The sequence below is a fragment of the Thermobia domestica genome, chromosome 5 (assembly GCF_964235325.1).
Source record: "Thermobia domestica chromosome 5, izTheDome1.hap1.1, whole genome shotgun sequence".
NCBI lineage: Eukaryota > Metazoa > Arthropoda > Insecta > Zygentoma > Lepismatidae > Thermobia > Thermobia domestica.
The window spans coordinates 93,514,130-93,586,218 of record NC_137458.1 but is presented as its reverse complement, the minus strand read 5'-3'; the positions used below and the strand labels follow the sequence as shown (position 1 = coordinate 93,586,218).

At 35.6% G+C, this 72,089-nt stretch overlaps 1 protein-coding gene across 1 annotated transcript; it reads left to right on the top strand.

Moving 5' to 3' along the window:
• Positions 1–24,062: 24,062 nt before the first annotated feature.
• Positions 24,063–46,330, top strand: LOC145685169 (uncharacterized). Its single transcript, XM_081757522.1, has 3 exons — positions 24,063–24,141; positions 43,938–44,229; positions 46,287–46,330. Exons 1-3 carry the CDS (start codon positions 24,124–24,126, stop codon positions 46,328–46,330), a joined length of 354 nt encoding a protein of 117 aa, XP_081613648.1. The 5' UTR covers positions 24,063–24,123.
• Positions 46,331–72,089: the final 25,759 nt, after the last annotated feature.

Below are 72,089 nucleotides of genomic sequence, written 5' to 3'. Positions count from 1 at the left end.
TTGTTAAGTAAGGACAAATGTTCGATTGGCGTAAGTTGACTTGCACTCGGACGTATAGGTACGGATTTATAAACAAAAATTTCTAATTTTTTGCCCAAACTTAGGAAAATTTTAATTTCCCTAATTGGCAACACTGCGCGCAGGCCCGTCCAATTAATGTCAACAGTTAGGTATCCATCCGAGATATCTACCTGGCAAGTCTTAAGGAGGTCTTTCTACAAGGAAGGAAGCCTGGCCCGTATCCACGGGGGGGCAAGAGTGGGCCGGGCCCCCCTAAATTTTGGCTGGCCCCTATAAAATTTCACGGTAGGCTTGCAAATGAACTATAATATGGTGATGAAGTATAATATTATTGTGTCGGGCCCCCCCTAACTTCTACCGGGCCCCCTCTAAATTATTGGGCTGACTACGGGCCTGAAGGAAGCTACAGGGAAAAAAGAAGTAAAGGAAATTCGAAATTAGAAAATTCTTGAATTTTTGACTGGGGTGAAATTTGAGAAGGAAATTCGACACCAGAAGAAAAAAATTAATATGATAAACTATAGTGCAACCATATTTTGCAAGAATAATATCCCGATATCTTAATTAATGTCCACTCAGGAGCGGATTAAACAAATGACGCACCAGTGTGTGCCACTTTGGCCACCTGGACCATCGAGTATATATTAGATTACATTTTTTTGACTACTAACTCGTGTTGTTGTTGTAGTTATAGTCTCGACTAATAATAATATCGTTGTTAGTCTCGACTAATAATAATATCGTTGTTGTAAACAATAACTTTATAAGGAAAATTTTCACTCCTTTTTACATCTGAGTTCCAACACTGTTGGTGAGAAATGCAGGGTGTTTCAAAATGAATTTTGGGGTTTTAAGTCTTCGTAGTACTTATTACATTTTACGTACAATTATAAGCAATACATCAAGTAAAAGAGCACCTCAAAGCAACGCATCAAGTAAAAGAGCACCTCTTTGCTACAAGTGTTCAATGTGATATTCATTCGTCACACGGCACACATCTAGTCGATAGGCGAGAAAGGCCCATAAACTTTCCGCCATATGGTACAAAACACATTCAATTTAGGGGAGTCTCGTTTCAAGTGTACCATCTCCTGAGGATTTGCTGACGGCCAGATACAAACATTATGAGTGCACATTAGCTCTTAGATGAAATGTCGATTTATCACTGAAGACACTTGCGAAATTGGCACGTAAACCGTAGTCTGTAGGCTTTAGACCTGTAGCAACTGCAAACGATAAGGACGTAGTTGCAAGTGTCTCCTTAATATTCTTCACACAGACCGTTGCACTGTACAGATTCAGTTTTTATTAAAACACAAAAAAAAAATCTGCTCTCTAGAATCCATCTTTGGTGCTTACTCTTTCTAACGGCAGACAGAAGAAACAATGCATGTACATGCGTGCGTACAAAACTGTTTGAGTTGCTCTTTCATTTGATATAATATTTATAATTGTAAGTTAATTGTAATAGATACTACAAAGTTTCAAAACCCTAATATTAATTTTGAAACACCCTGCATTACTTTAAATTGTGTAATACTATATTCATGTCTTTTATATACATATCATCAGGGCCGGTCCTAGTCAATTTGTCGCCTCGTGCAATAGCATAATTTGCCGCCTCCCTCTTTCTCCAGAAAGAACAAATCTTAAAAGTCATGATTTTAATTATGCTACTCCAGCATGAACAACAAAGGTGAGGATAAGTGAAGTTGCACTCAGAAAGGCTTAAATACTTACTAAAAATGCAATCCCGTTGTGTCTGTTTTTTTTTTTTTTTTTAAATATTAATCTACCGGTATTATGTTAGTGAAAGATAAAGCAAACACACCTGCAGAGGAAAGATGGTAATCCTTTTTATATAATTCACTATCGAGCTTCAATCTCAATGTATCAGTTTGCAATTCCAGTGCAACTAGCTCTTTTATCTTTATTTCTTGATTTCTCTTCTATATTTGTTAACATTTTTAAAAAAAAGTTGTTTCTATTTTCAATGATAAGGAACTTGTTTCTGACAAAAACAAGACTAGTTGTCATATCAAAACTGTGATAACTTACTAAATGAAACAGATAGTCACTACTGTTCGAGAACTGAATTCTTGCATTTGGCAACAATCAAGCAATTTGTGCTCGGATTTATTCGACCATTTGCTTTAGCATTGTCCATGTGGCCTTAAACTAATGCAACCTAAACATAATTTAAAATGTAGTATTCAAATAGAAGGTCAGCTTAGTAAATGTAACTACCATCATCATGAAGTCTGTTTCCAACAAGAAATATTTAATTTAAATAATATATTTATGACAGATTTTTGCCGGACCATCCAAACGTGCCGCTCCACGCAAATGCATGTGTTGCAAGTATGGTAGAGCCGGCTCTGCATATCATATATATCTAGTCGACAAATTATTTATATATGACATTTAGAAAAATACTATGGCAAATTAGTATTAGTTTTTACCATTAGACAAGTTATTTGAATTTTATACTGTTCGTGACATTATTTTCGTAGTTATTAAAGGCCTGCTTTCACGAAAACACAAAATTTCATTTCTACTTTTATTTCTTAGTTGATATTGATGAAAACTGCTGAAACCCGAATTGTTAATAGGTATGGTATTCATGTAAATTGTAAAATATTTGTACCGTATCAGTATCTAGCGTTTAATTTATGTTGCATTTTAGAAAAAAAAAACGAGAGGCAATGTTTTTTTCTAAAAAAAACGTACATTTCTGAAAAAATACGAACGGTTATTTTTCTATTTACAACACTACCTTTAACGCTATTTTCATGGCCAAACAGGAAAAAAAATCGGAAATTACTTTTTCTCATTTATTTTGATATATAAATAATTAACAAAATCCTTGTTAATATCAGGTATCGAATACATATAATCTAATCGTGTGTAATAAAAGTTTCGAACTTTCACTAATTGTCAGAAATATTTGTATACAACCAAAGTTCAGAAATTCCGTTTTATTTCAAAAGAGTGTCAGTCTGGGGCAGTTATGTCTTCCCTTCTGTCGAAACTGCTTTCTTTGAACTGACGTTCTTTTGAAAAGGAACAATTTAATTAGATGATTTGCACTATATATTCCATATTAACAAACATTCCACTAACTAATTTTATATTAAGAGCATTATTAGTGTAATTTCCCGATATTCCGTCTTAAGACTTTGAAATTAAGGTTAGGTAAGGATAAGGTTGGGTTGAGTGTCTCAACAACAAAGTTATTTCTTTATCTTCAACATAACATTAAGGGTAAAATTACAGCTGGTATCCGCATTTCTTTTTCTGTTTGAATACGGTTACTGGGTTCCGAGTGGATATATGACATTAAGAAATGTCAGTATCTTTTTAACTATTTCAGTATCTATTTATATAATAACTATTTATATATATCTGTAGTAGCTATTTATATATACTAACTATTCAGTAACTATTTTAGTAACTACCATATTAACATTAATTAAAATTGTGTTCCCGATTATTCCAAGAGTAATCTTGAAAATAACCTTAAGGGTCGAAATTCAATTGGTATCCATCTTTACCTTTATTATTATCACACAATTAGCTGATAGCAGGTAGTCACCCGATATTAACAAAACATTTCAGTATCCTCCTCAGTAGCACACCCATTTGCCATGCTTCTGTCCCACAATACTCGATGTGGGAAACGTGGGATGGAGCTCTGCGTATTTGAACCCACATTGTCCAGTTATTAGTCCCAGATAGAATCCCCACATATCGACGAAAATATAGTGCAAGCTTTTTTGAAAAAGCTAATGTAGCGAACGATGTAGAAATCAAATTTCATGTCGATTTTGTTCTGTATAAATCAAGAAATAGGGGAAAAGAAAACGGGCATTCCAAGTGGACCGAGATGTATCTGTATGGCGACTCCGTATCCTATCTATTCTAGATAGATCTATGTGGGTCTCATGTGAGAATCCCATTTCCAGACTTGTAATTATTAACTTAAATGCTTTTACAATACTTCACATTGTAATAATTTATTCTATTTAGTTTCTGTAAAACCAAGTTGCTAAAACCATGAAGTAATTTATACTGCATTTCTTTTCTTCAGAAGTAAAGTTTAAAACTGCACAGAAATTACTTTATTTCAATTAAATATTCGTCGTTAACTCTGGCGGGAGAAACATAGGAGGCAATGCTAACTATATATATATATCCTACGAAAATTAGTAGATGTACTTGCTTCGGCGCGACGGTAGAAGAGAAGATAAACTAGAATTCCTGTGCCCCACTCAAGAGTTTTTTTTACAGGAAAATACAAAAGCCATTTTCCCTGATTTTACGTCTACAATATCTGTACACAATTTCATTTGCTTTCGCCCACTTCTTGCTACCATTCGGGTGGCAAATTTGAGAATTTTGGGTGGAAGCTTTAGCTCCGGAACCGTTTATCCGTACAAAATAAAAAAGCAGGTATTCGCTTATTTTTTGCGTATTGTCTCTAAATGGAGTTTGATTGCAATGCTGCATAATATGCTTTAGGTACCGGTACTATTGAATTCAGTTATTAAATATTTTGATATTTCCTGATCAAATGTTTCAAGAGGTTTGTGTGCCCGCTTAGAAGCCTCACCTAGAAGTTTTTTCAGGAAAATAAGAAACAAGTATTTCCTTATTTTACGTCTTTAATATCGGTACACAATTTCATTTGTTTTGGTTCACTTCTTGTTCTCCTTCTGGCATCAGCTTTCAAAATTTTGCGTATGGCTTTTGCTCTCTAAACTGTTTTTCCGCATAAAGATGTATATCTCCGGAGTTATCACTCGGCAGTACAAGTTTTCATTATATATGAATTACTCTCTAACAAATCAAACGTTGTGAGGGAGACAGAAAAAGCAGAATAGGAAGAAATACCAACAAAACATCAGAAAAGGATACAAAGGAAACAAAAATATAGTAACTATTCTTTGATTGCTCTCTGTCGTTTTGTATAACTAAAACAAACGACAAGAAATACTGCAAACACAAAGGTTGGTACCCTTGTGCATTGAATGGTTTCATAAAGATAATGGAGTAAAACTTGTGGGACCGTATATTTCCGGTTTCATAGTCATATAACATGAACAGATTCCATTTTACCTATGAAATGAGAAATGACGACTTTTTCTGGAAATCTGGAAAATCAAGACCGAATTTTATTCTGACAATATGTGACATTGACAATATTCGCACTTAGAAACCAATATACTTAACTTTTTCTAGTGGTTGCTACAATTTTGCGGAATGTAGTGGGTGCAACAATGGTAATCATCTATATATCAGTGGCGTCTCGTGGGGTGGATGTTAGGACGTTGGCAAGAAAGAAAAAATATATTAATCCTCACAACCATAGGCGAAACTAGAGGGGACCCCCTCTCCCCAGGAGCAAAGTTGGGCCGACCCACATTTTTTTTTACTGATCGAAAATAATGGGATAAGTTATCCTCAATTTACGCATAACTATTTTATTAGCTTTTGCATTCGACATACGGTGATTATACTTTGCCCACCCATCGATTTCTTGAATATAGTCTGTACCTGTAAGTTCTCCCAATTTTCGAAAGTAAGGGAAAATGGCCATCCCCAGCAAAATGTCCTAGTTACACCAATGCCTACAACCTATAAATAGCAATTTTCTTCTAACAATTTAATCTGGAAATTATAAAGATGAATCAAGGAGGATGTTATTATGTAAGCAATACATTTAATGAGAATAATTATATAAGGAAAATATACCTTCAAAATATGAAGCTGAAGATCAAAAACAAGCAAAATATGAAACTGAAAATCAAAATCAAAATCAATTTACTTACAATTACTTGAATTCCAGCTCGAGTCGTCTTTCTTTACGTAGAAACCTCTGGATCACTGCATCATAGAATTTGGATTTATCTCCCTCTCGTAGCTTGGATAACAGTTCTCTTTCAATGGAAATGAGGCTTAAATTCGTCATTCGGTGCTCGGTCTGAGTAGCGCGGCAGAACGTGTGGATCCTTTTCAGTGACGAAAACAATCTCTCGACAGATGATGTTGTGGAAGGTACTGTTGCAATCAGCATAGCTAACTTATAAATCTCCGTGAATCCACTCACCAGATTCATATCTATCAAATATTGAATGATTTCAATGGGAGTTTTATTTGGTTCCTCATTGGAAGCGTACCACACATGTAGTTCATTTTGTAGTTTGGACAAATTAAAAACATCACCATAAACTACCTGCAGCTTTTTTTAACAAATCGTGAGGAAAGTTTTCTAGTTTGTTGAAGAACTTCAGTTTAGATGGGTTTAGGAGATCAAAATACTGCAATTTTTCGAAAGACGCAAATCTAATTGTAATCTGATTACTGATGTTGTCAATGATTTCAAAGTACAGTCTCCGGCAATGATCCTTCTGTGATTCATCATTTAATCTCCTTCTTTTTATCTGAATCACTTCTTCGTCCTCTACATCTCTATCAACAGAAAACCAGACTATTGCAAAATTCTCACTTTCCGTTTGCAGTTGGTTTTGAAATTCAGTAATTTTATTACTGCAGTATAAAATATCAACATCCCTAGACTGGAGTATATTGAACAATATATCTGAGAAAGCAAGTAAATTGGACAAAACATTTATTAAAAATTTATTTTCAAAATTCCTTAGGAACCTAGCAAATCCTCTGCCTGTCATTGCATTTAAATTGTCGAAATCTCCACTTTCACTAACATGATCAAAAAACATAATCAATGTTTCTCTGTTTTCACTGACCGTATGAATAAGTCTAGAGGTAAAATTGCATCGAGTACAAGATAATGATGGTAGCTGTTTTTGACATGAAAGCAGAAAGTTCTTGCAACCTCTTTGGGGAATGAAAAAAAGGCAGGCTGTGATTTAAGACCGCAAAAAAAGTTTTAAGCTCTTTGTTGCATTCCAATGACTGTTGCAAAACTAAATTCATTACATGAGCATAGCAATGCGTAAAGAGAGCTTTAGGATACTTTTCCAACACTTTGCTTTGAAGGCCATTGAGATGACCGCTCATCACCGAATGCCCATGGTATGTCTGGGCAATTAATTTGTCCGTGCATTTATAGGTATTCATTATTTCATTAACATGATTGAAAAGCGCCGCTGCAGTTTTATCAGAACTCATGTCATGAAATCCAAGAAATCGTTCTACGATTTTTTTCTCCGTCGCCGAAAAATATCGTAAACCAGTTGATAATTGCGATTTATTGCTTACATCTGAAGTTTCGTTAAGCATAATAGCTACGAACTCCCCTCTGAATTTCGCGGTAAATTTCGTCTCTCAGTACATCGGCAACAGAATTTATCAAATCATTCTGAATGCTTGTTGAAGTTCCACGGAAAACTGAAGAAGTCTGTAAGTGTTCTTTTAATGTGGAATCAAACTCTGCACTTGCATAAGAAATTCCACATAATTTCCCTTGTTTAGAGACGCTGCTTGCTCGTTATGAGATCTGAATGGTAGCTCCTGCTTTGCTAAATAGCAGACGGCATTAATCAACCTCTTTAATATTTCCCTACTTTTCTTTACTTTTTCGTTATGCAACTCAATGTCAGCCCTTCGTTGGGAATCCAAAAGAACGTCTATTCTTGTTGAAGTTGCAATGAAGGTATTAAATTTAAAAAAGCTAGAAAGATGCATTTCAGACTCACCATGCTTCTTCACTGCAGTATTAAGATGGTTCAAATCCTCGTACCCTTGATGATTCCACACATTTTTCTTAGTTGAAAATAGCAAACATGTCCAACAGTAAAATCTATTCAACTCCATTCGAAAATGTCTCTCAAAACCAGCACCACTTTTGTCCTTCACAAGAGTTGACATCGTGAGATTAGAACACGGTCGACCACAGTCAATTATTGGTTTTTCTCATTATAAGAAACTAATGAAAAATGACTTTTTAATAGTTTTTGAATTACACTTTCACTAGTCATCTTAAAAAGCTGAAACCACTACACTCGTAAATACGAAAGACAAGGGGACACCCAACATTGCCAAATCAGAAAGCCAAAATATCTACAATCTATCCTACAATATATGTAAAGCTTTGTAGTAAAAAAAAAAGTAATGCTTCTCCTGAATTGAACTTTTCTCGGTTACCTACTAATTTCAATATAATAGGCCTATTTAATAAATAATCTAAAAATGTAACAAGTGAAACAAATCCTTTTTGCGGCATTCAGAGCAGTGATGTGCCGTAAACTATAATTTTACGTCTACGCGATTGTCTACTGTAATCTATACGTAATCTATACCTTTTCCCTTGTAGACTATGTAGACAACCACTATCAAATGTAAGTAAGAATTTCGTTGCTCGTTTGTTCATATTTCCTCATTCAGTAGTTTTGCTTCGGTGAAGCGTAAGATTAGGGAAACGACTAACGTATAAAAAGTAGAGGAAATTATCTAATCTGTATGTTTGTTCTGCACATACCACTTCCTTAGATTTTCCACTTCGAGCACTGCTTTTATAATGAAATTTACAAAATTAATTCTAACCTGTGGGCTTTCAGTCTTGAATCTGCTGTATTTGACAATTTTTTCTTGCATATTTTACAAAATGCATAATATTTTTCATTTTCCTTCATCAAGACGAAACTAAATATTCGAAAGTTACTATTCGCTGGTCTAGGCATTTTATTTTGTACGCAATTTCGCAAGGTAACGACAAAAGAAAGCTCCTTTATTGTCCACGACGCCATATTAAATTACGTGTTGTTGACATATTCTACATAGTCTACGTTGTTTACATTGTCTACGCATAGTTGACACGTAAACGTAAACTATCGTTTTTTACGCGTAGATGCACATCTCTGATTCAGAGACAGCAGAAAAAACGATGTTTTAAAGAAAGAAAAAAAAACTTTTACCGAGAACTCGAAGACAGTAATAGGGAGCCCGAAATCGTAAGTCTTGCAGATGAGTCACTAACGTAAATGGATGAAAATTAGGGAAAGGAAAAGGCAGAATGGAAAACCGTTCTGTAGCTCAGCGTCGGTTTTTTTTTCATCAATTGACCCTTCGAACACAATTTTATTGGATCGAGAAAATAATGTTTCTTTTCACCGTGTCCCTTACACGTATTTTAGTAAGAAGTCGATTGCACCTTTAACTTATGAATTGAACGATATGTTTAACAATAAAAAAATAGTCCGTAGATCACATACACAAAATTGCATTCTGCATTGTTATAAAAAAAATCTGTACATCCACCGATAAATCTACAGACTTGGCAACGCTTTGAGAGAAGCAGAAAACTCAAGGCGTTGAGTTTTTTTTTCCAACGCCTTGGATCATAGAAGCATGCGGTGGGAAATACGAAGCGCATGCGCAGTATGAGTCTTCTAAAGCGGCGAATATACAGCCAAAGCGTGGCCAACGAGTTACTCGCAGAGGTGCCTCCTCAAAACATAACGGAGATCGTATAGCTTTTCTCGGTTCTTTCGCACATCAACAGTTGATTTTGTCCCATTGACAAGTGAAAAAAGTCCCTACTTCTCACGATCGTTTAATTAAATTAAAATACTCTTTTCTTAATTTTTCGTTGGGCGTTAACACACGACTTGCACATATATATATATATATATATATATATATATATATATATATATATATATATATATATATATATATATATATATATATATATATATATATATACATATATATATATATATACACCCTCCATTCCGAAAGAAACCGAACTTTTGAAAACAAATAGTACCACTAGTGCCATCTGTTGTAATATTCTACAGGTAGATGGCGTAGTCCCTCATTGACAACTGGTATAAATGTCATGACATTTGGATGCACGGCAACAAAGTTATTGCGTTTCAACTGTCAGTGTGTTGTGTACATCGGTCGGAAAATGAGTTTCAAACAACGAGCTGCAATTGAGTTTTGTGTTAAACAGGGTAAAACTTTTAGTGAAACGCACCAAATGCTACAAAATGCATATGGTGGTGAGTGTCTATTCCGTACGCAAGTTTACGAGTGGTTCAGGCGATTCAAATCGGGTAGAGAGACGCTGGATGATGACGAAAGATCAGGCCGTCCCAGAACCGGATTATCGGAAGAAAACATCGAAAAAGTGCGTGAATTCATCAAACATAACAAAAAATCGTCACAGACAGTCACTGGTGAGTTTTAATGAAGCGTTTGCTGGCAAGAATTCGTCGTATTCGGCCCGAATATCGCGAAATCGGCAGTTGGACTCTTTTGGACGATACTGCATTATCACATCGTTCGCGACTTGTAACTGAATTTTTGGTCAAAAATCACATTATTCGGTTGCATCATCCGCCCTATTCACCAGATCTCGCTCCGTGCGATTTCTATCTGTTCCCGAAACTGCATTTGGCGATGAAAGGAAAGTGGCACGCATCGATTGATGCCATTGAGAAGGCGACGACCGCCGTCCTAAAGACCATTCCAATAAAGGACATGGAGAAGTCGTTTGACAACTTGTTGGAGCGTGCAAATATGTGTATCGATGCAGAAGGGAATACATTGATTAATAAAAATGATTTGTTCCAAAATGTACATTGCTTTTTTGTTTTTTTAAAAAGTTCGGTTTCTTTTGGAATGGAGAGTGTATATATGAAAGATAGCGAGAAAGAGAGCGACAAAGGCATTGCCATATTATAAAACATCTGACTTCCATGCTACAAACGCATACCACAGTAACTGTACCCAGTGTGAAGCCTTTCCTTTCTAAGATAACTTCAGATTCTTCACGTGACATTTGGTGCTTCGTTAATGTTGGTGCTCATGAGTTGTTTGTCTGGGCCTACGGTCCGACTTTGGATGCCTCGAATAATATTCCAAGAACGTAAATAACATGCTGTAATGAGAATGTTAAGAAGTAACCTCTATATGATGAGTAGCTACAAATAAATACACTATATAACTTATTTATTAATATGATATGATTTTCTTAATTTGAATTTAACATCCACATAATAAAATACCAACGTACTGTGAACACCTATCTCAGACGTTAAATTTTAAAGGTAATAACTACTATGTCCTGCAATGATTATATCTATCTATCTATCTATCTATCTATCTATCTATCTATCTATCTATCTATCTATCTATCTATCTATCTATCTATCTATCTATCTATATACAACTGAGGCATTTTAATCTAATTATTTTATATAATTTTTCATGCATTGAGAAAAATAGAGTTTCATAAAAAACATTAACCCAGATGGGAATCGAACTCACAACCTTACTATTTGAAATCCATCGGATTACCTCAGAGTTAGTACAAACACTCTTCGTAACATGCTTCTAGCGATGTATAACGGGCTCTCAAGGCAATGACATTCATATCCATTACAAACGCTGGTTTTGTTCTACTTCGACTTTTATTTTAGTACTCAGGCGAGAATTATGTTCTATGTATTAACTTTGAGCATTGTTTTACATATGGAAAGATTTTTTTACGTATCTAAATGTTCTTTTGCATATGGAGAGCTAAATGACAAATAAGCATGTGCTGACATTATTTTAAGGATTCGAAGTACTGTATCATTAAGTATTTCAATAAATGTAGTTTTTTCTACACTTGGTAACAAGTCTTATTATATCTAAAAGAATAAAAACACATCTCCAAAATTTTTCCCGATTGCAAAGGTTGGCTTTGAGGTTCGAACATTGTTTAGTTTTTTTCCGAACATACCTGAAGATGGACTTTGCCTCAAAATAGCAGTAAAGAGTGTAGCCAACCTTTATGAGACAATCTGTACAACATATTCGTTAATTAAGTACATTCTTACACCTTGGGAGTTTTCCTTAAATAAATATGATAACTTAAATTACTCCGTAGGGTACCCTTATAAGTGAATTGTGCATACAGAAAAAAAACATTTTTCGTATGTGAGTTCTATCCTTCATGTTTCTAATACATATCCTTTACTTTTCTAAAACCCTTACGTTTTTGTATGAAACGTCGAGAAGAAATCTACCATCCATTCTACGAGTGACCTATCATTTCACAACAAATAATGACATTTAGTTACTAGAAAGAGCGATACGGAAAATTCTTTTTTTAAACTAATTCACATAATAACTGTATACCATTTGACTATTACGACACTTTTATTGTTAATGTGGTAAACACGAGAAATTAACTGTTCAAAGAGAAGAATATTTCTTTCGTGCCTCACAGATTTTAAGCAGGTTAGTGTTCCAGTTGATTAATAGCTACTGTAATGAACTGCTAGAATAATGAAGAGATTAATGCAAAGGACGTGCACTTATCTTCGTTACTAACAGAAGCAGTGTGCGAATTAGACAATTTATATTGGGGGGGGGATAAAATTAGGCCAACAGCACATAGAGTCTGAAGGTGCAATAATTCAAAATGAGACAATAATATCTTACTACCCTCCCCCCACACATAAATATGATATGTAATAAATAAGAAATTTTTGAATTCAATAAATCTACCGACAATGTATATATTACCTGACATGCACACACCACACTTAACCTCTATAAACGTGTTTAATGTTGTACTCAGTTTTGTGTCCGTAGCAGGTTTTAAGCAGGTTAGTGTTCCAGTTGATTAATAGCTACTGTAATGAACTGCTAGAATAATGAAGAGATTAATGCAAAGGACGTGCACTTATCTTCGTTACTAACAGAAGCAGTGTGCGAATTAGACAATTTACATTGGGGGGGGGGGATAAAATTAGGCCAACAGCACATAGAGTCTGAAGGTGCAATAATTCAAAATGAGACAATAATATCTTACTACCCTCCCCCCACACATAAATATGATATGTAATAAATAAGAAATTTTTGAATTCAATAAATCTACCGACAATGTATATATTACCTGACATGCACACACCACACTTAACCTCTATAAACGTGTTTAATGTTGTACTCAGTTTTGTGTCCGTAGCTCTTTATTAACGTAGATTTATTTACTTAATATATCTGCTCGAACGGTAGCCATGCCATCACAAGCATACAGTCTTGGCCAAATTATTATGTTAAAATGTATTTATGTGTTGTGTATTTCGTCGGCATTTCTAAGCATTGTATCAAACGAATTGACTCAAGAACAATTCGTTCAGAAACATCAGTGCTGGTAGACTTGTCTCCGTGCAGAAAAATAATGCCACAAATATCGCCGCATTGGCAAGGTCAAGCGTATTCCTGGCTAGATGAACATTGAGCAAGTGTCGAGAGAGACAAATGGTGCAACGTAGATGGTGCTGTGAAATTGTCTGTGTTTCTCGTTGACGTAGGTCTTTATTATGTGTAATGTGTAAGGAAAAGCTCACTGGGAAGGAATTGTTTTCTCCTTATTATTGAGCCTAAACATTCTGACATTAGAATGAGCAAGAGAGCAGATCTTTCTCCAAGAAGGCTTGGCCAGATCAAGATTTCTGCTGGAGAATACATCCATGACACAAAGTGAAACTGCCAAAACAGTGTCTGTTTCGCAACAAGTTGTGTCCAAGTTTAGTAAAATCTGGGTGTTCCGTTAGCCCAAACCGAAAGGGCAAGTGTGGACAAAAACGAGTAAATACCTCACAAAATGATTGTGTGTTGATCCGCCTATGTCAGAAGAATACGAAAATGTATTCCAAATGCTTCAAACTCGAAGTGGAAGCATCCGGAATGCAACTGAGTAGCATAACAATCCGAAGGCGGCATTGTGAAAATGTTATGCTACCTCGCAAACCACGAAAGAAGCAACTGTTGACAGTGCTATGAAGAAATGCCTCTAATGGGCAAAACAGTTCAAAAACTGGACTTCAAAAGACTGGGAAAGGGCGAGTAACGTCACTGTTTTATCAGTTTCTTTTAGATTATGTTAATAGTGAAATTTATTGTGGTTTGTTTGATAGCAGGCACTGTGTTGGAAGGTTCAATACAGAAGTTCTTTGTTCGTTTACAAGTATGTTTCTCTGACGAAACAATTATTGAAATAATGGACGACAGAGTCTAGTTTGTACGAAGAAACGTGGAGAGGAACTCTTGGAAGCATGCAAAGTGCAGAAACGCAAGCATCTCAGCAAAATGATGGCGTGGAGTGACATTTTCAGTAAGGGGTCTGGTAGGCTTTATGAGGTTCAAGACAGAATGGATAGCGATCAGTACCAAACTGTTGTTGGAAATGTCCTGCTCCCACAATTAGAATGGTATCCAGACTGAAACTGCGTCTTCATGCAAGATGGTGCCTCTTGCCACACCAACAAAAAGATCACACGATGTTCTCAGGACATGGATCTAGAAATTAATTCTTGGCCTGGCAATAGCCCAGATCTTAATCCAATCCCAGGGTGTATGGAAAGTTTTAATGGATACTGTCAACAAGGCTGGAGTTTGCACAAATAAAAGGATATTAATGCATAGGATTGTTGAAATTTGGACACACAACGATAAAATCAAGAAGTCAATACAAACAAATGTGTTGAGCATGCCACAGTGAATATTGGCCGTTATCAAATCCCGGGACGGACATATTAAGTGTGAACTGTACCAAATGTATGCACAGTAAAGCGTCGATCATCCGAAGTAATTGGGGGACATGGGTGTTCGGAAAACTGGTTTGTTCGGATAATCGAACTGTACATGTTTATTTGCCAAAAAGAAGTACTGTACAGTAAATTTATTCATAAAAACAGGCATCTCTTTAAGTATTACAAAGTAACGTACAAAGGCAACGCCTTATGAAGGCCCCATTAGAAGCAATGTTCCGCCAGCGGTGGCTCAGTGCGGCGACTACTGTGGGAAACTTGGTTTGGGAGCGAGGGGAAGATGAACGGTAGGGTGGGAGAGTAACAGGTGCGAGCGAGTACACAGTTCGGTTAAGCGGTCGTTCGGTTGACCGACGTTCGGATAATCGACGCTCTACTGTACCTATCTTAGTTTCCTATTTTTCTATGCAGACATTCAAACAAATATTCATGTAACTACACATTATACACTAGAATTCAAGTTATTTTTCAGATTATCTCGTAACTATGCGTTTCCCATAATAATTTAGCCAACACTATGTTAATGTTTCCGCTCATATTGAAATGTTTCACTTTGCGTCTTTCCAGCTTTGCAAAAGAAAACCTACTTCAGTATTATGAAAACCACCAAAATTATCAGTTAAACCGGACTTACATTTTTTTAAAAAATCTACGTATTAGCTTATCATGCGAGAAATGGATTGTTGCTGGTCCCGATTCCTGGCATCAAGATTAAATTGAAGGCCAAATCTTTAAAATCTCTCAATTCAAATTTCGAGCTTGCGCTTCTATTCCCACTAATACTGCGCTATCCATGTTTTTTTCCAAATATCGATTACGTAATGGAGCTCAGAATGTCAGCACTTACAGGTACTTTAGTGTTAGATTACGGCTGAGTTCATTCATCCCAGACAGCGTTATTGGCGTGGAAAGCAAGCTGCATAGCGAAAGAAGGATGGAAAAATGGTTAACCTTAAGACGCCCACTCCAGTTGAAGCGCTTATATAGACATGGAAAGCCAGTCGTATTAGCAAATAGTGAAACAAATCTTTAATTATGCGCTTACTCAGCTTCACTAATGTGTGCTCACTATGGACGCATCCTTAGCGTGTACGTTAATATATAGGTACGAGAGAATATATAATTCAGATTTCGAGCACAGTTTCAAAAGTTCATTTCGTTAAAATGTAAAACACAGTGATGTCTAGGTAATAATAGTCCACTTATTCTATTTATTGGATATTATGTAAACTGCTAGTTAATCATAACCCTTCATAAATGGTGTACTTTTATTTTTACCTGACGAAGAACTCTTTTCTCAACATGAATCTAAACATTGGACGATTGTGAGTTTTCAGTGTTAAAAAAAACTACATTTAGTCGGGTCGGGCCTAGTTCCGTACATGACATACTTTCAAATGACACAAATCAGTGAAATTTAACGTTATGCTAAGCATAGTTTGGGGGGGGAAGCGAGTATCTCCGGTGGGGATACTTCAATTAATTTATTTTGGGGGAACAAAATGTGATTGAGGAGGAAAATCCCAATCATCCCCCTGGCAATTGGCACCCTGAACAGAAGTATACGTGTAGTATATGAAGGGTAGGAGTGCGAATACTATCCATGATATTAGCATCTTGTACTTACCTTTATGTTCATCCATATTGCACGATAATTGTGCGCTAGCATAGTTTTTTAAAGTCTGTGCGAACACCGTTTTAAGGTAACAAATGGTGCCTGTTAAAATATTTAACTTTTGTGTGTTGCCTAGTTCATTTTCTTATTTTTAAAATATATCCACTTCATATTCAATCGGACATATCAAATCCCTTAAGGAATCTGAAGTTTCATTGTTGTAGACTCATAGTTCTTTGAATTATATTCTCTAAGAGGACAATTCATTATTATTGATTATAATCAAATAACATGTATTAAAACCACGAGTTTTTTGGAGCACTCCTAATAATGCCGTTCAAATTATATTGAAATCGGGTCTTACACTCCGAATATTTGTACCGATATATATTCACTTATACGTGAAGGACGAACTAATATTTGTATTGTATATTATGCAAACATGTGTGTTATTCTTACAGCACTATTTAGGTACCTAATTGTTAAACCACAATTTTTTTCCACAAAGGAAACTTTAATATTTAATGTCGGGTTTCTTTTCACTAGAGTTTGTGAACAGATGTTTCCCAACTGCACGTTGAATGGAAATGTCATCCATTGTTGTGATTATCTAGATATCTTAACTACTGGTGACTATAGCTGTGTCACTGTGAACTCACTGCAATTCAGGTAAGAAAAAGGTCATTGTTATTATGATAAACACTCCCCTTACTTGTGCATTATAGAAAATAGGAAACATATGAATACATTTATAAGAAATAGTTTATACAGAGAATAACACATTAGTTCCATGAAATGAAAATATATCCAAATTTTAGTAGGAACTCGGTAATTCAAATATTATTTTCAAATTTGTCTAGTTGTCTAAATAATATTTATAATCGAAGTTCTGACCATAGATGTACTACTACTTTCACGTACATTTTCTGCACCAAAGCATACTATAAATAGTTCAACATTTGCAAAAAGTATAGCTTATCTAAGCTCAAAAGGTAGAGTACCCAAGTGCAAACGTTACACTTATGTTGACTATTTTAAGGATTATTGTTAAATAGATTAATTGCAGGAATGCGTTAATTACAAATATACTTCAGAATTTGCTTCAGTTGATATATTTTCTCATTACTAATGAGTATAAAATTGAGTATAATCATATCGATACGTTCTCCTAAATTATTAGTATGAGACTTCAATAATCGTAAAGTTAATCAATGGTATATGTATTTTAGGTGGTCCGTATTTTTTGACTTTTTAAGACTCACCTCCTAAAATGGTTCCATATCAGACCAAAGGATCTAAGTGGAAAGCTACCTCAATTGAATAATCTTAAATTATACCTCAAGCCACGTCACGTTTTACATTACTGGGTAATTCACGACGAACTGGAATTAGTTTGGGTGCTGATAGTATGGGTGATTCAAAAACAAATAGGTCCCAATTAACATAGGTCTGATTATCAAAAGTGTGCGAGACCCAGGTTTTTAATCATTTTGGGCACCTCCATACATAAAAGTACTTTTTACTCGTCATGTAATTGTCATAGTAGAAATGCTATAATAAGTTGGAAAGGTAAGGGAATATGGTGTATAGTAACTAAATTGCACATAGTAGGTAAATTATAACCAGCAATTTGTCAAAATTGTCTCGAAAAATTCCATTCTTTCGAATAATTTGTGAGAATTGGATGGCATCATTGTCTCTGAGGCAGAGAGAAAACATATCACAGTATAACCCACTGCATGGTAAAGAACGATTAAAAGTTTCAAGCCAGCCTTCATAGTGAATTAGAAAAAGATATTAACATTGATTAGAGATAATAAATAAACATTCACTAGAAATCTAGAGAAAAGTTGATCGTGTGAGGAAGTAGTACGAAAGTTGATAATCATAATAAAATCGAAGACAAAAGACAAGTTTTATGAAAGAAAGACAACGATCAAAAAGTAGAGAAAAGTGACACATTAGAATTTCATATATGTTAATGGGAAATTAATAAAACGGAAAGTGTTTGAAAAAATACATGTTTTATTTAAACAGCAAATAGTAATTACATATACACAATTTCACAACGACCAGAAATAATCTCGAAAATTTATTTTTCTCTTGTATTGGCTTTGGTTCCTTACACTTCTCCTTTAACCACTCCATACACAAATATACAAGGGGCGAGGTGTGGGGAATGTGAGGGTAGTGAAAGCCTACTTGTTGGAGTAGACGTGAATAAAAGGGTTTAGAACAATCCTACTATTAGAATTGGTGCAATATTATGGTGTATTATGCATTCGTCTTCTTGCAGTTAAGAATATACCTTCCATCTGTACAGGTAGGACATTTTCTAATAAATGTATACAACAGTCACCTCTCATTCGTTCTGGAAAATTGACGGGACTAATCAACATGTCGTTTTCAAGCCACACCACACTTGAAATAAGAACGTTGTTGGAAATCGGTTTCGACAGTAGAATGCGATTTATTCACTTACCAATGATGAATATACCGGTTATTATTCATACCGTCTTGAATAAACGTGCCCTCATCGGCAAACAAAATGTAATACAGTAACTTTCTGTTATGGTATAAAAGTGACAAATTGCTGTGTTTGTGCTTTATCGCCCATTTGGAGATATTATGCTTGTTGGCAGTGTAATGTATACAGCCCATCGAGACGCAATGTTCAACAGACGCTACTTTATGGAACATGAAAACGTAAAGGAATGTGTCGTGTGCTGGTAGTCGGGCTTCATTTTACACTTGTGACAATATTCTCTTATACTTTAACTGATTGCATCACACCACAGTCACCGCGTTGGCACCATGATACTGGTAAATTAAACTTGTTACTGTTATAATTTTTAAAATTCTTATAATAAAACATAAAATATCGTCTAAACATAGTGCCCACTTTTTATTAAGTATTAAACTTTAAATCTATAATACCCGGAACACTATAATTACGAACCATTTCAGGAGTAACTTATATACATGTTGTTCTATTCAATCTACAATCTTCTGTTTTTAATTCTTCTCTTTTTCTTCTTTTTGTTTCAACGGTATATGTATAATTTCATAACATATTCTGCCCTTTGATTTATGTGCCCCTAAAATCCTTCTTCCCTCATAAAAAAATCATACCCCCATCTGTCCGGAGGTCTACATATTTGTTGTGGTCTTCGAATCCCTATTTCATCTTTATCTTATAATGTCCGTTCCTCTGACAAGTTCTTTTGAAGGAAAGCATTATTAATTCTCCTATCTACACCAGAAGGACCTGGACTATCCTTGCTGTAACTTCTTCTGAAAAATGGCGTTGTGAAGTTTACTTTTGTCATTCTCTTATTTTCCTTGAAAAATGGGTCAGTCATTCTAATTTGATGAATATGACATCTCTGAATTGAACCATTAACAAGAAGGTCCATTGTATTAGAACCAGTGTATCTAACGAAATTTGCTTTAATAAATTTAGGAAAGTTTGTCTTGTAGTCTCTTACCCAATAATTTTACGTTCCATAGCAGTATGTTCGGGTTTATCTTTACTTAGAGCCCAGTATCTTACTTCGTTCGGAACTGTTACACCAACATTATACCAAGTAGTTGGTTTAAAAGCAGATATCAACGAAACAGGTGATGATTGTATAGTTTTCAAAGGAGTGTGTAACAAAAGATAGTTAATTTCCTTCAACCACTGAACCACAGCTTGTTTGCTAACTTTGTATCCATTTTAAACGTACCGTTTCCTTAGTAACCTTTTAAATGTCTGCACTGCTCTTTCAGCACTACCGTTGCTCTCCGGGGAATAAGGTGGTGTATTTAATAACTTAATATTTCGCTTTCTACAATATTCTTGGAATTTCTGACCATTGAAAGGTGGTCCGTTATCTGTTGCTATAGATTCAGGAAACCCAACTAATGCAGACAGTTCCTCCAAACATTCTAAGGTAGTTTTTATATTTGTAGAATCTACTCTCCACACCTTAATCCAATGTGAAAACGTATCGACAATAACGAGAAATAGAAAACGCAATAATTGGCAATGATCTATATGCATTCGAGCTAAAGGTTTACTAGATGCAGGCCAAGAAGAGTAGTTAGTCTTAGGAACATTATTAGCCACTGCCGCACAAATCTCACAATTTCTTAAGAAACAACGTAATTCATTCATCATATCAGGCCACCAATCTTCAGATGCTAATTTTAGCGTAGCATATTCACCCATTGATCTTGATGTTATTTTCTCATATATTAATCTCTTAACCTTCTAGGTATTAACACCCTTCCTTTCCAAAAAACACAATCTTCATGCCACTCTAACTGAAAACGTTTTTTAAACATGTCTTGATATTCCTTGAAATCGAAACAAGAAGACAGTTTCATTGGCCAACCTCTCATACGAGGCCTGTCTAAAAAGTATCCGACCTTAATTTTTTCCACGCAAAGTAGTGATTCTCAGGCGGCTCCACCGTGCACGGTGGAAGGAGGAACCTTAATGCGCATGCTTGAATTTTTTCTCCGCATTCGCGTGTGCCAGTCGTGAGCTGGTGGTCGCGAAGTGAGGTGCTGTTGGTAGTGTTCGTCGGATTTAGTGTTTCTCGCAAGATGACTGAACGAATTGAGCAAAGATACTGCATCAAATTCTGTCAAAGGCTGGGTGATTCTCAAAGACAAACAATTCGTAAGATTCAGTAGGTGTTTGGAGAAGATGCGATGGGTGTAACACAAATTAAACAATGGTTCAACCGATTCAAAGATGGCCGCACATCAGTCGAGAGTGAGCAGCGTAGCGGCAGGCCCCAAACTGCTCGGAATGCAGCTGTTGTGGAGCGGGTGCGAAATTTGGTGATGGCAGATCGCTGTTTGACAGTGCGGGAGATTGCAGAAGATGTTGGAGTGAGTAAAGATTCTGCACATGCAATTTTGCGTGACGATTTGAACATGAAACGAGTGGCTGCTAAATTTTTACCCAAGTTGTTGTCTCAGGAACAAAAAGACACCCGTTTTGACGTTGCACAGAACCTTCTGGACACCACCAACACTGATCCTGGGTATCTGAATACCGTGATAACTGGAGATGAGTCATGGGTGTACGGGTACGACCCAGAAACAAAACAACAATCGTCTCAATGGAAGCATCCCGATTCTCCAAGGCCGAAGAAAGCGCGGCAGGTACGAAGCAAAATCAAGGTGTTGCTGACTGTTTTCTTCGATGCCCGTGGAATTGTGCATCACGAGTACGCACCGGAAGGACAAACAGTGACAAAGGAGTACTATCAAGATCTTCTCAGGCGACTCCGTGACGCAGTCCGGCGCAAAAGACCAGACATGTGGACAGCGAAGAACTGGCACGTCCATCATGATAACGCCCCAGCACATTCATCCCAATTGATCCACACGTTCTTAGCCAAACATGGAATTACAACCGTTCGCCAACCTCCCTACTGTCCAGACCTGGCTCCTTGTGACTTCTGGTTGTTTCCAAGATTGAAGACGCCTCTGAAGGGATCCCGTTTTGAGAGTAGAGAAGACACAATGCGGAACACGGCGACGGAGCTGAACAACATTCCAAAAGAAGACTTCCAGCGGTGTTTCCAGCAGTGGAAGGGTCGGTGGGCTAAGTGTGTGGAAGCACAAGGGGCCTACTTTGATGGGGGTTAGGGTCCCAAATCTGTTAGGTATTCGCAACTATTTTTATGGCCAAAGGTCGGATACTTTTTAGACAGCCCTCGTAATTCATTCTTTAACTTTCAAAATCGTGGGATCCTTCCTAGATTCTTTCTTTATCTCCTCTTTCTCCAAAATAGTAGACGAGATTTTGCTAATAAATTCAGGTGCTACCTTTTCCTCCTCAGTCGGCACTCTTAGATGGAATCTTGATAAACAATCTGCTAATTTCACCGATTTACTATATACAATGCCAAAATCATAATTTGTTAATACAGAAACTATCTTTGTGTTCTCGGAGAAGCACCATCAGATGCAGCTTTCTACCAGAAAATCCATTTTACAGGCTGTGAATCAGTTAAAATATTAAACTACCTTCCAAAAAGAAATTTGTGGAATTTCCACACTCCAAAAATTATTGCTAAATCTTCCCTTTCAAACTGAGAATATTTTTTTCTCCCGTCCGAAAGTGGAGCTGATGCACAAGCAACTGTCCTCAGTTGACCTTCTACTTCGTTATATAATACTGTTCCCACTCCATCTGGTGAAGGATCCGTCATTAAATCAAGTTTAGCATATTCTTTAATAGCATGTAAGATCCTAGCTTCCTTTAACAGGTTTTTTGCTAATTGTAATTCTTCTTCTTGCTTACTGGACCACTCCCATCTGACACCTTCCTTCAATAAACCGTATAACGAACGAATATTAGTAGGTAAAGAAGGTAAATGTCTATGGTAGAAATTCAACATTCCCATGAACGACTGTAACTGCATAATTGGCTGCATTTGTGTTTCGCAGGTAAAATACCTCGTTGTGAAATGTCATAACCTAAATACGTAATAGGTTGTACAAAGAAAATACTTTTGTCTTTATTAACCTGAATACTGTACTCCTTGAATTTTTGCAAAACTTGAGTAGTTCTTTTATGACATTCTTCTGAAGTGCTTCCCCATATTAGCACATCGTCAAGATAGCAAATTATTCCTTCCAAATCCTTAGTTACTATATCCATGAACTGCTGAAATATTTGAGCTGAGCAATTCAAACCGAATATCAATCTGTGATGTAAATATAAGGCCCAGGGGGCATTTACAACTAGGTATTTTAGAGAGCTTTCTTGAACTTTAAGTTGTAAATAGGCCTGCTTTAAATCCAGCAATACAAAATATTTAGTTGCTGTTAGCTTATTGAGTATGTCCTGTATCTTCGGCAAAGGATAGCTTACTCTTTCCGTAACTAAATTAAGGGTCCTTTTAAAATCTAAACACAATCTTAAGGAGCCGTTTTTCTTTTTTAAATATAAACATTGGTGTAGCCCAATCCTCTTGCGTAATTTTCCTTAAACTCCTGCGTTACATAGTTTATCCAACTCGCTTTTTACTTGATCTTGTAACGCATTCATATGCTTTTCTAAAGATAGGCGCAGCCCCTGATTTAACCGGAATATTCACTTTAAAATTCTTAATAGTTATATCAATGGATTCTTTAATAACTTCCTTAAATTGAGTTAATAATTGTGCTTGCAATAAATTTACTGTTTGGTTGTCTACTGCTTCCATATGTCTCAGATCCTGAAAATCTTCAATCAAAATTTCTTTTAATAAAGGCGATTGATAACCTATAGCTGAAACAGCTGTTCCAGTATCAACCAAAAACTTAACCATTTGCTCATCACACTTTAAATAAACAAAAAGAGGTTCTAGGTACATGGCTTTGTTACTAAGCGATCCTACCGACTGCGCCATTTGTTATGCTTTATATAATGCTTATAATAAAACATAAAATATCGTCTAAATACAGTGCCCACTTTTTATTAAGTACTACACTTTATAATACCTGAAAAACTATCATTACGAACCATTTCAGGAGTAACTTATATACATGTTGTTCTATTTAATCTACAATCTTCTGTTTTTAATTCTCCTCTTTTCCTTCTTTTTGTTTCAACGGTATGTGTATAATTTCATAACATATTCTGCCTTTTGATTTATGTGCCCCTAACAGTTACGTAATACAGGAAATGTGTTTGTAGAAACTTTTCGTTCTAATGTTCTGCGCAGGTGATTTTGCTATTTCTATTTTTTATACCTGGGCGAAATTTCTACAAGGCTATTTGCATAAAATAAAATATTTGTGTGATGTAATTTTGATATTTTTATTTGCTTCCTTATGGCTTTAGAAGATGAATATATTTAAGTCTGTATATTAAAGTTATACATATATTTTAGACAAAAGCCTTCTGATGATCTTCTGTTGGATGACGACAAAGACATTGAACTCATATTTCAACTGTTAGCTATGGACACGGACTTGCAGGTAAGAAGTTAATCTTAATAATCAATAGTCAAATATAAGTTTTAGAGCCAGAATAATTAAAAATAATAATAATAATAATAATAATAATAATAATAATATTTACTATCGTTTCCTGATTTACTTTCATCATAAAATTATTGTATGATATTAAATATTAAATAACATAAAATTATGAATTGAAAATTTATATTGCCATGTCGTTACTTCCGAAAACAACAAATTTATGAGTGGGATTTGCACAGACTGATGAAGTATCCAAAGGACTACTAACATATGTAGAAATCGTCAGGGAACATGACCTAATACACGTAATAATACTACTGTTTCATAAGATTTTTTAAAACAATTTTAATTGAAGAATGTGAAAGAATGCTACTATGTAACTAATCATGGTACATAATCAACAACTGCTCTCATGTGATCACATTGAATATGTTATTGCTTATATGTAGTCTATAGTCACGAAGGAAAGTTGTCCTTTTTCAACATAAAAGCGTTTCGTAAGAATTTATTTGTATAAAATTAGTAACTATTCAGTATTGTTTGTAATGCTGGCATTCACATTAACCTTTCATATTGAATGCAAAATCAATTTTTTAAAGTTCTATAGTTTAAATTGGTTTTCTAATTGCCATGCTTTAGGACTTTTTATTAATTCAAATTTCTTCATTATTCTATTTTTCTATATATAATTGTTCTCGAATTTTCACAATTATCAAAATGGAAAGATTAAATACAAGAGTTAATCTTATAAATGTATTGTGTTCTAAACAGAAAACAATGCGAGCTTTCCATTGATATCTCGTAAGGTTTTATAAGTTCTTGGAGTCTAACTGAGAAACTTAGTAACATTTGGGGCAATCAAGTCCAGCTTCAAGCGGGTTTCACAACATAATGAAATCATCAAGTAGATAAAAAATATAGAATTCGAATTCATATTAACAGACGATATCAGCTTTGTTGGGTTTTGTTCAAAAGCGGTATCAGGGATGCCATGACCATATCTGCATATGGTCAGATACACATTCATATAATCAACTTATACAAGCTTGTCAAAACATTACGACTTTAGATCTCGATGCAATATCAGATTATATTTTGATATTTTTAATGAACTTGTATATCTCATAATGCAATTCTAGAGAAACCACTAAAGTGTAATGTATATGGAAAATATACATTAAAGTCATCTAATAATAATTAAAAATCAGATACATGCATAAGAACGAGACACCGAAAATTCTAAGATATATAAACGATATATACAAATGATATATCATTAGAAAAATCTTCTTTTTCCTATCGCTTTACTTTGCGATACGCCGTCTCCTTTTAAAATGATTGTGTGTTTTTGAAATTCTTTTAATATATATGTGCAGAAAATAATTTGAAAGAGCCGACATTCTTCATTGCTAACAAGCAACATGTAATTTTCCCTCTTAAATGTATTGTATATCAACTGTGAAAATATTGACAAAATGTTGTTAATTATGATGTCTACAGACGTAGTTTACCGAACTAGTTGAATAAATAAGATACAAGTAACGATTACGTACCTTTTAAGGTCGTGATATGAATAAAAAATAAAGCATAATTAAAGACAAATATTTTCGTTTACCTCTTCAAATGCCTTTCCGAATGAGTTGCCTTGCCATTGAACTCATGACTGTTATTAATGAACCTATAGGTATTAGCAAATTCATGTGATTACGGGCCAACGTATGCTAGCAATAATTGTAATTTTTGAAGTATGATCGTCATAGGGATGCGCACGAGTCGAGTCGAGTCGAGATTTAAGCCTGTCTCGACTCGACTCGAGAAAATGTTGTCTCGACTCGTGTCTCGACTCGAAAATATATTTCTGTCTCGACTCGACAGTCTCTGTCTCGACTCGACTCGAATTCGAGTCGAGACGTCTCGAAATCCGAGTCGAGACAAAATGTACGAGTTAAAATATACGCACATATCAGCCAGACCATTATGACTACCTACCTAATTGTCAGTATGTCGACTTTTGGCATGGATAAAAACGGCGACACGTCTTGGCATACACGCAATGATCCTTGATAATTCGCTGGAGAGAGCTGACACCACACTTAGGTCACCTAATTCCCGTAAATTCCGGAAAGGGGGACGATGCGTTCTGACGTCACGTTCAATCACATCTCACAAGGAACATCACTCAAATGTCCGGCTCCAATTTCAATGAAACTTTTTTTGCTGATAGAAGGCATGTATGCATTACTTGTGATGATAAATTTTTGCCATGGTGCATGTTTTCCATTTTTTTTTATAACTTTTAAGAGTTGTGATGTGGTTATGAGAGATTACTACAGAAGTCCCTTAGTACACTTTGTAAACGGAGCGTTAATGAAGAAACGTGAAGAACAACCATGTGGATACATATAAGTCCTGGGGAAAGTCGTATGGTAGGTATGACCTTGACGGCAGCCATCTTGAAATCCGCCATTTTGAATTAAGGTAAGTTTTCAAAATGGGAATAGGGTCATATGATACATAATTTCGGGCTAGAACTTAATTAGGAAAACAATGGTGAGGTTAGTTTTAAGATGCACCCATTTGGGGGAAAGTTACAGGCATATTAATTGTTTTTACTTACTATGTGCGTAAGTCACTTCTTACTTTCGTCTGAAGACCTGCAAATCGATCGCAACGGCAGAGCCCGGTTTCGCACTAATGTTTAGAAATCTTTAAACTCACTTGAGGCAATATTTCTGGATTATTGTATCGTATTTTGCCTTTAATTAAATTGGAATCCACTTCGTGATCTTGTGTAAAGTATCACTAAAAGAGAATTTCTGTTTTTATGGAGAACGTAAGCATAGCAATTATATAAGGTGAGTAAGGTGCTTATGTATTTATAAGAAAGTTTATTTTACGAGTCTTTTGTGGTTCCGCCAACCTATTCTTTAGTTTTTTTTAAAAAATACTCATATCTCATAAATAAAAGAGCTATTATAAAATATCTTACCACTATTCTTTAATACTTATAAAATTTTATTTATTGTAAAAGCACTGGCGAGATATTTCGTATCGCCCACTAAAATTATGGTGGAGCTCCTTCGTGGCTAACGGTTAGCATACTTGCCTTTGGCGTGGGAAACCTGGGCTTGATTCCCGGTGGGAATTCATGTGGTTCGGATTCCACGTTAATCAGTAGTTCCACGTCTCACATAGCCTGCCTGCTAAACGGGACATTAAACTCAGAATCAATTCAACTCAAAATTATGGTTTTGACTTTATTATGATGTCATTAGTTTAAACGCCCAACTGCTCAGTAATTATAAACATTGACTACATTATAAATTTGTAATTTGTGACGACTAAAATAAATATTGTTCTATTTTTTTTAATTAAATATTATTCTTTGGGTTTTGGAAAATTTTGAAAAACGTGAAAAACTGGTACTGCACCGATACAACACACCTTTTTGATTTGTCATTGTGTAAAGTGATACAAACTAAAGAAGAATTACAACTTTATGAAATTGTATTAGGACTTATTATTTAGAAATAAACACCAAATAAGTGTAATTGAATTGTTTACAAAACTAATCATGATGAGAAAACTCTTGAATACTATTATACAAACAATTATTCTCTTTTGGTTAACACTGTAATGTAAAGATCCAATAGTCAGAGAAATAAATATAATAATAATTGTGTTTGAATATAATTCACGGTCGTTTTCTACAATCCTAAAACACGATTGTCTAGTTTGTTCAGCATTGTTTATTAAAAGAATACTTAAGAGCCTGACCCTAAATGATGTTGTCCGACCAAATCTTCAAGCCTGATTACGGCCATGGGTGTCAATATGTTTCCCATACTAAAAGAATAAGCCTTCAATTTAGTTATGATTTAATTGTTTTTTTTTTAAAAAATGAAATGAAATCGTTGAGTTTAACGTCACAGGATTATGCCTGTTAGGCTAAGGGAGATAGTGATTCAAGTAAGTGAATGATGATGAAAGAATTGTTGGAATGAAATTGTGGGAGGAAACGGGAGTACACCGAGAAAACCTACGAACACGATGTTGTCCACTACAGAACTACTTTGCCGGGAATCGAACCACAGCCCCACGCACCAGTGGTAAGCGCTCTACCACTGAGCCATAGTGTTCCATCTAATTTGTCTAGATAATAAACTAAGTAGTAACAAAGACTATTTCAAAACCACTGGTTATTTACTAAGTAGTATTTTGTGTTCGCAAATATGATGTACGCAAATGTTACCACCAGGTCTCAAAGGGTTAAACATGCATTTCGCGGTCTGCAACCCGATTTTCAATAGTGATTCTGGACAAACATTCATCTACCAAGAGATAGAAACACGCAATGAACCCAGGAACATTGTCGAACATGATCGTTTTGGTGTACAGGTGTTCTTCTGTGTGCGATTAAAAAAAGAAAGAAAGAAAAGAAAAGAAAATGAGTTCGTGGCTTCTATTGCTACTAGTGTCGCATTAAAAATAGCATATAGTAAATAACTATTAGTCTTGTAATCTTTTCTTTAAGTGTAAAAATTTGAACTGCCCGGCAAGTTTGTCTAGGGTAATTAACAAGAACAGAGTAGTACATACCACATGTTTAGGGAAACTTTGATAAATAAAGCATTTCCACAGTCCATACAGGATATTTTGGTGCTTAAGAATGGTGCTCTGATTTGAGAAGAATTTCCTTTAAGTTAACTGTCATGAAATAAAAGACCAACTTTTCAGTCCGGAGAAGAAGTCGCCTACTTAAGCCTTCATGAAACTATAACTTCAAATCGATTTTCTTTAACGCAGCTAAGCTGTGCTTTAATCATGAGAGAGCAGAACATGTGTTTTCTTACATCATACTCCCTCACATCTAAAAGACAATTTCAATAATCAGAAAGCTGTCTGGCCTAAAGTCCTAAACATGGAATGGTCTATAAACAGACTCTCCATCAAAAAGGTTAATTCTGTTAATTATAGGATTGAGTTGGTTGAATATAAGAAAATTCCTCTCACCAGAGAAGTGAAGCGCCTTCAGCAGAATCTTCGTTTGAGGTTAGGTTCGCATCGAGAACTAGTCCAGTATTCTTTAAGTTCACACTCAGTTGAATACAGTCAGACTGTGGTTTAAAAACAGTCTTTGAACCTTGTAAACAAGCATCCTTCTTGCTCACAATTCAAATAAGGCTCTCACTCTAAAATCCCTACGACTTGCTCCGTTACTATGGAAACCAGGTATTCTAGCAATCTTAAATATACGTGGAAATGTTAATATCCATAAAAAGATACTGTCTCCCGTGAAAATGTTAGATGTTCCCTACTAAGAAATAACATAGAGTAATCTATTTCTCTATCCGGGGATTGATTTACCTTGCCTTAACTAGAAACAAGTCGAACTGACTCAAAATAGTTTTGAATTCCACTCATATACTCAGAAATAACTTATTTCAACATATATGCTGCCTGCTTCAAAGCTTGTTATAGAGAATACTGCTCCAACTCGAGTTGTATATCTGATACATCCCAGAAAATCCATTATTCTCGAAGCGAAACCTTTAAGCCAGGGTTGCCACTCTTGAGACAATCGCTGATGCCAAACACGAGCCTGAATTACCATATATTTTTTCTAAATTATGCCAGATTCTTTACTAACCTTTCCACACTAGTTTTAAAGACCAACCACCACTTATTTTCATTAAGAGGAGCTAACTGTATTCATGTACTTGTATTAAAGAAATAACATGACTCTTTCACGAACGATATATATATATATATATATATATATATATTCAATTTTTGTTTAAAGGTATTTGCATGACTTAAATTTATATTTGTATGTTTTTAGTTCATATCCGTATCAAATACCAAGTTTATGATGAATCAACTACACAAAGTAGGATCCAAAAACGCTAATTGCAATTTGTTCCATCCTTCAGTCGAACCAGGAACTGAAACATAAAGAGTGACATTTTCTTTTTAAAGATACTTTGTCCAGCTGAGTATTGTGAAGGTTTATGTCAGTAGAAGGAATTGCATTCCATTATAAAGCGCAATTTCACAACTTTATGTACACATTACTAAATATTGAACACCCTTGTCCATATGATTAGCGTACGCGTCTTTGGTGCGGGAGACCTAGGTTCGATTTCCGATGGGAACTCGTGTGCTTCTGAACCCACGTTAATTTGTAAGTTCACGTCTCATATAGCCTTGATGCTGAAAGGGACACTAAACTCTAATCTAATACTAAATACAAATATTTAAAGAAAAATGATGACGCACCAAGATGACGTGAATTTGGCTATTAAATCCATTTTTTGTTTTCAGTTATTTTCTAGTAGTATTTTTTCTAGGCATCCTTTCTAAAGACAGTGATGCAAATTTCGTAACTGCGAATTCCTGTTAGAAGCCATGAAATTATCCGATTAGATGCCAAATTTCCCGTCCACTAAAATAGATACCGTAAATTTACAATATCTAACAATAAATAATTTTGAAAAATATCGCTTTCGAGGGAAAAAATGAAGTGAAATCGGTTTTACGTCCCACAGTTATGCCGGTTAAGCTAAAGGAGACGGGTGATGATGAGAAATTAGTGAAATCGTGGAATGAAGAAAGTGGGAGGAATGGAAGAACCCCGAGGAAACCCACGCACACGGTGTTTGTCCGCCACAAAGTTCACTTGGTGTGAGCTGGGATCGATCCAGGTTCCCGAAGCACCAGAGTTGAACGATCTACCACTGAGCCACCGCGGCCCCGCTTTAGAGGGGCCATGACGTATAGTTGAACTCATTCTCGTAGTATGAAAGGCATTATTTATAATTATGCATGATAGGATCACAAACAAAATTTAAAAATATTATGTGTACTTTCTTTTAACAAAAATGCAGTGGGAGGGAATGTTATGTTCGAAAAAAAAGTCCTTAACACGATTCTTGTTGGTGAATACTGCATGTTCCTTGCCACAGAACGCAGTAGAAATACGGACTAGTTTTTACTCCAACCATTACTTTCGCTCCAACCCAGGGATGCCACATTTATGATTTCTTATAATACTAGATTTAGTGATTTTACTATTGAACTAGTGATCTAGTACGTACTTTGGGTAAATAGGCACATTCTAGTGATTTTTTTGCATTTTTTTCTGATGCAGACAAATGACAAGGAAATGGTTCTTAAAATAAAAGGAAGAAGTATATTGCAGTTCAAAACAAATGTAGAAACTTTAAATATTTTTCTTTCCCTCTGACTGAATGAAACCCCTGCTGTGTAAGGACCTTAGGTAAGCAACGGCTATCTTTGGTCCGCTACCTCCTTTTGTTAGCCAACATGAGTTTTTTTTTGAAGAAAGTGAAGAAATAATTATCCAGTACATTTACGTTTTGTCAAGCACACAGGCCCAGTCTGTACTTGTTTCCTAACGAATTTTAGCAACATAACATAAATGAAACATATGTACCAGAAAATAGAGGCAGTACAAATGGACATTTTCATCTGTGACACATTTGATGAGAAATATAGTTAGATGTCACGTGCAAGCACTCTAAACATGTCCTATCCTTTAATTCTATTCGTATGTTTATGTAGGTGAGACTGAGAAATCAAGAAACAATAATAACTGGTTTTCTTCCAGGGGAAAAATCTAAATGTGAAGGGGTGTTAGACTGGGACTTTAATTGCGTCCTTTGTACAAGATTAACAAGTAATCGCAATTTTACAAGATTAACAAGTAATCGCAATTTTTTAATTTATCTTAGTTCTTGGGGAGAGGAAGATGGAAGCGAACCCTCGTAAGGACCTCTGCAAGAAAACATGAATGCTATCCTCCACTGTTTGTTACATTACACAAAATAGTTATATATATATATATATATATATATATATATATATATATATATATATATATATATATATATATATATATAGGGTGTTTAATAAGTAATGGTCATAAATTAAACCGTAGATAGTACATGCCAAAACTAACAAAAAAGTCTTAGTAAACATGTGTCCGCAAACGCTTCGTAACGGAGATAGGGGCTGTCGAAAGTGTGGGAAAATGAAGTTTAGAGACGAATATCTCAAAAAGTATGAATTGGACAGAGGGCGGTCCAACGAATGACTATCGAAGTCAGACATGCGCTATGCAGAAATGCATGGTTGATAACTGCAATACGCGCGCAAGGGATTCCCCAAAGAAACGGAGGGATTCCCGGAAAATTGTCTAAGGAAAGGGGGCTCGAGATGAACATCGAGGGCGAGTCTATCCACCAGTAATTCATACGTCGTGGTACCAGTTCGAAAGCTCGAAAATATACAAAATGGCGGACAATGTTTACGTGCCGTGTGTGGTTGCATAACCAACAGGAAATGAGAGAGGCAATCGAAGAAAGGTGGTGGTGCATGTTCTAAACTACTTCAGAGCACATTCCTAAGATGAATGCACATGTACAGAGTAGTCCTTTACTGTACCAATACCAAGGTAAAACAAACGATGCGCGAAAATGAATGGAATGGCCGAAAGGAACACTGGTAGAACATGCAAGCCAGCTGGAAATACTGAATCGGGGTTGCAACAGACGTTGAGCTCACCTTGGGTGCATGATGTTACGGGTTCAAATCCGCTAAAGTGCCCACTGAATGCAGTGGTTCTGATCTCAGATTTTCGAGAAAGGGTGGAACAATGGTGCGGACATATTCAACAGGATGCCGACATGTTATCACGAGTAAGTGGATCTTTGCGAAAACGAGTACGAGCATGCATTCGCATGAATGGACGACACTTCCAACATTTACTTTAATGATAGAGGTACGTTAATTTCTCATGCATCTCTTCTGTGGTTACACATCTGGGTATTTACTGTTTACCTTATGATTAATGCTGTACACATTACCAACATGACGATTTCTGTTTGTTGATATGGAGAAACACTACATGTCCATCATTTTTTGCTTGTTGTAATACATTTACGCGTTCAACATGCGGAGTGTTTCAGATTCGCCTCCCACATACTCGAATGTTGTCATGCTTTTCCCATTGCAATCCAGTTTGCGGATATTCGTTACGTTAACCGCTTAGCACATAATGTTTCATCAGTTCCTTGCATACCGTTTGATTTACCTAAGTGCTGCCACACTTGTACGTATGCATTAGTTGTCGGAATTCTTCCTGGAGCAATTTTGAACGTACATCACCACACTTCGATTACCTCTGTCATTTCCTGCTGGTTATGCAACCACACACGGCACGTAAACATTGTCCGCCATTTTGTATCTTTTCGAGCTTTCGACCTGGTACCACGACGTATGAATTACTGGTGGATAGACTCGCCCTTGATGTTCATCTCGAGCCCCCATTCCTTAGACAATTTTCCGGGAATCCCTCCGTTTCTTTGGGGAATCCCTTGCGCGCGTATTGCAGAGTTATCAACCATGCATTTCTGCATAGCGCATGTCTGACTTCGATAGTCATTCATTGGACCGCCCCCTGTCCGATTCATACTTTTTGAGATATTCGTCTCTAAACTTCATTTTCCCAAACTTTTGACAGCCCCTATCTCCGTTACGAAGCGTTTGCGGACACATGTTTACTAAGACTTTTTTGTTAGTTTAGGCATGTACTATCTACGGTTTAATTTATGACCATTACTTATTAAACACCCTGTATATACTATTGAGTTTTAGTCAGGGTTTTCATTCTGCAGGAGAGAGGGGGCGATAGTAATACCTGGCGAACATTTTCTATTCTCAGAGTGTTGCAAATGATAGCATTTCCTCCATTATAACTTGGCCAAGCTAGTTGCATTATATATAAGGATTAAGTTAGCCTAAAAAGCTTAAATTTTTATGGCAGTTTTACTCTGTAGCCATGTTTCTCATTTTCGGTCTACGGGACTCTTGTCCGGAAATTTTCGGTGGCTTCCAAGTCGGAAAATAAGTGTATCAAAGGCATATATATTATATGTATGGTTATATGAGGCATGGATCTACAGTTTAAAGTGGGATACCGGTAACAACTTCATGAGTTTCCACCGTAAATCGAACCAGAGTCTCCTGCGATCAAGGCGTATGTGTTAACCATACAGCCACGAGGAAATTCACATAAGCACACACACATATATATTGTTGAGTTGACTTTGCCGTCTCTTTCAGCAGCGAGGATATATGAAATGTAGACCTACTGATTAACGTGGAATCCGAACTACATGAGCTCGCGCCGGGAATTGAACCCGAGTCTTCCACGACAAAGACGCATACACTAGCCACGGGGTTCACATACAGAATCAGAGTCCTCACACACCAAGGGTGAAAGCTGTGCCACTGAGTCACAGCAGCCACGGGGCTAGGTCGAGTCCACTTTACGTTCATAGTTTCTTAGTACATAAATGTTACGATTATGAAATAGATTTTCCTTAATGAGCTGCATGAAAACAAAAGCTTTCGAAATGCATTAAACAATTAGCTCGATTTGAGTGTGAACTTAAAGTTATATCAGAGTGTAAATACGGATACGCACCAAAGCTCGAAAACTTAATACACTATTTCTCCTATATAGTCAGCATGTATCAAGCAATCGTTCAGCTTTCATTTGAGAGGATGGAAATCGAAGGCTCCTGAACAACTATGTTATTAATGTGCGGAATGTATTTATCTTACAGTGAACTGCTTTGAGCCAAGTGGCCTAACTCCAAAATTGAAATTTTCCAGGAGTTAAAGTTCAATATCTCATGAACAATCCATATTTCTTTTATATTGGGAACCAAAACCATAACTACTGTATGTAGTTCGTTGTTTTATAATTTAGTGTTTACAAAAATCCTTTTAAAAAATACCTATTCACAGAAGTGAAAGGTACTTATCTGTACTAATTCTTGGCATCCAAGCAGTCCATTTATTGTAATACTAGCTTAATTTATCCATTCTTCGCATGGGGGCTGTATTTGCAAGTCATCGCTGATGGAAGTGTCACCATTGATCTCAGCGACCGTGAAAACTGTGGATTTGACACTAATGTCGATCAATTTGGATTACTTTTACTACATGTCTCGGTAAACGCCCCCCTGAGACCCCCCTGGTTCCAATTTTGACAAAACTGCTTCGTCTTGATCTGGGGCCTGGACCAAGGTACCCGTGACCAAATTTTGGGAACTCTCGGTCCACTCATCTGGTCCCCAGATCGCACACAAACAGACAAACACACAAACGAACTCTTTATTTTATTTATATTAGATAAGATATACTATGTAAAATAGTTTCGTATCATAATATGTGATGTACAACAAATGTTACATTATATATTATCCGTAGCTCGTGATATGCTGCAACATATTAAAGCCTCAAAATAGTTGGGCAAGCGAATAATCCAGAAGTTACGTAACCCTATTGCGTTCATGGGAACGAAAACACAATAATTATAACTATGCTAAATTACTATAGACTACCAACTGCTCATTCAGAGAATTTATGAAGTTCACTTTATCGCAATAGTTTTATACACACTACATTTAGACTACAGATAATAGTTTTATACAAACTAGATAATCAATTATTATTATTATCATTATATTTGCAGTACAATCAAATACAACGACATTAACTATTAGTTCTAATTAACTGAACTGAGCTGAAAATTAAATCTTGATCTTTAAAGATTAACTATTAATTTTATGCGTTTTGTACCTTTCTGAAGGAATAAAAGCTGGAATTGGTTTCAAGGCTGTTTCTGAGTGAATACTTTCTTCAAAATAATATTAAAAATTATAGAAAGATTTTCGAGACATTCAAGTCGAGTCGAGATTTTTAAGAGCCGTCTCGACTCGACTCGTGTCTCGACTCGAAAATTCGAGTCGAGAAATACGTTTGTCTCGACTCGTCTCGAATTTTACAAAGTGTGTCTCGACTCGAATCTCGACTCGAATTCGAGTCGAGTCGAGTCGAGGTTCGAGAAATGTCTCGACTCGAGCGCATCCTTAGATCGTCATGTCGTCCATACAACTTTATTTATTGGATAAACTACATATTCTCGCCGACTTTAAATCATCATGTAAAATTAATATTATATTCAAGTGAAAAAAGCATTTTCTTTCTTTGCTGTGAACGATTTATAGCAGGTGAGAAACTATTTTTCTTATTTTGCACGCAGGTGTTTTTTTAAGACAGGCATTCACCAAGATTAATACACAGGAACCAGTCCTCATTGAACTAAATGTTTATCTCATTAGCAGACTACTTCAGAACAGCATACAAGTTACCAACTTTTAATTTTAACTACTAAAACTATTTTGTGTATGTTTTTCATATAAGCCATTATCAGCGTTAGAAAGTTTTTAAATACATACACTGTTACATTGACAGATTATAACGATATTGTTATATCTACTTTTTAATCAATCCTCGTATTTCCAATGCTAGTTCTTGGAATTAATGTTTAGCCAGTCGGAATTCGCAGAAGAGCTACAGTGGAATTTTTCTACCCAAGAGGTGCCTCATTCCTCAATACATTTCAGCTCCTCTCGCCGGACCATATTTAAAAAAGTATTCGTTCGTTCCCACACCCACGCAGAGTTGATTCCAAAGCCACAGCACTGGATTATGCGTCATAATGTGAATTTTTGTGAATAATTACTAATTATTTACACTATTATGTATCTCAATATTATTAATGTACTTTCAATCAAGTGGTAATTAATCCTTATTTCTTATTATTGGAGTAGTGATATAAAAACCAAATGTTTTATATGAACTATTTTTTATGCCACTAGTATATTCATACGCTCTGAGAGGAACCAAGAAAAGTGACGAGCAAAAGAGCCGCGGAGAGTGCTCTCCAAGACTCCAAAGCAAAAACACGCATTTATCTGATTGTGCGAATACTACGACTTGATGTAAAAGGTACGAGAATATAAATTCCAAAAAGTTCCTAAATTTTAAAAGTCAGTGCTAATACAATGTGTTTTTATTAAATTATCTACAAACTAAAGGATTCATAAAAGTGACGTTCTATATCTAGTGAAAATGGAAGAAACATCCAAGGATCCCTTTTGGAGAAAATAATTCATCATATGGCCACCAAAGAAGAATAGTGCTTCTCTCTTCAAGAAATATATCGTTTTTCGGGAAACTATCTAAATTATAATATTCGTACGTGTTTCGTAGTGCCGTATTCGTGCGCGTCCGAATCGATTTCTATGGGCTTTGATCGTTAAATTTTATTTGATCAATATACATTGTGTTACTGTTGTTCAGTATGTTCTCATTTTCTTAAAAGTCAAAATATATACAATATATATATATATATATATATATATATATATATATATATATATATATATATATATATATATATATATATATATATATATATTAAAATATTTGGTGCATAAGCTATTTTTAATAATTATGAGATAATATATAATAGTGTTATTGTGTACGGTGTTTAGTGTTGTTCTTTTAGTATGTGAAAGAGAAGTATCATATCGTACTATGTGCATAATTTAATATATTATTAGGCTACAGGTAAAGTACATCGAACGTAGCGCAGTACAAAGGTATATTTTTGTCTCTCTGCAACCATCCGGTGTTACCTATACTAGTTGTTCCCACCTCAAGTGTCCTTTTGAAGTTATCGATGCATCCGTATTATGCGGGACCGGCCAGTGATGGTGGGCATACGATTCAGCCTTTTGCACACCCGAATCTAACGACCGTGAGTGTGGATCTTTCTCCATATTAACTGGTGTTATATTTTACTATCATATGACCATTCATTACTAAAAGTTAGGAACGATCTCAGAATAACAATATATGGTTACTCCCATCCGGGGACCAACCAGAATCGAACCATGCTACTGTCATAAGATGAGGTGCAAAGATCAACATACTGACGTTTTATTATCTAAATTATGGTGGGAAATACGGTTGTAATCTTTGTGAACTGCAGACGCGTTTGCCAATCTCCAGAATTGCCGATCTGTATTTCATTACATTGGACTAACATATGAAACATACATTAATAAGTTATAGACTGAATTCTTAAAGTTGGTGTACAATACTTATTCAATCTCAATAGCGAGTTTCATTTTCCTATGAGACTAAAACGCGTGTAGCCAGGGCTACTCAATATACCATAACTATATTTGCATTGATAAGAATATAAAATTTGTGAATTTTTACATAGCAAACCTTAAAAGCTGCAAACCCTAGACATGCTTTCGGAATCTTCCCGAACGTTGGTAGAAGCGAGGAATGCGCGCTTGGTATGTACAAAGAATGCATGTGAAAGCTTCCTTGGAATTGACTTACTTGTATTATGGTGTACATATGGCGTCGATTAAGTACTGAATAAATTTGTGGGACTAGAGCCATAACAGTCAACAAAGGAAATACACAAAGTGTATTCTTCATAATTAGTATCGTGAAGTGTGTTGTTCTTGAAGTAAGAAGACTTCGCTGGAAATTAGTGTTTTACCCAATCCCCCATAGTTATTGTCTCCGTTCACTAGTGAAAGTCGAAGCGAACAGTGTTTTAGGGACATGATAAGAATAACTACAAGGGCTATATTCTAAATTCGTTTATTTGCCATACGTATACCTTATATTTTTTAATTATTTGTCGTATTAAGTGCCTTATATTTCAGAAGTGTGTGCGTATAGTTATTCGCTCAAGCATTCGTGCTTTATCAAGTGGAAAATTTGTGTATACATATCAGTATCCTTTCTTTCACTACATATATATACGTATATACGCATACATTCAATAAATAGGGATTCGTTTATGGCATTTTTCTTTTTTATTTATGTGTGTGCGAATACTTATCCCTTTATGTCCCATAAGGTCTCATGAAGATATCATTAGTGCGATATGCTTGGCCGAAGAGGAAAAAATCATAAAACAAATTTCTGCCCGTAATGATGATTTTGGTAATCGGTGTACGGACCAGGGGGTGGGTATATATTTCCCTCTGGATATTTTTCTGTATCTCGTGTGGGAAACATCCCTCTAAAACTAGACTTTGAAAATAACTGTAAATATTATTTTATTGCAAAGTTTTATATAACCACAAATATTGAAGCATTGTATGTTATTAGCAAAGGATTTGTGGAATTATTACTCATAATCGCCCTGTAAACTATTTTATTTTCAAAAATTGTACATTGACATTTTTATGTGATGTGTGGATGTGTTGCTGAAAAGCTGCGTATTTTGTTATTACAGTCTATTGCCTTACAACTCAGCCGCATATTTGCTACACTTTATCTTCATTTACTTTTAAGTATAATAATGTAATTTAAATATTTCATGTTCTATGCATCTATATTTTGAATTTCCATCTTTATTTTCTGAGGAACAAAACGAAACATGGCGGAGCACAGAGTGGTACCTTGCATTAGTGCATTCCATATTAGAACGTCTTTCGTGAGCCTTCGTGGAGCATAATCGATAGCGATGGTAAGAGATAGTTTTGTGTGGCAGATGAACTCCGACGTTTTCCTGCCGCACACTATCAGGAACTTCGTCAGATTTTGATGTTTTGAAACGCTTTGAAATTGATACGGGATGTGGCGCATTCTTTCCCTGCTACGAAGGTTGTTTTGTAATCCCCGTGCAACTGACAAGAGAAAGGATACATGGTCTGTAGGTTGTCTGAATAATAATGTGAAGAGAATGTATGGTTTTGGCAAGCTCGTATCCAGTAGAGAGAAAAATATTCTGTGCCACCACTTCTTAGCTCGCTGGGATGTGGAATAATGATTAAAAATTTGATCTACACCTCTCATGATCTCAGTATAATATCTAATAGCAGCTGGAATAAAAACATTAACTCTCCTCCCATCCTTCAGTTTTTTCCTAGCAGTAATCACGTTTTTGGAATCGTGCGCTGTAGTAAGTACATTTGCAAATCGTTTGTTCATCCATTGAATAGCCGATGTATGATTCTTTTTAGCTACTAGGACTTTTTCCTGCTTTAGGTTTGGAAATTTCTTTGCAGATTTCCCCTTTTTCTTCATAAAATAGGAAAGGTCAACTTTATCAAATCTCACAGTACCGACTGAATATATTCTGTTGTTATATAAATCTTCCATTACCTTCGTTGAGGCAAAACAAAATTATCAAATGGTACAAGAGATTTTGTGTTCTGCAGATCCTGAGACAATTGCATCACCACTATATATCATAGTCATTCTTTCCCAGATAAATCTGTTTCTTTGCCAGTGGATATTTGCAATTTTTCTGCGTATCCAGTAACTGGATCAGCACGACAACATACTTTGTAACCTCTCTAGATAGGTTTGAGAGGCATATTTTGTCGTAATGAACTTCGACCTTTCAATTGAATCATACTTTCATCAATAGAATGAACTGAGCTTGATTTATACTCGATGAGAAATTTTTCTGATAAAAAAAATCAATCAATGGCCGAACTTTATGTAGAATATCATAACTATCTTCTCCGCGTTTCTTAGTTGCTTCGTTGTTGTTCAAATGTAGAGCTGACATTAATTGCCAAAATCGTTTTTTCGTCATGACAGAAGTCACCTGCATATCCAAGTTCAGGATCAGTTGACCAATAATAATCACAAGAACGAGGCAGCTTTTTGATGTTCATTCTGATCATAACACTAAAAGAAGCTCTCATTTCTGTCACTGATGTGTCTTTCCAGTGAGGTATCTGCACTTGTCTCGCATACAAGTTTGTTTGTTCAACTATAATTTCAAAGACATCGAGCGAAAAGAATCTTGCGAAAAAATCTACCGGTCTTGCTTCTTCTTTGAATGAAAACCTAACTTCTGGCGATTTAGAGAACAACAATGGAAAACCATTTTGATGAGACAGAACACTATTTTCCCATGATAACTGCAGTTCTTCAATCTCCGGTGCTTGAGCAACATCAGCTTCACAAACCACACTCACATCTGAAGCTGGGTGTCATCTATATCAAATAATTTAGGAATATTATTAGGAAGAGTGGTTTGGTATTTCGCCTTCACTATCGTTTACAGAACTGAAGTTCAAATTTGAGAACTAAAGTGGGGATACCGAATTTATACTCATGTCTGACGGCAATTTGTCATCGACTGTCGGAGCTGCGAACACATTTGTAGGAGATTCATAAGTAGGCTCTGCTTCCAACATATGAGAAGGTGATAAGGGAACACTCATGTCACAATCCGAGCTAGCTTTGGACCGTGTGAGTATTTCCGTCATTCTCTGTTATATCATCATTGAAACCTTCGTCTGAGCTATCGCATTCCGTACCAGAATTCTCCGGTTCATCCGAAAGAGCAAATAGAAATTCCAAAGCCTCTTCTTCTTTCAAAGTCCTATTTGACATTGTGTCTGAAAAAAGTCAAAGGCATTCCTTAGTAATAGAGGGAATAATATTCCCGCTCATACATATTATAAGTATATGTCTCAGGGCGAAGTATTTTCAAACCACCACATGGCAAAGCTATTTTGTTCACGCCTTCACAAAACAATATACTGAAAAACCAAAAATTTCTTCTCTACAACAAAGGTCTTGGGTAATCACAAAAATATTTTTCTTACCTTTATATCAAAATGTTTACTCGGAAAAAATATTTTTTTACATCACGGAAAACAGCACCGGCCCCACCAACAATGAATAGAGAGCGCACTGCCAGTAACTGTTGACAGCTCCTGTCCTTCAAAATACTTAAATAATAACTGCCAGGAACACTAAAGTAAACAAGACAATAAAAAAATAAAGAAGCTTATTTCTCGAGTAGGTATGGCGTAAAAACTGTATTGGGAAATAATTTCCCTCTGAAGAATAAAGGGTTATGGAGTCATCAGCTTGCCAGTCGTATATATACATAAATGTGCTCAAAGGTAGAATACAGTCAAACCTTGATTTCCCAGTTACTGAGGCTACTCATGTCGTTTCTCTGAATTTGCGCTTTAACAGGACTAGAATTCTGAATCAGGTTGTCATCAACTGTTTCTTTACGGACTGTTCCAGAAGCCAATACCCAAGGGAGACGGTAGGTACCAAGAGCTCCCTTCTGGTTAAGCGGTTAGCGTACGTGTCTGACGTGGAAGACACAGGTTTGATTCCCGGCTGGAGTTCATGTGGTTGGGATTTTATGTTAAGTTGTAGGTGAACGTCTCATATAACCTCGCTGCTGAAAGGGACTAAGCTCAAAATTAAATCAAGATTTAGTTCGTTAGAATAAACTAAACGTTTGAAGTGAACGTTTTGTCTATTCTTGACAAGTTGAGTGTTAAAGTAATACTAGGGAAAGTATTCGTAGAACGACGAAACAGTGAAATTAGATCAGCCTGGGAAGAAGTCAAGGCAGTCTCTTTACGAAAGGGAATTTAGTAGCTACAAATGGAAATTGAAAAAGTTAATCACGTTAGATCGTGCGCTTTGTTGAAGGGAAAACATGATGTTACAATAATCTTGAAATAAAAGAAAGAAAAGAAATTATATTGGAGTAGTCTCGTTATCATTAGAATTTAACTAATTGCATTTCTGACACAGAGACCGTGTTAAGAAGCTCATATTGCATGAGGATTAATCCGAATCACTCGTCACGCTTTTATATGAGTACAGTATCCAAGCAAGAAATGGAACTGGACACAACTCGATCATAAACCTAGTGTGTTCCTTTCAAACAGTGAACATTCCCACGGAAAGAGGATGAACATAAGACATGCTTCATTTATGGTACATTAATCTTCCTGAGGTTCGCATTTACTTGAGCTTTCAGTTGCAGATCCTTTGCGTTAGTCACTGGTGGTTGATGGGGATTCCTAACTAGGTGATCGGTTGAGCCGTACTCATTACATTACTTGATTCACAAATTAAAGTTTAGTAGAACGTCAATGGGAAGGTCACGATAAAGCCATTGCCGACATTATTATTCATACAAATATCAACATTAACAATTCTAGAAGTGTAAGTCAAATTTAAGTTCGTCACAACAGAATAAAACAATGACATATATATATATATATATATATATATATATATATATATATATATATATATATATATATATAATTAAACTAACTAACTAACTAACTCTATGGCTTATGGAACCCGGAGGTTCAATGCCGCGTTCACAAAAGCTCTCCACTGACTTCTATCCTTAGCTAACTGCATCCAGTCTCTACTTTGTATTCCAATCTCTGTGAGATCCATCTTAATATTGTCCTCCCATCTGCGCCTAGGTCTTCCTAATGGTCGTTTTCCGATTGGTCTTCCAGTCAAGACTTTGAAAGCGTTTCTACTTTCTTCCATTTTAGCTACATGACCCACCCACCTAAGCCTCCTTTGACGACCCTAACAATGTTGGGTAAACCATATAAATTATGTAGTTCCTCGTTATGAAGTCTCCGCCATTCCCCATTCCCGTTCCTCTTGGGTCCGAATATTCGTCTCAGGATCTTGCTCTCAAATACTTTCAGTCTATGTTCTTCCCTCAGAGTAAGTGACCATGTTTCGCAGCCATACAGAACAACAGGCATGATTATCGTTTTATATATTTTAAGCTTCAAATTCCTCGACATTAATTAATTAAAAGGCGATGAAAAAGCTAAAAGACTTAAGTACAAAATGTAAAACGTACACAAATAACATTAGATATAAGCAGCTTAAAGAAAATGCGCATTACAAACATTACAGACTGTTGAAGTTCCTTTTTTATCTCTGTGGAGACCTTGGTTTCTGTACTAAATTACATGCATAATGGGTATAAACATAATATAATCTATGATCATAAAAATTGTTTTTTCATGAAATGCTACTATAAATATCATTACTACTTGCAGATATTATTTCATGAATTGTATGAAGTACCCACAGACGCTGCGCATATGCCTGGGATACCTTTCATTTGCTTGCCTATAGAAGTAAACGTATACACTGTTCTAACAGAAGAGATTGCAAGTGAAAATGTTCGAAACCTTCCGGTAGAGTCAAGACAATGCAGATTTCCGGAAGAGAATGAAGGACTTTGGGCCTTCAGGTACTATAGTTTCACGGCCTGTATCTGGCAATGCAAAGTAGAGGAAAGTATGTCACTTTGTAACTGTACAGCGACAGTTATAGGGAATAACACAGGTAAATGAAATGTATATATTTATAATAACGTATTGTATTTAATATAGTATTTATAACAAAGCACTTATAATATTGAATATTAAATTTTGGTGTATAAGGGAAAGATAGACTTTATAAAATTTGCAAATATTACTATTACTACTACTACTAATTGATTGCTAAGCAGTGTTAAGCGTTTGGAAGTCAAAATTTAGAATATTTATTGTTATTTGAAAGTAAGCTTGTAAAGATACATGTGTATAGTTTTGATCGATGACTTTGCACCACCATCCTTTCTGCAACAGCACAATACAGTAACTATTGAATTTCTGTGATTTCTAGTAGAAGAAAAGTGACATTACTTTTACAGACCTCTTCTCTGAAACTAAATTACGTCACTCATGCAGCTCTACAGACACCAAAAGAGCAAATAGATCAGAGCTATACGGTAGATGCTTTAAAAACACCCATCCAAGTTGTCTCAATTTCTTGCGGGTCATTAAATATGTATTTGATCTGGCGTTGTCATCATAATAGTATACGACTCTACACGTTTGCCAAGTTCTAGCAATTTCTTTGGAATTTTTAAGTGCACTTGTGCAAGTTATCGATTGTGCACATCCGATTCCATCATTCTGTTTGGCGACTGCAGTTAATCATGCAGGAATCTTTCCCATTTATAATTCCACCCAATGTATTACGAAACCTTCATTGGTGTAAGTGATGAGTTTGTCACGACCGTGGAACTTCTCTTCGGCATTCATGATCAACCGCTTGAGAAATGATCGAGTTCATTACTTTTCAGTAGATACTGCTAGATAGAAATAAGATTGAGTAAATGATTTTGAATCAGGCCATGAGGCACTCAAATGTCGAGCCTTTTTTCGTCAGTTTTTTTTCAAAATTGTTTACTGTTGTTTCCGTGACTGATGTTTAGGTCATTGTGATGTCTTAACTGTTTTCATGGCAGTCTTGCACGCATTTTGGCTGAATATCGTGAACTTTTATTATGATTGGATTTTCACTGGTGTACATCAAAATTTACAGAGAAAAAGTAACTGAACTTGCTTTTGGTTTCTGTCTTTGATAACGTATGTTATCATAAAGAGCACAAATATCTTCACAGGCACGCGCAGAATTTGCAACTTTTCCGAAATAAAATTGTAAAATATAGTATCTTACGTCTGAGTATTACAATTTCAACAATACTCGCACATCTACTAGGTTCAATTTTCATCTGTCAAATGACGTTAGATTTGTTATGCGGAAAAGGTTAAATACTTTTTACGCTGCATGATATTAATAATAATGTAAAGTAAGTTTTGAGCCTATCAACCAAGGGCGCCGATCCTGGGTGGGGGTGAGGGGGCCCGGGGTTCCCCAAAGCTCATGTGGGGCCCCTCATTGCATTTGTAAATTTACTATATTTGGCATAATTTGAATGAAATTTGTCTTAAAATCCTCATATATGCTTTCTACATCTGAATGCACCCCCCCGAAATTCTCAGAGAAATAGGCGCCCTTGCTATCAACTTACAGTTTTTATCAGATATACAACTAAGCTGATATGGCAAAAGTTGATATGTTCATTTTTATCCGTTTGTGAGGTATATAGTGTAAAGTATTGCTTTTATGCATATCTACGATTTGGCTAAAGTTTATACAGGTGTGGTGCAAGACCATACCTCAGCTCCCTGTTTTCAAAACTTGATAAGTCAAAATGTGAACAATACTGAGTTGGCAGAACTTTATATGTTTGACATATCATTTTTTACCACCTCGGGAAATTAATTGTTAGAGGACATATGAAGTCTAGTCATCGTGATTATTGCTAAGTTGTTGTCTATAAATGGCACTGAATAATTTTGTTAGTATTATAATAAATGTAATTTGAACAAACTTGAGTTTCTCTCTGCCGAAGACAAAGGATAACTAAGCAAATAATTTGGATGTGAGTGTCGCGTTGCAGTTTGAATATTTGTTTTTGTGTTGTAATATACAGTAGTTAGGTATTAGGTTTCACGGAAGATTACCTTGTCAGGTATTAATAAATTGACCGTAATGTAATTGTTTTTCAGAAGAAGAAAGTACATTAAGTGAAGGGAAGTCTGACGAAAGGTGATAGTAAATATGGATGAAACGAGTATTAGGCAAGCTCTTGAACTGGATTCTTCTGACGTAGATGATTCTGAGTACATTCTTGAGAGGTATGATGTATCTATAGTCTACTTGGAGGGATACGGGAATTGAGGACCATGGCGAACCATTGAGGACCATGCAACTGGAGAGAACCTGAATGACAGCGACTTCAGAGTTTGTTTTCAACTGTTGTACATGAAATGGGATATAAAAGCAGAACGGACACGGAGTGTATACCACCAAGGTCTGAACAACTACAGGACAATAACAATGAAAACCTTTCTGTTGAAAACTGTGACAAAAATGCTGATGTAGTTAACACTGAACAGAAATTTAGTAAGAAGCAAATGAAACAACTAAAAATTCTGAAGAAAAACATTCTAATAGAAAGGGAGTGAAACGTCCAAAGAAAAGTTTTGCTGACTAACATACTGACATAACTGTACAAAGCAATTATCTACTGAACATAGAGAATTGATATTTAAGACCTTCTGGTCTATGAAGAATCAAAAACTTCTGGATCAATATATAGTTGATCATTTAGAGCTGTCAGTCAAAACGCAAGGAAAAAGGGGCGTGGAAAATCAGGTATCACCAAGGAACGGGAAGTTTCCGTCAAGTGTGTTCTCGCTGATACCACTAGAAGAACTTACGTCTGTAAAGCTTGTTTTATTACAACACTAGGGGTTACAAGAGGAAAAGTTGACATCATAGTAAGCAAGAAGAAATAAGCAAATGAATCTGGAATTATTCAGCCTGATCATCTAGGTCATCACGTGCATGGAGTAAATTTGCTGACATTGTCCTGAATTACATCAAATATCACATTAAATCTTTTCCCCTATACGAAAGACACTATACTCGAAAACGAAGTTCAAAACAATATTTACCAAACTCCTTGAATATTAGTAAAAGGTATAAACTTAATGTGGAAAAGTGTGCAAGTGAGAAAATGCAGACTGCATCGTACGCCGTCTATAAAAATGTATTCAAAAGTATGAACATAAGTTTCAAAAAAGCCTCGTGCTGATACATGCAAAACATGTGACAAATTGCAATGTTTGTTGCGTACTGCGTGTTCGGATCAGAGAAATTATCTTGAAAATGAGCTCCAGGTACACCAAGAAAGTGCTCAAATTGCGTACGACAGCAAGTCAAAGGACAAACAGAAAAGCAACGCAAGTAATAGTTTTGGCGCGTTCTGTTTCGATTTACAGCAATGTCTCCCAACGCTGTATATGCCAACAAGCATTGCATTCTATAAGCGACAGTTGTGGACATAAAATCTTACAGTTCATGACCTATCAAGTAATCAGTGCTGGTATTTTATGTGGCATGAAGGCATTGCACGGCGAGGATCAGTGGAAATATCATCTTTCATTTTTAAGTTCTTCAGGACAACATTAGTTCGGCTACTCTCTATTCTGATGCCTGTGGGGGCCAAAATCGGAGCATAAATAGGACTTTCATGCTTATGTATTTGCTTCAAAAGAAACAAACCTTATCTGTTCTCAATCACAAATTTATGGTGCCAGGACATTCTCATCTTGAATGTGATACAGATCGTGCTAAAATAGAAAAGGCTAAGAAGTCCGGAGATGTACCAATTCACATTCCTCAAGACTGGTGCTTGCTGATTCGTACTGTTCGTGAAAAGAAGAAATTCATAGTTATGGAAATGATTGCCATTGACTTTATTGATCCTTTGTCCTTGATGTCAGGCATTTTTGTGCGTCTTTTCATAGATATTGAAGGAAACCCCATTAATTGGCTTGCGATCAGGTGAAAGCAATACACAAAAGAGTTTGGTGTTGTCAAATGTAAGGACACATTAGACGAAGGTGCACCATTTCCTATTCTTGACTTTCGCAAAAATCGTCGTGGTCGCCCACCAACATTGCCTGAGTTTTCAGCATGCTACTCTGAATCCATCCCAATAAATCCGCGCAAGAAGTCCGAGCTTTTGGACTTGTTACCTTTCATGGATCCTTGCTCTCACAACTTCTACAAAGAATTACGCAAGGATACCCGCGCTCGTCTTGTTTTTGATGACAATTCTACATCCGAGGAGAAGGAAGCAGACTAATTTTGCATACTCAAGTCGTCAGTTCAGCGTTCATTGACTCTTTCGTTTCATTTTATTTTCTTTACTTCAACATATTTTGGTGTTTCATTCTCAGAAATAATAATACTACAATATTATAGTTACCGTAAAAAATTACGATCACATTCACTGACGGATTACCCCTAAATCTGGCTGTCAACCGATTACCCTAAAATTTGTGGTATTACCGTAATATTTAAGGTAATAGGACTTGAATACGGCTTTTATGCATGCATTACAATGAATATTACGGTAATACCGTAAACTTTAGGATGATCGTTTGGCAGCCAAATTTACGGTAATCGTTCAATAAATGTGACTGTAATTTTTTTACACTGCTGTTGAGCATTTATATACGTATGTATTACTAACTTGTTCGCCAAAAAAGATTCCCTGTATTATTCCTTGTTCATAACTTATTTGCATATATTGATTAGGTGAGTTGTATTTAATTCATTATATTATTGTAGTTGAAACTAAATGTTTTTTGTTTAGCACCCAAGTCAGCTTTAGATTGTGAACAATCGTAATGTGGCATAACTTGATATGTCCTTTAACCGCCATTTTGAAACGATTATGGCAAGCTACGACTCAAATTAAGATGTGCAGTAACAGACAACATTCAATGGAAGAAACTGGAGGTATTTCACAAAAGTTAATGAAAAAATCGACTTTTTAGAGGACACACAAATATTGAAACGCATTTTCTGAAACAGTACAAAAATAGACATGTCAGCTTCTGTCATATCAGTCGAGCATTTTGGAAAACAAAATGAGGCTTGCTATACGTCGAACTGACGGTTTTAGCACAACCCATGATTCAGTCCTTGCAGATTCACATTAGTAATAACACCACAACTTATTAACGCTGTGCATGAAATTATAAGTTTTTCTAAACAGTAGTAGCTGTTTTATTATCTTTTATAGTTTGTCATATATAATTAGTATTTTATAATTAGTCAAGTAAGTTATTAGGGTAGAAGGGGAGAATGGGTGATATGTTTTTTCAACCTTTTTCCTCATAGGTTAACGATATTTTTCAAACTTTTAAGAACTGATTGAATGTGGCAAGTTCTTGTGGACCTACTGTGGTATTGTTAAACTTTCGGCATCTTTACTTTTGATGCTGCAACATCTTTATTGTTGTTGGTCTGATTTCCATCCAATTACCCCTTGAGGGTGATTCGGTGCAAACGATTAAAACCATTGCCGGTCCACATAAACCTGTGAGGGTGATTGGGTGTAGATGAAGAAAGCTCAAGCTTTCATTTAATGTATATAACTTGTATTCCACTTAAAAACTAATAGTTTTATGTAGCTTAGGCAACAATTATACCTTTGTTTACCAATAATAAGGAGTAACTTATTTCTAAATCTCAAAGATATTCGACTGCTTTTTCAAGCTTTCACTTATAACTTATAGCATAATATATTGTTCTGTGAATTCAATCCAAAATGTATCACATACGAAAAATTATAAGCGGTCGAAACTTTGGCCAAAAACGTAAAAAGAATAGAAAACCAAGGGAACAGGCCCTGATATTCAAACAAGCATAGGAGATTGTAATAAAACTAACGCTAAATAACTATAAACTATTACAATAGAACATGTGTTGGAATTCTGGATTGATATACACGTCCTATTTATAGCATCAGCACTATTGGCATACAAAACGGCCACTGGAGGCCTAAATTTTGAGCAACTTATTTCTAAATCTCAAAGATATTTTAATGCCTTTTCAAGCCTACTTCCACATTTTGTCACTCCCATGTATTTCCTCAAGACAAGGTTCGTCACTAGTGATTGAATGAAAAGTTTTCCAAATGATCTTAATTTACAACCTTTTCCTTCGTTTGTTTCCTCTTGCAGCTCTCTTGATATTCATAATTCGTTCTTACATTCGTGTGTTCAAGTAAATCTCTAATACAAACCCCAACAGATAGTTGTACAGTGTCATCTACTTTATGTAAATTTTCAATTTTATTCGCAATTGAAAATGGGCTAGCTGTAGAAGATAATACCTTCTCTTGAGCAGTAATATCAGCGTTATATGTATAAAACACAGAATGTATAAAGCAAAAGCTAAAAGTAGTTACATACATTGAATTTTGTCTTTCGGTGAAAAACATTTACGTTTATACTCTGGTGGGGTTTCTCTGATCGAAGCAAACCATATTGACAAAAGCCACGAATTCTTTGTAGCTGAATTGTTAGTGCACTTTTTAAAAGTGCTTTATGACTACTTTGATGTCCGCTATAGGTTGGATGTAAAATACGAATCACAATAATCTTTGAATACCAGCCCTAACTGTAAATTCTTCCTCATATGGCCTCAGTACTCAAGACGGAGACGTTTAATTCCAATCAGCAAGTCAACGAATAACATAATGGATCATAAACACTAAGCAAGGTATCATTAAATTTCGTTATTCCATCTGACCTACTCTTCGAGATATTAACTTAGAAGTTGACAAAATGTGAACTTTGAGAAGATACTTCGTTCAGCATATTAGCTTACCACTAAATGTTTACTCATTAAAACGCAGATTTGGAACGCCGTATTCGTGTAAACATACAATTATACACAATATATGATAGTATACCTTTAGTATTAAGCTATAAGTATTGAAGAACTTAACTACAATAAATATCAAAAGTGACTATTTTAAACTACTACCTATATACAGAGTTTGTCCAGGAAGTAATGAAACTGGTCACAACATGGCCCTCCAGTCGTCTGGCACGAGAGTATTTAGTTGTGGTGGTGGGTCTTAAGTAACCAATGCTATATCAATCGCTTTTGACTATGGTGGAGTAAGAGTCGCTTATCGTGGAGAACCGTGCATAATAACGACGTTGAGATTCTTGGAAGCTCAAAACTTAGCGTTCGCATAAACAACGCTATGCAATAAATTTTCTTTCAAGCTTGGGCTTCAGAGACGATCTCCATTATTAAGGAGGCTTACCAGGAGAAAGTTCTGTCCAGAGGTTTTCGTAGGCATGGAGATTTCGAGAACGGATAGAAAAACGTGGAGGACGACGAAAGCTCTGGATGCCCTTCAGCATGTAGTGGACGAAAATTTTGTCAAAGCAAAGGAACTCTTCTACCAAGAGCAGGACCTCTTGAAGAAACTCTTGAGCGCGAGAATGGTACTTAAGAACTGAATCTACCCAAAACAGTGGTGCACGAAATTGTTAGTGAAAAGTGTTGGATGATGGACAAAAGGAAAGACTTCTTGACATTATCCGTCAAATATTGGAGCAATCAGAGGCTGAACCGGGTATTTGAGAAAAGTAATAACTGACGACGGGACATGAGTATCCAATACGACCTTGAAAGCAAGCGCCAAAGTTCAGGGTGACACACCAAGGAGTCACTGCGCCTCAAAAGTCAAGGATCCCAAGTCCAGGATCAAGACAATTTTTATCGTCTTGTTTGATAAGAAAAAACTGATACACAAAGAATTAATCCTGAAGGAAAGACTGACGGCATACTATGTGGAAATCCTCAAACATCTGTGTAACATAGCCAAAAGGTCAACTGAGGTTACCAAATGCTGCAAGCCCTATCACGATAGCACACCGAGTCACGACGCGTTTGTTGTGATATCATTACTAGCTTGACACATTGCCGCAGCTACTGTACAGTCCCGACATGAGCCCAGTGGACGTTTTACTATTTTCGAAGCTGAACGAAGGCTTGAAAGGTCGCCGTTTTTACAAAGTTAAATCATTCAGGCACCAACGACGGGTGATCTGAGTGGTTAACTTTCAAGAGGCGTGTGCTGTGTGGAAATTGCGCTGACAGCGTTGTCCCGCTAAGTAAGGAGAGTAGTTCGAAGAAAGAATTTTAACAACTTGCACTAATCGGATAAATAATATATTTCATGCACCCAGTCTCATTATATTTCGGACATATCTTGTACACATTTTCAGCTTACTAATGATTATAAGTGTATTGTTTCATATTGCAGATAGGCAAAGACTATGTGATACTGACGGGCTGCAATGTGTTAAAGATAATCAAGGTGGGTGCTATTATTATGTATTTCTGATTTAAACTAAGAATTATAAGTTTTCCCAAAATATTAAAAGTTATGTCAACGTTGTATTTTTCTCTTTACTGATTTGAAAAGCGTGTTTTACATTTACAGTTCATAAATCGATGAAAAGACAAAAGACGATGTTACAATGTTAAAACGGATCATTTAGTATTTCAAAAACTAAATAGTACAAAACATTGTGAATATTTATTGTTGATCGTAATGCAACAAACACAAATACAGTAACAATGGGATTTCTGATCGTACACATTAACGAACAGTAACTTTTAGCAGCGTGTACTCATGTTTAATATCAGTCCAATATTAAAAATATCAAGTTCCATCACTAAAAATAGATTATCAGATTCCGCAGGTTCGAATTTCGCAGTTAGTGGAGAAATGAAAAATTAGATAATGTATATCCTTATAAGTAAATTCGTGAATACACCGTTAATTATTAAAAAGTAGAGACAACTGTTTTAACACAAGACTACCCTCTGTTATGATTCGAATCATAAAATTATAAAATGGATATTTCTGTCCTTATTGTAACTTGTTGATTTTAAATGCTTGTAAATTAAGACTTCATCATGTAGAACTGGTCTTCAGTATAACACATACCGAAACTTTCAGGAAAATATTTTTTCGTTATGGAGACACAACACATCAAACAATGCAAAAATGAGCTGGTTACATCTTGGCAACAAAATCAAGTGTCTTGGCATGACGTTGTATTTCGGTATCTGTGTGACCCGTATTGATAGCTTCAGTAAATCTTTTTATATCGCAGTTTCTTGCTTTAAACTACAAATAAATTTTGTGGAATAGTGAAGGGAAAAGTGACAAAATAAGTACAACTGTACTCTGTATATAAACGTAACGTAGGCTATATAAACGTAACGTGTTAATAAGATCTATTTTCCTAGTTTAAAATACATTAACGGTCATTTGTAATGATCTATCATTACAAATATTTTAGATACGTATAAGCAGAATCACTTTATTATTGTACTACATAAAAACATTAGGAGTCTAAGTACTATATCACGCGCAGATAGAGAATATGTAAGCTACGATATTATAGCTTCTTTTTTATTTTGAAGATTTGTCGTGAATCTCCATGCTATTGTACCACGGCTACAAATAAGCACTTTCTGTCACCAAAGAGTTCTTAATGCCTTTAACAAGTCCGTATCCTATTACATTCTTACATTTTTCTATTATTTACTTGTATACATATTAACAATTAGTCACCCCACATCATTGCTACGACTATCCTTCTCTTAATGCTGTAAGAATCATATTATATAGAGCTTTATTTTTTACTATATTTGTACAAGGGAAATGCTTTTGTGCTCACCATAGTAGTTTGAAGATGAGGAAAGTTGTAGCGAATGAAGGCAGACAGATGGTTAGGCTGCCGAAAGAGCATCATAGATAAGAGGAGTGCTTGAAAATTTATGTAGATGTCTATGGGTGGTATGTAGAATTTGATAGTTGTATATTTAATTATGTTTTATCAACGTGCTCAAATTTATTTTCTAATTGTTTCTGACAATTGAATTTTGATTTTTCTGTAAAATTATTATGATATGTTTAATATTGTAAGAGTGAAGCACATTGCTGGAAAATATGGCCATTTAAATGAACAAGAGCAAGACAGCAAATAGATAAAAAATAAGAACAAAAATAAAAATTGGTATCATTATCATAATAAGCGGTATTAATAAAAATTAGTATTGAAATATAATTAAAATGTACATAGTGATCTCTTTGGCAGGCATTATTAATATCTGTTGTAAGTGTACTTCTAATTGTGTGTAGTACTGTTCTTTGAACTTTCAGATAAACTCAGAATAACCAAACATTCGACAGAAGGTTTGAAATGTAAATGTTACCGAGACTGTCTGCAAAATAGTGCCTTATTTGTTAGAAGTATAGGGTAAGTGTGTTATTTTTAGTAAGTGAACAACAAGTGTTTCTTTATGTGCATTAAATTAATAATAAAACGTAGTTACTATATCATTATTTCTCATGGATAATGTTGCTAATGAATTTATTGAAGTTGAAGAAATAAACGATAAAGGGAAAGTAATTTCGAAGGAGCATCAGTTTTAATGTTACATAATTTAGTAAGTTAGTAAGAAAATCAAACCATTAGTGTTATATTGTTATCAGTCTATGAATACTCTACACAAAGATTACACGTACTCACCATTTTATATTTAGCTACTGTATATATGCAAGTTTTAATTCTCGTGCAGCCGGACGTAGTGTACAAGTTCAAAGCAGTGGGAAATAACACATGCAAGTCTCAGAGTTTATCTGAATCTCTTGATAATAATGTTCTTGTAACGTCTCGTTCATTTCTGTTGCAAATTTTTTCTAGCAGATGCAGGGTTCATGATTCAAGTATCATACAGCATATGTGACTTCTTTTCGAGGAATTTATGTACTGGCATATCCTGCTTAAGTTATTCAAATAAAATTTATGACGATACTGTTTATTTCCCACGTAAGCCATATAGCGCCTAACCGAACCTTTGTATTCTTCCTGATGTATTAATGTTGTCTGCATTTAATATATAAACATGAACGGTTTAAGAGATAAAATAAATTCTTACGTAAATTCCATATATTCTTTTTTCTAAAATAGGTTCAAAATATCCATCAAACGCTTCAATCTATAACTGCTTCACTCCCTGAAGATCTTCGTACTGGAAATCCATAAATAATTGTACATTAGTAAATGTTGTTAATATTCTGTGATTTAATCAATTTAACTAGTTTCTAAATCGTTTACTTATTCTCTATTATTAAATTAAATAATTCGCGAACAGTACCACATACATTCTGACTAATGGCTATGGCAGTTGTAACATCTCAGACCTTAGAATATTCGAAAGGTAGTGAATTGAAACAATCTATTTTTTAAAGGAAAATGTCCAGGAATAGAAAATTTTCTTACGTGAGTTTCTCTTTTCTGAGGGACATCTCTCTCTCTCTGGATATATATATAATATATATATATATATATATATATATATATATATATATATATATATATATATATATATATATATATATATATATATATATATATATATATATATATATATATATATATAGGGGTTGAACAAAAAAATCTAAAACGTTAGCAAAAGTGTGAAAATCATACCTTGTATATTTTGGAGCCTCTTTTTGCGTCCAAAACATCTTGGATCCGACGTAGAATGGACGTATACAGCTCGTGAATTGTGGTGTGTGTGGAATTTTGTACCATTGTTCCTCCAAAACATGCTCTAGTTCCTTAAGTGATACTGATGGAGGGTAATGAGAAGGAACACGTCTTTTTAACTCAGACCACAGTGAATCAATGATGTTCAGATCTGGTGATTGTGCGACTCAGGAGAGGTGTATAGCTCCTGGTCATGCTCCTCGAACCATGATTTCACCGTTTTTTCAGCCTGACAGGTTGCCAAATCATCTTGGTAGATGCCATCACCATCAGGAAACAATATTTGTGCCATGAGTAGAACCTGGTCCCCCAAAATAGCCTCATACGCCTCAGCATTCATCATTCCATGCAGGGCTATGATGGAATCTGCGGAAAATACCATATCACTGCCCGTACTGTAACAGAACCACCCCCATGCTTTACAGTTGGGAGCAGACAGCCTGTATCATAGGCCTGCGACGGTGTTCTTCATACGTAAACACGACCGGTGGTTGGAAACAAGGTGAAGGTCGATTCATCCCACCACATTACGTGTTTCCAGTGCTCATGAGTCAACGCCTTGTGGTCCTTGCACCACTGGATACGCTTCTTCGCATTTACTGCTGTGACCAGGGGTTTGGCGATAGCGGTCCTGCCATTAATTTTTCATTTTATGAATTTCTTTCGACCACTGTTGTACTTTGCAGACGTCGTTTGCTCATGAATTGTGATGCCCTCGTGACATTGGCCCCTGTGCTCAAGAGTGAAGAGATATGGGGTCAAAGGTCAAACTTACACTTTTCCTTATGAGACTGCAATATTAAATTCTGAAAGAGCCTGAAGAAAACGTAAATTTTAGTGATAACAAATAAAAAGCTGTATGGTATGATTCTATGTCGCAACCCGACAAAATATGTGTCAATCAAGTGTCAAGTTCAGAGATTATGGTAAGATCAAAGTCACAGGCCACAGAATTGTTTCTTGATTGTTCAACTGTTTTCTTTCGTCCTTGAACATGCCCTTTAATTATAACAACTGCTGTTTTTCCAGTGACTATTTGATTTTTCTGGTTGACCTTTGACCTTTTATTTGCCTGTGACTTTTGACCTAATACTACTACTGAGTATTCCTTGCTTGCTCCGCTGCTTCATTTTGATGTTTAACATGATTTGATACGGACATTGCGTAGTTTTCAGTGTATTCAAATGGGTTCTCAAGGTGGCCTGTGACCTTAATCTGACCGTGACCTCTGACCTAGACACTTGAATGACGCATATTTCGTCGGATTGTGACGTAAAATCATACTATACAGCTTTTTCTTTGTTATCACTTCGATTTACGTTTTCTCAGTCTCTTTAAGAATTTACCATTGCAGTCACATAAGGAAAAAACTCGAAATTCGACCTTTGACCCTATATCTCTTCAATCTTTAGTACAAGTGACATGCTTCTATGGGAAAACCAAACTTTTGTCCTTCGTGTAATGTTATACCAAATTGCACTGCTTTATCTCCTACCACATCTGCACAGTGAACAAATGAAATAGACACACGAATTAATCAACCCTCTGTATGTATATATATATTGTAACAATCGTCGGCAGATTATTCGTAACATAAGAAAAAAAGGTACTATGAACATATATAGCATATTAGGCATATTGGCAGAGTTAGCGAGGGCCGTAAGAATGGGAACAGTAAGTTCGAAGCGATAGATATTGAAAAGTAATACGCTTGGCGATGGCGGTCTAGAATGTCTAGAGGTGGCGGTCTAGAATGTTCAATACCTAGTTGTTCTCTTCACACACATAGACAGTCCTTTTGTTCAAGACGCTAGAATACAGGAATTTGTCATTGTGGCAGTACTCGATGCGAAAAACATGGTGTGTTATTCAAACTGCAAAAAAGCCGACATGCTATTCGTGTACGGTTCTGCAGACGGCAATGGACTTCAAACAGCATGACATTATCAGCAACGTTTTCGTGATAGAAGCCAACCTTGTTACGGACGAACGTGTGTTACAAGTTGTGGACAATGAATCATGTATGAGTTCAAAGAAACTTTACAGTAAATTGCATGGTATTCATGTGACTATTCCGTGCGTTTCGTGAGGCCGGCGCGTGCGTTTCATGAAAATAAATTGGACCCACACCACATACAAACGGTACAAGGACTGACAGTTTCCCAACCAAATGAAAAATTTGAAAGTGATTCATTCAACAGACCATTAATATGTTGTTTCAGGCATTAGCAATGTTCACTGAAGATGGAGGTTTGAAAGAGGTGTATCATCAAAATGCATTTTATTGATTTGAGTTGAGCGTCTAGTTCAGCAGCGGAGCTATATGAGACGTGAACATAAAGGCTGCAGAGCTTTCCGAGAAATGTGAACCACATGAACTCGCGCCGGCAAGCGAACCTGGTTCCTCCACCCTAGAGACGCGTACGCTTTCCACTTACCCACGTTAAAACCGAACAAAAGTATTAGAAATATTGGATAAATAACACATAACAAAGAAAAGAGAACTCCGAAATTGATCATATTCTAAAAATCAAGTTAGAACGTCCAAAACAACTTCATAATATACATTCAGATTTATAATTAACCAATGAAAATGATATAAATAATAAGAAATCTCCAAAAATTATTAACAACAATTTATGATAAAAAGTGATATTACATTGCCAAAATTTATTTTGTTTATCGCAAAGTCTTAGACTTTAAAACAACAATAAAATATTAGCATTGAAATAATCAGCATACTTAAAGAAATATATAACATGTTCGACTTAAATACCACTATTCGATCAGAATCGAAAAATAAATTTGATGAATATTTTGTTAACTTGCAAATAATGCTGTGTTTGGAAAACAATGAGAAAATTAAGAAAAGGAGTACATTTAAGACTTGCGGATAGTAATATGTTGTTTTAAGATATTAATTTTCAAGCCTACCTTTAAAGACAAAACAATATTTTCTGGAAATCTTTCTGCTATCCATATGATTAAACTAATATTACTTGTATAAACCGATCTGTATTTGAATATCTGTTCTAGATATATCTAAATCTGTTTGTATGATATTTATTTTAATATTATGAAAAAGTAGTATGAAAACAATGAAACTGGTAACAAGTGAGACCGTTTCTGTTATAGCTTCTATAGAAACAAAAGGTATACAACGAAAAAATGTATGAGCATTTGGATGCATCTGATTAGGAAGGATTAATAAATGTGGTTTGAAGTTAGTTAATTATAAAGTATTAGGAAAATGTGAAGATAAACTTAAAGGCGTAATAAGAGGAACGTTTTTGGTCTTAAATAAAACAAAAAGTATGTTACTAAGAAAAACGAAAATAGGGATAAACAGGAGGATGTAACTATAAAGAAAAGAAGCAAATACCAAATGCAGAAGCTATTTAATCAAAGAATCTTAAAAGTAAAATCACTTTCAAAGGTTATGAAATTTGTGGTTGTAGAAAATATTGTATCAGATACAAAATATTATTCGCAGTAAAAACATAATGTACCCTCAATGAAAGAAAAGAAATTAGCATAAAGATCGTACGATAATAAAAGATAAGGTTAGAAGATGAAATACACAATCTAGCTTGGTAACAGAATTAACCTCTTGCTTTAGGACTTTTTTTCCCAAATCATGCCAAAAATACACATTTTTTGTTTATTTCAAAACTACGTTGCATGTCATATCTTACAATGAATGAATTTTGGTTCCACAACTAAAATAAGCAAGATATTTCAGTTTTTAAAAAGTGTCTTTTATTACCCCGAGTTTACTCGGAGCAAGATTATATGCATCAATCCTGTGTTATTTTCCTACGATTATAAAGGTTATTAGGGTAGCCAACAGTTGTATTATATATAATGTAATGTTGGGTAAAAGAGGCAAAAATAACCAAATGTTACTAGCGCGGGTGGGGTACTTAGTTATTAGGCCGAGTTAATTCGGAGCAAACACTTTATCATCTACTATATGAATGTGCTACACATATTCTACATTTAAGATATTAGTTGCTGTATGGTACACGTGGAAATGGTGCAATACATGAAGCCACATTTCAGTCAGGAGAATAGTAACGGGATTCGCTTCTTATTTTCTTGTCACGGGCATCACGAACTCTTAGAACATATTAAGATTTGGCTTGTTCTCTGTGGGAGGCAAAAGCTCTAGGAAATGACGGCGTCAAAATTGTAGTGGAGTTGGATGTGTACTTGGTCGTCCAAATTTCGGTGATATTGATGGGATATGATAGACCTTTCTTACGTCATTTACCATTTCAAGCCGGTATTCCAGATGTTTTTTAGTGCCACCGCATTTTTGCACAGTACATATGAATTCCATATGGCCAGATTAAGCAGGTGTAAGAAGATTGCCCTATAGTATTTCTTGCCGCATTTTCTGCTCGTTGCATATGTTGGTCAACGCGGAAGTCCCCATCCATATTGTCATTGTAGTTCACAACTGTAGGTCTTTGTTCCATTTGTTGCTCTATATATAAATTAAAAGTTGTACTATAGCAACATATTTCGACGAAAACAGTGTAACTTAACATGCGAATGTCTGTGTACGAAATCCATTTACCAAATACAACGTGAAACTAATCAGCGCGATACTGTATGGGCAAGTACAAAAATCACGTATTTTTTCCAAAACTTTCTAAGTTAACTCGGGAGAATAATATTGTGAATGTTTGTGAAATCCGAGTTTACTCGTACTAGTAAGACAAGTGGTTAAAAATGGTACAGCCAATAACAAAATTAAGCTACTTTCTATAGTACATGATATTTTAATAAAAGTTTCACTAATATAATTAACTGTAAAAAAATGAGTTTCATTCCTATTTAAGAAAAGCATAATTTTATTAGTTAATTACTACGCATTACTTTAGTCATATTTTGTAGGGAGATACATTTTATATGGTGTTAATGTCTCATCTTGTAGTAATAATATATAGTAATAATATGTAGTAATAATATGTAAAAATAATATAGTACTAATATATAACTTTTGACGTGCCGAGAAAACGAAAAGAAATAAAAGAAAATTTATTAAAATAACTGACTTCAAGAACGCAGTAAAGCCACAAATTGAGACTTTTCCAAATATTAACCGACTTCAAAATTGAGCACTAAATAATCAAAAGTCATAATAAAAAAATGTGTAAATGTATTAAATGATTCGTTATTATTACGTATATGTTTTTACGAAGTAATGTTAAGCCAAACATCTTAATGGTTCATAAAGTATTCGAAACAATTCTATAATAGACACTAAGGTGTTCGGCTTGTCACGGTTTGAAAAAAAATCGTAGATAATAAATAAATAATTTTATGACTTTAATTGCTTTATTATTATTATTATTATTATTATTATTATTATTACTATTATTATTATTATTATTATTATCTCCTTCTTAGTGCTTTTTTGTTTTCTTCATTTTAGTGTCTTTTTTAAAGTTCGTTTATATATTATTTTCACATAATAGTTTTTTTCTACTGTTTATTCTACGGGATGCGTGGAATAACATTTCATTTGTTGATTAAAGTTCTTGACTTCACGGAACTTGGACATCGAACTTACATAGGTTTTTATACCCCTTGCCGATAGTGAAAGAGAATATTATAGGTAATAATAATAGTAAAACAAATAAGTAATTTTTATCCTAAATCTATTGTTTGAAAATGTTAATCACAACTCGATAACAATTTTGACTTATAAGCGAAATAAAAATCAAAAGTAAAATTTTAAATTTATCAAGAAGACAATGACGTATTTAAATCAGATCCCTGCACGGGCCGGGCGCGCCCGTTTGGCCCGACGGATTACCCGGCCCGGCCCTGCCTGTTTCAAGTAATATCAAACTGGACCATGCCCCAACTGGGCCGGGCAAATTCCGGGTCGGACACAAAAGTTATAGGGCCGAACCGGGCACATGTATTTCCGGGCCGAACCGGGCCGGATACTCTAATAAAAAGGGATAGGAAACTAATGTTGTCAGGCTATGTAAATCGTAATGGGAAACTGACTCTTTATTGAAGACTGCAAAGTACTGTAATACTACTAATATTACTACTTCTACTACTACTACTTCTACTATTACTACTACGGCCAATGCTAATACTACTACAAATGCTTCGACTTCGCGTCAGAGTTGACATATCTGCTAGTACAGAATTTACCGTCTAAGTACAGAAAAAACGGAGAAATGCTAGTTATTATGGCCGGTCTACGTAGAATGTGAGCCGATGCTTGATGTACGAGGGACAACGGTGGCTGAGTAGGTAAAGCACTCACATCTGGTGCTAGAAGTCGTTGGATCAATCCTTGCTCGTGCTATGTGAGTTTTGTGGTTAACAAAAAACGTGTGCGTTGGAGTTTTCGGGGTGGTCCTGTTTCGTCCCACTGTTTTCATTCCACCAATTCATCCCATCATCATCCACACGGACTCAGCCGTAGTTACCTAACGAACGTATGACAAACTCAAGTACTTGACCTACTAAGTAGAACATGGTACGCTACCATTAGACCACGAAGGCCGAAACCCGCATGTTTATAACATCAGTGCAATTTGTAGTAATATTCATTTAGCAAGGCAAATACCAAATGATATTACATGTTCCTGCATTGTTTATAGTATGATACTACAAATATAACAAAATATAATGATCAAATAAATCACCAAGACGTGTTCCTGGAGGGTCGATTAGTTGTTCCTAGAACGTGGCTCAGTGGTTGAGCGTTCCCCTCTGGTGCATGGGGTCCCTGGTTCGATCCCAGCTCGCGCCAAGTGAAATTTATGGTGGACAAAAACAGTGTGGGGGTTTCTCGGCGTTCTCCCGTTTCCTCACACTTTATTCATTGCACCATTTCATTTATTTCTCATCATCACAGTCTCCTTTAGCCTACCCTGCATAACTGTTGGGCGTAAAACTCAAAGATTTCATTTTCATTGTTTTGTTTTCGTATTACTAGTAATAGCAGTAGTGGTATTCGCTGTAGTATTAGTATAGTAATGAGTAGTAGTAATAGCGGTAGTATTAATAGTAGTAGCAGTGGCAGCAAAAGTGGAATTAGCACTGGCATTCGTAATCGTAATAGCAATAATATTATTAGCAGTAGTAGCTGCTGTATTAGTATGGCATAGTGTAGCAGTTTTACATACGTATGTTCTCTGTAATCCGTAAAGCACTAATGAGTGCAGTATAATACTTCTACGTCCATGAGTGTAAGACGTCTACATGTACAGAGCAAGCACAGATAAAAAAATAGACATACAGATTGGAATATAGAAAGCAAACCTTGGGTAACCTTTCGCATGATTTTCCCATTCGAGAAGGACAAATATACAGTACATTGCAATATTATGACGACACATTTCTTATTGAAAATTGAAGGATCGAGTTTACTTAACAGACTTGTTTGTTCTCAGGCCGGTTACGCCCGACCCGTTTAGAACCCGGCTTGTTTGTGCCCGGCCAGTTTAGGGTCCGCCCCATTTGTGCCCGGTCCGTTCTCCACCAGGTTCGAGGTTCGGACCGGGCTGTGTCGGGTCGAGCCGGGCACAGAATACAAATACATCCGGGCACTCTTCGGACCTGCGTTTGCAGGACTCTCATTCAAATAAACAACATTTAAATGTATGGTTGCTAAGACCACAATATAGACAAAAATCATGGCAATGAGTGTGCGTTTACTCTTTTCATCTGGAGAGCTTTACAGTATACAGAGAGGTTGAAATAATACAACTAGAAGTAGATCTAAAGAATACAAATATTACTTCTGTATTTAATTTTAAGAATTTAGCAGTATTTCAGAAAACAAAATAAATTAAGTCGTAGTTTTAATAAAGTAACTTCATGTTAGGGTAACATTACATTGTCCCTAAATAAATTACTGTTTTAATTTGTTTTACTGTAACTAGTTTGCATTTTTCATTTCGAAGATTCTATTTTTTCTGGAATGATGTTTTCCGGGATTAAATACTCTTTAACTTTACTTCTAGATATGGGGACATAGTTGCAGGTGAATATATGACAATAGCGATAACCGTCAAACTGTCAAAGCTGACACGAAGCTTGAGGGTTGTCCGTGGATTACTTGACATAATTCGTAAGTATAAACTGTTCAATTGCAAATATTGTAGTGCTTCTTATGTATACATACTAGCAAAATTGCATTCATATTTCCATTTTTCATACCCTGCAACGTTAGACAACCAACAATACTGTTAAGATTGGCTAGTTGAGAACTACACAAGGCGTTCTACAAGTGCAATAATCTGTTTGAAATATGTCAGTGTAACAAACAGCTATATATATATATATACATGCCTCTGCACGAATAAAAAAGGGGTAGAATACGTCTTTTAGTATCTACAGAGCGATTGATATGATGAGAAAGTTACTAAGAGACCATATTTAAAGGAGCAGTTCGAGTTAAAAAGAAGTTTGGTGCAATAGAAAGAGTAACAAAAAATAAGAGACCCGTATTTTTTATATCTTGATAGGCCGTCTCGTTCAGCTTCTACAGGCATTTGTTTTTGATGAATCGTAAATGCTGACGTCACTGGTGGGATACGCGAGAAACTCAAAGTGACTCAGCAACCACTCCGTTGTACGCAGCTGATAAACCTTTAATAGTGCATTGGATTTAATAGGTTGTGTTTTGGATTTGTTAGCAGTCTTGATCTGTGTTGAATTCTTGAGGGACAAAAAAGAGTAGAGAGAGAGAGCAATAATTACGTTTGTTGTGCGAAACAGTGTTTCTTCCAGACATGTTTTTAAGGAGTCACTGTCTCCCGGAGCTCTGAGAGATTTCCCCGGACTAGACCAAAATAATACGTCTATAATATAATAAATATAATAGTATTGTGTAGAAACAATGTGCCTCTCCGAATACTAAGTGTCCCCCCGGATTTTTTTCTGAAAAAAACACTAGTGTGAAGTAGAAAACACGAGTCAGTACAGCGCGTGCTGTGTCTGTGAAGTGAAGTAGAAATGCCTAACACGCTGTGTTTTCGGCTGTAATTCTTGGGCAATTAAAGCTGAGAACATAAAGTATCTTTTTTTGCGTTTCCAAGTCGTGAGATATCACCAGATCGATATAAATTATGGCTCAAAAAATCAATGAAAAAAATATACCAACTAAAATCACTCGTGTTCCAATCATCTTGAAGAGCCTACCTTCGAGAAGTCAAGTTTACTGAAAGAGAAGTTAATGTTAGTGGCGGATCCAGGCTGGAGCCGGAGGCCTAGGCCCTCCCAGTTTTTGAGTGACAAAATTGATTTAAGCTATTATTAAGATGTTTTTGAAAGTTTTTAGTAAACATGATGCACCTATCATAGTCTGGGTTCTGACTCCCCCCTGAGTTTATACCGTCTAGATCCACTTCTGGCTAATGCCAGGAGAATTACTTACGCGCAAACTGAGAAAGAATGCTGTTCCATATATATTATTGAAAGGTTTAAAATCCGAGCCATTAAACAAGCACCGATCTATGTCCAGTTACCAACTTACAAATATCGTACAAGACGCAATTGATGGTTGTAGTCAAGACGAGGCATTAGGGGGTAATAGAGTCGATGTCACTCATGATTCTGAAGATACTGCTTTAGAAATAAGCTATACAATGTGAATCAGGGAGTGAAATATACCGGGTTGTAGAAGGAATCAGTGACGATGACTCTTCCTCAAGACATTGACTCATCGTTTAATTTCTCTGTATCATGTGACAATGATGATGAAACGGGTGATGAGAGTTGTCCCGCGGACAGCTATGCGAATAAAAGAAATTTAACCTGTGAAGTGTTTTTCGTATTCTGGCGAACTTTACAGATGTTATTTCATTTTTGCCTCATATGTTGCGCTCATGTACATACCTTGAAGCACAAAATTATAGGGTCAGCGTTAAAAATTGCAACAAAACGTGAACATACTTATGTTTGGGAATCGGAAGAATGATTAAAAAAAAGGTTCTTAGGTGTTGCAGCAATCTCGTCCGCCATCTATTTACATGATATTGGTTTTGTTTTGTTTTTTGAAACGCTGAACTTATGCTTTATAGGATACGTTTTATAATATTATAAAAACGTTTGTACAGCCCACCATCAGATATCATTTTCTACATACAGATGATATTTGTAAGTCTTTGCAATCAGTTCTGGAAAAGGAAACCGCACTTAGAACGTGCCACCGCACCCCTCACAAACGAAATGCTTGGCACTGTGTAGTATGTAAGCCTGCTCTCGCTCCTTGACCACCTATGACGTCATCACAAAATCTTTCTTCCTCTGTTACTCGCTAACGACTGAACGTATCGCGATCAAACAAACACCATTCTTTTTAGAATTTTCAACTCTACAAATGGAAATAAATTGTAAAAAAATGCATTCCTAAGTCGAACTGCTCCTTTAGCCTTAGACATACCGTGGAAAAATCAATGCTGGTCAAACATTCAGTTGATTTCACAGGTTACAGTATTAGGTAAAATCTCTGAATCTTTTACATTATTCGTTTCAACGTTGCCTTCACTTTTCTTAGTTATCAGTTTTAATATCTCTAGTAAAACGTTATGAAAAAATGTCAGGTCGAGGTGTTTTGACTTCCATTTTGTTTTGCGAAAATATTTTTATCGGCAAAACCAACAGTTTTTATTTTTTTAAATATGACAAATTAAAGCAAACAAGAATATTTTCTGAAGTTATATTACTAGTTTCGAGTGTATTCAGAAAATGAAACGAAAAAGAAAAAGTAAAACAAAAAAGGAAGACAATCTAAGAAAGCAAAAACAAGTGTCAGTTCAATTTGTGAAAACCATTGCTTCAGTAGAAAACATATCATATGTTTCAAATATGACAAGTAGTCATATTTTGTGTGCACATAACATGCGTTTGTGTAATTTAATCCCCAATTAATAACACAAACATGTTTTAATTAGAAGCATATACGATATCAAGAGAATAGAGTTATTTCTTGTAATACGCCGTAATATATCATTCACTATCCCTTGTTATATTCTAAGTAATCCAGAACTGTAATTTCGTAAAGAAGAAATAAACACAAATGAACTAAAACATAATCAAATATGAATATCGATGAGTGTTTCTGATAATACTTCAATTGGAGATATCACCACCCTCTCTTTCTCTCGATTAACATGTGCATGATCCCTGCATCTCATCTCTGGTTGAAGACCTATGAGTAAAGAGAAGTCATCATACACCTTGCAAGAATAAATTAAATGTAAAATTGTTAAATTGTTTTACAGTGGACTGGAACCCACGCCACCACGATTTCTAACCTATTGCACATAAGGTCTACTCTCACTACTCCCCGCCAAGTGAACTTTGTGGTGGACAAACACCGTGCTCGTGGGTTTTCTCGGGGTTCTCCCGTTTCCTCCCACTTTCTTCATTCCACCATTTCACTCATCTCTCATCATCACCGTCTCCTTTAGCCTAACCGGCATAACCGTGGGACGTAAAACTTAAAGATTTCATTTCATTTTTTTTTCTTTCACTACTGCCGTAATCTCCTAATCTGAGAGGTTGTGTCAAGAAATGATAGCGGAGGGAGAAAAATTGGAAACAAAACTTTGTTTTTAAAAAATAGAAATAAACATAGAAACTTTCGGTTTGCCGAATGAAAGCTTAAGTAACCAAGTCTAGGTTCGGATAAGCCTTTTGAAGAAATCTTTAGTGTGACACAATATTTCTTTTCTACCATACAAACCTGTATCTCTTAGCAGGGGCGGATCCAGAGGGGGGCGATCGGGGCGATCGCCCCCCCCACAAGAGGAAACTTTCTTATTTTATATATAAATAAACCCATCCATAACAAGTTTGGAGCTCTTAAAAGTAGCAGTATTACCGCCGACCGGCCCCCCCAGAAGTCCGTCCTGGATCCGCCCCTGTCTCTTAGTAGGTATTCAATTTTTTACGCTGAAATCTAAAAGAAGCGTCTTGAGTGGTAAAATGATCCATTATTATCTGTCAAAAAGATTTTTGTCGCGAGTCTACATTATTTAACCCTTGTTGGGAGCGATGTTATGAACAATCAGTCCATACATTACGCATCCACTTCGTAATTTAATTACCTCTAACAAAGCTTTTCAAGTAGCAAATATGAATTAAATAGATATTTACATGTATTTTACTGTTGCAGTTCACACAACAAGTTGTAAAAAGATAATAAAAGATTTCAGTTTAGCTTCATAGCTAAGTACTTAACGTTAACAGAAGAAAGGTTTTACAACTAGTCCTAGATATTACGTTTGTTACAGACACGTACGTGTGTTGGGTATTGTTGGGTGAGTGGACATCATACTTGACTACCGATATAGTCATTAGGAGTCTTTGGTTGGAATCTTCGCCACACCGGCTTATGATTTGTTTCTAATGCTTGTTAAAAAGAGAACCATAAATAGAAAGTAGCACTTCAATGACTTCCATTTGGGGCTGACCAGGTGATCCTTGTGTTTTAATATTACGTCGAACAAATGTTTGTCTAATGGCCGGCATAAGTCCTTGACCGGGTAATGGCTACTGCTTTGAAACCAAATGCGACTGCTTGTATCTTTAATCGGTCAAATTTGTAGTTTGGTGTGGAGAAGAAACAAAATTGAGGACCAAAGTTTTAAGAACAACTCAAATTATTAATATAAACTATGCCAAAGATTTTTGACTTATGATTCAATAAATACGAAAGACGTTTTGAGTCGAATAAAATGATGTAGAACTTTATAAGCGGAGGCAAATAAATCTAACGTAAACACACTAAGGACGAATTTTTACCGTGTATTGATCGTGGTTCAGTGATCAAGGTGCTCTGCAAGTAATCTGAAGATCCTCGAATCGGATCCGCGAAGGGAAACACACTAAGGACGAATTGTTTACCGTGTATTGATCGTGGTTCAGTGGTCAAGGCGGTCTGCAAGTAATCTGAAGATCCTCGAATCGGATCCGCGAAGGGCAAGTAACTTCTTTTTACTTTAGAATTTTTGGTGGCGATTGATCGGCGATGAATCACATTTTAATATCTTCAGATATTTGAATACTCGGATGATTCAATACTTGAACTATTAAATATTCACTAATAATAATAGTAATAATAATAAACTAATAATAATCATTATATCTCGTAGAAGATTACATGCTAGGAGCTTATTGTCGCTGATGGCATCTCATTACAAGCAGAAACGTGACATTTTCTCAAGAATATTGCGGCTTTTTTAGTGTTGCCCACGAGAAGAGTAATTTCTCATCTCGTTACTAAAACAAACCAAACAGAATCGATACGAGAATTAACATTTTACATTCGAGACGGGGGAAGGCTAACTCAAATTATTGTGTAGCTTTCGAGATGAGAATCGAGACGAGACGAAAAGTATCGTAAACATTTCTCGTCTTATCTCGATTCTCGAAATTGTGTTTGTCCACTCTTTGAGTATCAATTGCTCTGTAGACTGAATCTTATACGCTATTTTGTTACTTTGTATTTTGGAATTATGATTTGTATAGGTATTTTGTTTAGCAAAACGTTCATAATTACTTCTGCATATCCCAAAAGTTATTTTATTATTAGCCTTAGTGTTCACTGATATTCATTTTTTTTATTACAGTTGTATTCCTTAAAACGTACGGTAGAATACTTTCTACATGAAACTTTAGTGAACTCTTTCGTTTAAAATTTAGGTAGTAGAGTTTTAAAACTCTGCATAAATAGTTCCCCACAAAGTATTATAAAAAGTTTTTTCAGTTTAGTCGCTTAGAATATTTTGGACTTAACATCTCTTAAGCAGCATACACAGGTATGTTATTTTTTCATGACGAATTGTTCCCAAAGTAAGCTCCGGGGTAACCCCTGCCTCTTCATCATAAAGGAACAGTTGTGAGATGTGAGTGCGTATACTTCTATGAATTTAGATGGCAAGATGGATGATCATTAGAAAGTGAATTTTGGTAGAACTATGAAATGAAGTAAAGAGACGCGTGTTATTTTGTTATAAAATTACAATAATACAAATGCATTTTATCTGATCCTAAACGATTATTGTCGAATATACAAGGTTAAAGGAGGACTCTGATTAGCGAAATTAAAAAGATTTCAACGATTTATTCCTCCAGAAGCATTGTTTTCTTTATCGCCTCGGAAGCAAAGTCGGAAGAGAACGAGACTAGCAATCACAAGGTTGGCGGTTCGCGCCCATCCCGGAGAACATGTTTTTTTTACTTTTTTAAAAAGTGTTTCTCTTGACAAACCTTAATGTAAACAAATCACGCATAATGGGAACTTAACGTACTTTTGGGGAATAATTTGTGATTCATTGGCGTTCCGTCGCGTCTCTGCCGCTGTTGGGCCAATGCTGGTATAATTTTCAAAACAGAAGTGGGAAAACCACGTAGAGTCGCTTCGAGGCCGCCAGTTTTTAGCGAAATGTTACTAGTTGCCCATTGGTGGTCCAATATTATTCTTATTCTTATTCTTATTCTTATTCTTATTCTTATTCTTATTCTTATTCTTATTCTTATTCTTATTCTTATTATTGTTGTTATTACTGAAGTTATGTGAATTTAATGTTTCAACCTGTACCAGAAACGTTAGGCGCTTTTTTATGGTTGTTTCAGTCATAGCCCACTCTGCTCTGTAGCTTATGTCCCTCGATCTATCCCAACTCCCTAAAGTGTGCGTTGTTTTGAACAAACACAGTGTGTGAAGGAGTTCACAGGGTTCTGTTTCCTCAAACTTTCATTCTACTATTTCATTCATTCTCATCATCGACGTCTTCTTTAGCTTAGCCGACACCCATGGAACGTAAAACTTAAAAACATAAATTTTCGTACGGCTCATGTGAGTTCAGTAGCCCTACTTTCTACATAAAAATTTACTGAAAACGTTTCGTTTTACAGTTAGATACTAGTAGGGAGGTACCCAGGGGATATGTCCTGGTGGTACTGACACTTCCCTCCAACCCCGACAATTTTATAACTTTTGCCTAATGTTAGGGGCCATTTTACAGATTTTAATACAATCTATCCTCATACGGAATATGTACCCTACTGTATATTACTGTTCTTATTCAACATTATCATGATCATATTATTATTATTATTATTATTATTATTATTATTATTATTATTATTATTATTATTATTATTATTATTATTACTGAAGATTTGAGACCTCAACATTGCGTCCAATTCCAACAAGATAGAGGACATTTTCCGGCTGTTTGAGTAGTACACTCCTGTTCACATAAAGTTGGAAACTTGTTCAGACACAGTCCAGAAAAGTAAGTCTAGATCTGTCATAATTCCTGCAGATTTATACAGAGGGAATTGCGTTTTCCCTCTTTTCTTTATATAGGTGCCAGCTGCAAGCCGTATATATACCGCCAGTAGACAAGCATCTTGGTTCGATCTGCCTTGCTAAAGAATTTGTGAATTTGAAAATCGAGTGTTCGAAACTCGGTCTGAGATGTTTAAAAATGTAATACATTTTACATTTGTAAATTGCAATTATAATGATTCGATATTAAAATTGGTGTTTAATGTCTGTATTGTATGTTTGTTTACATTTAGTTAAATAAAAAATACTTGATAAGACTTCTCGGTTTAAAATTTCTAGAATAATCAATGACACTACTATCCATTTCATAAAGATAGGCCCCTGACTTCGAGGTGCTGCTGTGACGTCCAGTCAAAACTTATACTGCATTGTCGTACCTCGTTGGAATTGTTGGAATGTTGTCTTTTTAATACTTAAGACATACAAATTTTCTTTGTACTGTATAATGAGAAAAAAATAGAAATTAATGAAAAAGTGCGTATTTTTTCGTATTTTTTGGGTAAATCAATGTTTGTAGGACTATATCTCGGAAAGGAGTTAACATGAAATAATTTCCTGTGCAAGATATGTAGATGCATATATTATCTGCAAGTTCTGAAAATTTCATTACTCAACACGTAGTAATTTTCTTGTTATTCAGTAAAAAGTGAGACATCTTTATCTCTGAATTGCGGCGGTGTATTAACAATCTGAAAAAACTTTTAGAAAGATCTTAAGGTAGCTTTTTCAACCAAACTGTTTTGACTTGTTTTAAAAGATAAACAATCACAAATATGACATTATGATTTTCTCTGCTTTGCGCCCTTCACTATCGCAGTTTATACGGAGTGCTACGTTGCCACATTTTCCTGACGCGTATACACTCTCAGCCGGACGGGTATTTAAACTTGTTACGCACTGTCCGTCACTTTTTAGAGATATTTTAAAAATGTAATGTCTCCACAGATTTTAAACCAATTTCTTAGAAATTAACAGGATATACAGTAAATGTACCAAGTGTTCAAAATTAG

Coding starts and splice junctions, on each gene's coding strand:
- LOC145685169 (XM_081757522.1), top strand. Junction 44,230..46,286: donor AGTTATAGGGAATAACACAG/GTAAATGAAATG, acceptor ATTGTTTTTCAG/AAGAAGAAAGTACATTAAGT.